Below are 72,089 nucleotides of genomic sequence, written 5' to 3'. Positions count from 1 at the left end.
TTTTGAGGGTAATATGGTACAGGATCCCTCCAAACATTAACCTTTCACTCCTCTAATTGTAGTCACCCTATATTGAGAAGTGGAGTAGTTCTGGAGGAAGTTTGTGTAAGAGAACCAGAAGGGGACATTCAGAAAGACTCACACAGAATGCTCCCTTCCTCCACCGGTGGCCCTTCAGTGTGCGGTAAAGTCTGCCAGCAAAGTATCCACCAAACAACCTGCACAAGAGACAGCCAATCAAATCCTTTAACAAATCATTCAAGAGATTAGCAATGATAACACAAGTTACAGACACGTCCAGAGGATACATACAGAAGTACACTAAAAAACAGAATACACAAAAACAAAATCGATCAGACATAAGATTTAAATTAATACCCATGCACATGACTAGTCCTGCAGCCTATGTATATTGTGGTGTGTGAGTGTGTGTGAGCTGGGTGCATGTGAGCTGGGTGCATGTGAGCTGGGTGCGTGTGAGCTGCTTACCCCATGAACATAAAGAGGAAACAGGCTGTGGTCATCAAAGCGCCTCGGCTGGAGGGAGACAGCATTCCCAGCATGGCCACAACTATAAAAACAAACAAATCAAGGAAATATGTTTGTTTTTTAGCAGACACTTTTGTCCAAAGCAACTTACAATGCAAACACAAATATCTCTAAAACATGCAGAAATCCAACCAGAAAGAGTAGTCTCATCAGTTGGGAAAGGCAGGTAAAATTGAGTATCATCCACAAAACAGTGATAGGCAATTACGTGGGATAGTAGATAAATAGTGTAAATGGAGAACAAAAGGGGCCCCCAGTACTGATCCCTGAGGTACACCTGTGGTGAAGTCGTGAGACCATCCTTTGAGGCAGGATGCAAACCAATTAAGAGCTTTCCCTGAAATCCCTAGCTTAGATAGCGTAGAGGGGAGAATGTTTTATTTCACTGTGTCTGCAGATAAGTCAAAAAAGGCTGCAGATTAGAGATGTGCGGTTCGCGGTTTCAGCCGCGGACTCCGCGGTTAAACCGCGGATCGGGCGGATGACATGAATGAATATAATATTTTAATTAAATTCGGGCAGGTGGCGGTTGAACCAATCAAATGAAAAAAATATAGTCTAGGCCTATACATTGTTAAATTGTGTTACCTACATCCGAAAACGAGCACACTTTCAAATAGTCAAATTTTCCTCAGGCAGTAATTTGCCTAGTTGCTTCTATGTATGCTGCTTTGTTTAGGCCGTTTTATTTGGAGACTGCGAGACAGAGACTGAGTTTGCTGCTGATATTCTGGGGATAGGCTACAACATAGGCAATGTAGGACTTTATCATTTTAATATATTTGCTGCATTGAATCAGTCTTAGAACATGCAAGAGCTTTCTAGCCTCACGTCAGCAGCGCAGCATCACCCATATACATTAAAACAACCAGCGGATGGCGGGCGGGTGCGGTTTTGAAAATTGGTCAAAAAACGTTGGTGCGGATGGATGATAAGTTTAGCTATGCAGTTACGGTTGAAATAATAGCCCATCCGCGCATCTCTATTGCAGATACATCAAGCACAATTTAAACCTGATGACTGAGCAGAGGCTTAGTTACTTTCAAAGCTTCGGTCACAGAGAAGAGTAGTTTTGGTAGAATGACTGTTCTTGAAACCAGACTGCTTAGGGTCTAGCAGGTTGTTCCGTAAAGAACCTTTGACAAGTGTCTGCCTGCAAAATAGTGGGCATGATGGATTGCAGAAAAGTGGATGGAATGGGATCCAGCAGGCATGAAAATATATGAAATATCTGCACCATCTACTGTGCTCCTTGCTGATGTACTACTTTATAGCTGCCTATTTCAAGGACTCAAAGGGGGATCTTTGCAAATACAAATATCCCTATTAATAGTATATCTGAGAGACATCCTACATCATCATATTGCCATAAGAGATAATTCAGCAGACATTTTCCCATAAATGAATGAAAAACCCTGTTACCCTGTAAACTGAGACATATCTATAAAGATAGGTTACAGGTTACAGTTTGCGTAAGAGATTAGCAAAACTGATTGTGTGGCATTCCACTACAAATCTGTGCAAAATATTGGCTCAACGGAATTGCAGGGTTACAGAGCAATACTGAAACTTTTCCTTTAACACACATTCTACAGGTTAAATGCTACAAACGGTAGAGAACAGAATCCCAGAGAGCTCATGATGTATTACACTTCCATTAAAGGGACACCAGGCAACGTTTTCGTGTTAATTAATCATCTTCGTAAGTCGGTATATGGTTAAATGACTCATTACGGGGCGAATGAAGGCTCTCTCGCCCGCCCCTACTGCCTGTAGGAAGAATATCCCACTTGCAAGTTCAGTGTATCCTACCCGCCGACCGAAGCAGGATCAGTTTACAGCACAGAGGTAGGCTAACGAAACGCTAGAGATTGTTGCAAACGTGTGTATAATGGCAGAGCCGGCGAAGAAGCAGCGAAAACCCTTGACGGAAGACGCAAAGAAAAGGAAAAGAGCTTCAGACCGAGCGAGGGGGAGTTTCGTAGAGAAAAAGCATCAGGCTTGCCTGGTGTCCCTTTAAAGATGCAATCAGCAATTCTGACCAAAGGTTTAGCTCAAGAGCCAATCAAATTTCACCGCTCCTTCCATACTCTTAAAGCAACATGCTGATTTGCTAGAATGAATTAAATCTTGGTCCAAGCTGGGATGTTTGTTTCCCATGTATAGAGCCAGGACTGTGCACAATACTAGAGTTTTGAGCTGATTAGAGAATGGCAAGAGCACGATGAGCAATTTGCTGAATTTGACAAAAACTGTACATGATTAGAATCCCGGACTGCACCTTTAATTTCTATAATATCAAATGGACACTACATAGCTTTTTTTCCTTCATGTGCTTCGTACATGTGAAAAAGAGTACGGTTAAAGGAGTAGTAGAACTCACAGATCACAATAAGGATCATGCAGAAAAGCTGGATGCCAGACCCCAGCAGAGAGCTGAGAATCATGGGATACTGAGGTGGGCGGAACACATCGCCATGGACATTCTTCCAGCCTGACTCCTCCATGGTGTCCTCCTGTGAGATAGTGGAGGACAAAGCAGAGAGAGAGAGAGAAAGAAAGAAAGAAAGAAAGAAAGAAAGAGAAACACAATTGAATATAAAAGAGGGAAGAAATAAAATAGACTTTCTCCGAACAATATAATGTCTGTGATATCTGTCTTTTGTTGCTTTATTTCAGCGCTATTATTTTACTTGTTAACATAAAAACAAAAATGTACACGAGTGTATAAAATACACAGAATATTTTAAACAACCTTTTCACCGTTCCTCATTAAAAGTGGTAGTGATGAGTGACAGCACAGGCTTAAGTGCTTTTGGTGCCTTAATAAAGCGCTATAACGTTATAAAATGCAGGTTGCTATTGTTATAACAGTAGCAGCCTGATTTGTTGAACTAAGCTGCAGATCACAGATAGAGGAGTAGCTTACAATGTCATCATCCCTGTTGTAGTTTGCGATGTCCTTCCTCAGGGTCCTGATGATGATCATGCTCAGGATGCCTGGGGGTTAAATGTAAAGCAGACAGGATCAGTATAAGTGAATGAATGAAAGTACTTTGCTGCTTGTTGTGCAAAGTTGAAATAAAATGTTGTTGTGGTAACACATTTTATGTGTTGTGCAATATAAGCCTATTTAATCTGTTTTCAATTAATTCATTAATTTACCATATTTTCCATCGGACATTCTGTCCATTTATATTATACGACACTTGAAACCATGCAATTTTCGGCTGTAGCCGGCGAACGTAAACCCTGAAGGGAATTTGTGGCCTTGAAAATGTCTCTTCTGTTGTAGAAGCTAACAGCAGGAGAGATCTCTGCTGTTGCCCTAGCCCACCCACCTGACAGGAAGAAGACCACCACCACAGAGTTGACTATGGAGAACCAGTGGATCTGCACGTCGCTCATGGTGAGGTAGGTGTCCCAGCGGGAAGCCCATTTCACCTCGCTCTCCTGCGTGGGAAGAAGATCAGACAGAGGCAAGATGAGGTGATGAAAATCCTCATTATTTATCTCTCTGCTTTTGGAATGCCCTGCCTATTGGTTTCTCTGAGTTATCTATTATGGCAATTGACAGAATTGGGCAGCCGTGGCCTACTGGTTAGCGCTTCGGACTTGTAACCGGAGGGTTGCCGGTTCAAACCCCGACCAGTAGGAACGGCTGAAGTGCCCTTGAGCAAGGCACACAACCCCTCACTGCTCCCCGAGCGGCACTGTTGTAGCAGGCAGCTCACTGCGCCAGGATTAGTGTTTGCTTCAGAGTAGAGTAGAGTTCACTGTGTGCTGAATATGTTTCACTAATTCACGGATTGGGATAAATGCAGAGACCAAATTTCCCTCACGGGATCAAAAGAGTATATATACTTAGAATCTCTGTAGCTAGAATTGAGAGGTGCAAGTAACCAAATGAAAAAATTCTAAATTACATTATTGTGTTTTCAAGAAAGTCTGTAACACAAGCTTTCAAATGGTGCCTATATCAAGAATATTGATCAACACATTACAGAGATGAGGGCATTCAATGTGTTCTGATTGTATGTTTCTCTTTAAGTCAACAGTGGAGATATATGCCTGTAAAGTTTACTACCAGTGGGACGCTACCTGTCCCTTTGTTTGGGCACCGCTATACCTATGATTGTGTCAATGAATTTGAATTCACTGTCAAAAACTTTGTGTCATGTCTGCTGGCATTTGGGCTTTTAAAAAGCTTAAAAAAAGCTTTAAGCTGCGCTTAAAAGTCTAGCTAGAGAATAGCATTCTGGCCAAAGTAATCTGATCTATTAGCTGTAACATTAGTAATTTATCAGGTCTAGCATCCGTTCATGACTGAAATAATAGTGGACTTGATACATGGATATATCTTTAAAGGTAAACTATGCAGTATTGGCAATTTCCTTACTGTTTTTTTTTCCGGTTTTTGCTTATTTTTCACATGCTCTGTCATGACAAATGTCTGAGAAACTCCATCGCTACCTTTTTCTAGCCGGTGTCTGGCGTGTATGTGTATTTGAATGCAGTAAAGCAATTCGTTACACTCTTTATACTTCCTGACACTGAGGCCGTCGGCCCGCCGGTCCACAGTTGCAAAGGTGTTTTTTCCGCTCACCATTCACCCGAAAAAAAGTCATATAACCATTCCAATGACTCTGAAGCTGGTAAATGAAGGTAAATGAAGCTAAAAAACTTGCATATTAAGCTAAAAAACCTGCATAGTGTGCCTTTAAGTGGACTATAAAAGTGGACAGTAAAAATTTGAGAATTTTTGATAGACGACAGTCTATGGTTATCATCAATAAACTGTGTAGGGGTCAGCTGGGAAGCGAAGTGATGCTAGACCACATGCAATAAATTAGCGGGGTAAGCCCATTTCATTACAAGGCTTAGGGCTGGGACGGTAACAGCATTACCGCAATAGCGCTGTCACGTGACGCCTACCGCGGTCTGAGCTCGTCACCGTCATCATCTCAAAAAATAGAAAAATAAAATACAATAAAAATCTTAACACTTTTCTATTCTCTCCGTTCAAACTCGATTTACACAAAGACGTTAGACTTGAAAGCTGTGAAATTTGGCCAGAAAGGAGTCATACTGTACATGTTTACTCCATGAAAGTTGAAACAGACTTAAAAAATATGTTCTAGTTTGTTAAGAATTTAACTTAGCAGTGACATGTATCCTAGGGCCTACCTTTGTTACAACTTGACGAAGCCATTAAAACGTGCAGTAGTCTACCGTTACATTTGTTTAGATGTGAGAGTAGGGCAGAACTGGCACAACCTTAACACTTTTCTATTCTCTCCGTTCAAACTCTATTTACACAAAGACGTTAGACTTGAAAGCTGTGAAATTTGGCCAGAAAGGAGTCATACTGTACATGTTTACTCCATGAAAGTTGAAACAGACTTAAAAAATATGTTCTAGTTTGTTAAGAATTTAACTTAGCAGTGACATGTATCCTAGGGCCTACCTTTGTTACAACTTGACGAAACCATTAAAACGTGCAGTAGTCTACCGTTGTAACAGTAGCATAAGCGTCATGAATGTAACAGTTCTAAAATCGTGATAGCCTTGTTGATAAACTGCTTATTTCTTTCATGTCTGAAGCATTTGGTGCAGTTATCTTATGAAGTTGTTGTGGCTGTTTATATGCCCATATATTTCAAAACAGCGACAACCACTGTGAACCTGAATAAGATTTTACTGATAAGACCAGTCTACCGGTCTACCTGTCTGCCTTAACCCTGCCCAACCCTGTTCTGGGAGTGCTGCAGGATATAGAGGTATGTTCCACCCTGTCTTTGTGCTCTAAGCGGCTTGACAAGAGGATGTGGGCGGAACGAGGGGAATGAGTGTGCTGTGGGAAGAGTGCAATAGTGTCACACTGTGCCACACCACACGGTGTTGCACTGCACCGTACCTCCCAGTGCACGGAGTAGGTGAACAGGATGCTGTTCTCCTTGGCTGGGTCAATCTCCTGAGGGACCGAGCCACTGGCTTCAGGAAGGACACATGTTCCCTTGTCATCTGCCTTCAGGTCTGAGAGAGGGAAAGGAATTGTAAGGGTAATAATGCAGCAGAAGAAGAAATAGAACATTTATTACAATGTAATATGTAATTGTTCAATATATGTAATGTGCAATTGTTTAATACAATGTATGTAATAGATAGATAACATAAAATGACAACTACAAGATTATTGTCATAATGAAATAATATGTAATAATGAAGTATAACTGAAAGTACATGAGTAAAAGAGCTCACCATCTGTTCTAACACTCTGAGGGACCACCTCAAAGCGCACCACTCTGAAGTTGTCCTCCTCCTCTCCCTCCACCTTCTCTCTGTGGTAGTAGAGGATGAAGGAGAGGTGGTTGTGCAAGTAGAACTGCGGAATGGGTGAGGAAACAGAACAAACAGAGGAACAGGTCACATGACGTTACTGAACAACAGAGCTAGCAGCTAGTCAAACAATGGAAGGATTTCAAGTAGCGCAGTGTGCTTAGTCATCAATCAACAAACGGTGACAATAGCAATGAACAAAAAAAATACAAAAATAAATCTGTTCACCAATGACAGTTTAGTTGGACTGGATGTGACCACATCACAGCCATTGTACACATGAGAGAATGCAGTACCTTGTTATTTTCTGTGAATCCCAGTCTGTAGCCATGCTCAAACTGAACATCTTTCACCAGGTCTTTCTTCTCCTCCTCTCCCCCTGCCTCTCGGTTAGGGTAGTACTCCAGACGGGTGGCTACCGGCAGGTTATCTGCAATCCTGATGTGACAAAGCAAAGGGTCAATTAACCAATCAAGAGCATAAAATAATTCAATCCCTGGAGTCAAAATCATCTTACAATAGAGAACTAGGTTAGTCTCTTTATACTAAAAACGATACCAAATAGATTTTACATTCAGATATTTCATACATATTTCATTCATATTTTTACATTTGTTTGACTTCTTAAGACCCTGCAGACAGCCTACATGCCTGACTCTACAGTACACTCGTTTCCACACTGTATCCAAATTAGGGTTGGGTATCGTTTGGGTTTTATCCGATACCGGTGCTAAATCGATACTTTTAAAACGGTGCCTGAACTGGTACTTTGTTTTTAAAATGTTTTAAATTAAAATGGTCTAAAGCATGAATTGCTTTTTTTATTATTGATAAGACAAATTTAAACATGAAATTGAACTGTTATATTCAATTTACTATCAATATCTCATTGCTCCTACGAATAATACATTTAAATGTTAAAACAGCTTGCCATGCATGCACACACAATGGTAAGCTAAAGCTCTGCTTTCTAGTTTATCCAGTGTAGGCGGTTTGCCATAAGGTATGTTAAAACCGCTTTCCATAAAACTGCCAGGTCATGGACAACGGCATTTGCAAGCAAGCTAATCTAACAGGGACTCTACTTTCCAGTTAATTTAGTGTGTTCCCAGATGCTTCAAGAAATTTCATGTCTTAACCCATAACACGCAATAGTTTTGAACATGTTAGGCTACATGTCGGTGTTGAAGTGTTTAGATTCCCAGCGCTAGGCATTTTAACAGCAACTATGGCTATGCACTAACACCAGTCAGCTGAGTTTAATTAGCGATAACGTACAGAGATGGTTTTGTTGCCTCTTTGACAGCTCAGTGACATCAGGTATGTAACCTACATATATTTATGTTTTTGCCAGCTAACTTTTAACATGATCTTCAAATTCATTGTGATGCTATATGGGCCTCATGCACATGAAAGATTAATATCATGCCATTATGTTGTTTAGAACACACCGTGAAATACAGTTTTCACCTTACAACTTTGCTGATAACATTTCAAATAAATGCCAGTTAGCGCATTAGCAAGGATATTTTGTAACATATAAGCTACTGTTGATGTTGTTTCATAGCCTTTTGCTTGTGTGTAGTTAGGCCCACTGCTAGATTTTGACAGGAGCTCGCGATATCGCTTTAAAGTAAGCTACTTGGGCTCATGCAAGCTGTCAAACCCTGTCCACTCGCCTATGTGGTGCACCCCTCTGGTTTATACAGTGTTTATGTTAGCTAACTGTATATGGATGTGTTGCTATCAGAGCAAGACGTTAGATATGGCGCATGACATGCAGTGATGCCTCGTATAAAAAATACAAAAAAAACACTATTTATTAAGCACTGAAATGAGGCACCGAAATCCACATTGTTATTCGATGCAGTTACTACCGTTTGCGTCGGCACCGGTGCCATATTAGAACCGTGTTTCGGTGCCCAACCCTAATCCAAATGCATATTGAGTCTGTGTGCACAAGCTCTGGTTGGGGCTCTGACAGAACACTCACAGGTGGACGTAGTACTCCTCCTGAATCCGCTCGGCCACCAGCTTGCTCTCCTCCACAGTCAGCTTCGACGGCAGGTCTGGCTTGCCACATACCAGCTCACACTTGCGGTCCTGGTTCATGAGCACCGAGTAGGGCGTGTTCACGATGCGGTCTCCACGCAGGACCTCCCCTGTTCAGCAGGAGCAGAGATACTCATGTCAATACAGTTTGAGATAGTCTTAACCAAAAGATTCGAGAGCGGAGCTCTGTTCTAGAATCTTTGGTCTTAACTGCACTTGTACTTTGCATGGCTCCAGTACTATCATCACCACCACCCATCCCCATTATGGAAAGAAAATGCTGTTCTAACTCCTAATAGTGATTCTGGATTGAAATAAAACACTGCCTATCAAACAAGTGTTACACAGGGTTTTTTTTTCTTTATGTACAGTGATAATAACATTATGATAATAACATTATGTTATTATCTCTATAGATAAGACAGAACAACATTGGAGCAACAGTTCTCCTGTGTATTAGCCGCATTGTGTATAAGCCGCAGGACAGTGTTGTACAGGCATGCATGCAAGTTAAAAGAAACAAAACCATATTAATACCATATTAACTGGCCCTGTGTATTAACCTCATAGATTAAGAAATTCTGCAAAATCAATGTATAAGCCGCCTTGCGGCTAATAGTTTGGAAATTACGGTAGAGTTGAAGATGAAGTGAGGACTAATATTATACTTTAATATTAATTACACATTCATGAACAACAGACAGAGTAATACTAAACAGATGTCATTGCCCTGAAATGCTTTCCTCTATGTGAAATGAGATAAATGACAAATAGAGGGTCTTTACAGACACAACATTTCAAACGCTGGAGCACTGCGTTTTGATTTCTCTATTTAATCTACAACCCCAAAACAGAAAAAGTTGGGACATTGTGTAAAATGTGAATAAAAACAGAATGTAATAATCTGCAAATATCTTAAACTCATATTTAATTGCAAAAAGGACACAGACAACATATCAAATGTTGAAAATGCCAAATTTTACTATTTCATGGAAAATATATGTTAATTTCGACTTTGATACCAGCAACATGTTTCAAAAAAAGTTGGGACGGGGTAACAAAATGCTGGAAAAGTTGTGTAATGATAAAAAAAACAAAAGGAAGAATGTTTTACAACTAGGGTAAGTGGCAACACGATTGGGTATGAAAAAGAGCATCCCAGAGAGGTAGGGTTAGAAAAGATGTAGGAGTATTCATCACTCTGCGTAAACTTGTGCGCACAAATGATGAAACAATGTCATTTTAATGCTTTTTAAGATGAAATTGTGACGTATTTGGGGAGTTAATTATCTACAGGACATAATATCATTAAAACATTCAGAGAATCCAGAGAAATCTTTGCAAACAAGGGATAGAGCTGAAAAACACATTGGATGGCCGTGGTCTTTTGGACCTCACATGGCACTGCATCAACACCAGACCTGTTTCCAGACCTGTCATTGTATGGGCCCAGGAAAACCTCTGATAACCATTGTCTATGTGCACAGTTTGATACTCAATTCAAAAACTGCAGCCAAAATTGTAACAGCTAAAATTGTATTGAGACATGATACAGAAAATACCACCCTCTTATTTGGGCCTGAGCTTGTTTAAAATGGACAGAGGTCACGTGGAAAAAGGTCCTGTGGTTAGACCAATCAAAGTTTGCCATTCTTTTTGGAAATCATGGACTTATCTGGGCTAAAGAGGAGAGGGCCTATCCAAGTATCCAACCTATCCAACCTGTTTTAGTGCTCGGTTCCAAACCCAACATCTATGACGGTGTGGAGGAGCATTAGTGCCTACAGTATGGGCATCTTGCACATTTGGCAAAGCACAATCAATTCTGAATGATGTACTGTATACAGGTTTTGAGCAACATATACTGCCATCCAGACAATGTCTTTTCCAGGGACTACCTTGAATAGTATTTCTTCATAGAGGAAGAGTCCAGGTGCTAAGATGGACTGTCTGCAGTCCATATTTGTCAAATTAGGTGCATAATGGAATGAAAAACATGACACAGTTGAGCAACTGAAATCCTATATCGGGGAGTAATGGGACAACATTTCATTCTCAAAGCTGTAGCAAATGGTCTCCTCAGTTCACAAACATTTACAGAACTTTGTTAAATGAAGAGGTGAAGCAGCACAGTGGTAAACATGCTCCCATCCCAACTTTTTTTGAAACATGTCGCTGGCACAAAATTCTAAATTAGCATATATTTTCCATGAAATAGTCCAAATTTTCATTTTCAACATTTGATATGTTGTCTATGTCCTTTTTGCTGCTAAAAATGGGTTTACGAGACTTGTATATTATCACATTCTGTTTTTATTTACATTTTACACAACGTCCCAACTTTTTCTGTTTTGGGGTTGTAGGCAATCTGTGAGAAGTAAAATCACCCAACCCAAAACTATTTGCAACAGAAATGATTTTTGTTGTATTCAGTTCATGAAACCTTCACATATCAAATACCAAAAGTCCATAAAAATCCAAGTGGTGGAACATTCTCAAAATTGGAATTATTTGTGCATAGGTCAATGAGCAAAAGCTGCACCTTTGACAGTTTTACTGAACTTTCATAGTACAAGGGATATGTGAAAATTAGGTCAAAGGCATGAGACTTGGTGAACTTGTACAGTTTGGAGCCCAGGACATTTTCAGATATAAAACGATTATCAAAAAAACGTAATGGTCGCTGTGACAACCATTAAACGTTCCACTATAACTGAATTAAACCTATATTTTGCATCATATCTCCTGAACCAAACATGATCTCAAAATAAGTGGTGTCTACTCCCAGGGATCATTTATGTACATACATACATATGTATTGCATATTTGAAATACAAAATAGTATTTTGTAATTTGTATTTGATTGGGTTGAAGAAAATGGCTTCGTATTTTGTATCAAAATACTTTATAGGTGTGTATTTTATAAAAGTGCAAAACAATGAATGTAGCCTCGACTGGTGACTGGTTGACACACTTGTGATCAGGATATTGAGATTCAGGAAGATGATCCAGTGCAAGATGAGTAACATAATACCACCACCCCCCACTGTGGCTTTGAACAATATTACTGGTTAAAACCGGGGCAAGCTCTGTAGTGGTTGATCAACGAAAAATACTGTCTCCACGGCTTACTTGATGTGTGTTAATGCAGAAAAAGACCCTGTACATTTTCACCGGAGTTACAGTTTTAATGTTGTAGAATAAGCATTCTAAAGAATATCAGACCCCATCTAACTTAGATATTCTTTAGAATGCTTATTCTACAACATTCTAATTACAGTTTTGACAGTATTTGCTGAAGGATAATGTATAAAAACAACCCTCATTTTAACATATTTCCATCAACTGGATTTTCATTCACTTTTACTATGGTGTTTAGATCACAAATTGAAATATAGAAATGTGAAAATAAATTCTGTTGCAATTAGTTTTGGGTCAGACCTTACTTTGCCTGGACTATATGGTCTTGGCCCAATATGGTTACAGTGTCACCTGCCCAGGGTAAAGTATTGTCTCAACATACATGAAATTTAGGGAATAAGCCCAGAGAGGCAGTAGGTTCCAGTGATTTTAGAACAGCTATGCAGGTTAAATGGGGTAATACAGTCTCTGCCTCCTTCCTCCAAGGGGCGTTGTTAGGCACGACGAAATGTGGTCAAAGTGTATGTTTGTGATGGATTGATGAACATGATTCAGCTGATCATAATCAAGGATCGTTAGTTACTATCTGTTTTAGAAAAAAATATTCACCCAGCCACAACGCTGTATTTTCACTGGGTTCTGAGTGAGTGACCCATCATCTACTCCACTAGAAATGTTTGCTATATTACAGGCAATCAAACAGTCACTGCAAGAGACAACCCAGACACACAATCTAGCACATGCAAACGTCCAAAAGCTTATGGAGAGATCGGCTTACCGAGATTTTCTCCTTTGTAGACCACGTTTTCTGGCCGGCAGAAAGGGAGGGAGTAATACTCATAGGGCAGCTGGGTGCGGGAGCTGGTCAGCTTCACAGCCTACAAAGAGACAAGGGAAGCAGCAGGGTCATTCCATGTGAAAACAGCCAATATCGGGGTATCATGTACATGGTATGGTACCTCTCAGATTTTGCTGAAAAGCGGTGAAAATATGCCTTATGTTACCAAACGAGGGAATCTGATTCCAGTTTCAGGTCAATATCTCAAACGGTTTGCCCGTGGCGTCCATTTGAATTTCGGGTGCCACGGCCCTAATTGACACATTGGAATTTCACATTTCATCCTTTGCCATTTTAGGAAGCCCATAACGTCTGTTCTAATAGTGGTAGAAGGCTGGAGTGGTGTGGTAGTTCATTGTAGCCTGTACTACACAATTCTGGAGGCAGAATCAACATTCCTTACTGTTTGGGTGAGAGGTGGGTCACCAAAGTCCTAAAAAATGTTGACGGCATGTGTGATTTTTCACTTTTTAGGTGGCCGTAGCACCACAATTAATGATCATATTTATTCTTAACAGGATTATTTGTTATATGTGGGAACTTAACTCTTGCCAAAATTAATTTGAAGGGTATGGTACCACTGGTGGGGGTTTCATGGGGGTCCAAAAACCCTCTCCGGCAGAGGTGACACTTTTGGAACCCCATATTTGGACCCCCAAATGACCATGTGGGCACTTGATGATCCTAATGGGATTTATACCAGATAAAGATACATATTTGTTCTTTCTTTTAATGAAATAAAATGTTTGACTATGAAGCTCCATAATATGAATTTTATTCTTCATAATGCACCACTTTGGACATTGTTTCCAGAAGTCTGGAATGTAGATCAGGGTAAAATTAGTGATGATAAAACATTAAATAGTGGAAATAACTTAGTATTATCCTCATTGATGGCAAACAATTAAATACTGAGACTGTCACGGATTAACCCCTTATCCCCCATGAAAGAGACCCGCCATCAAACTTTTAAAGAACTAAATAACAAGAATGTTACATAGTGTAAGAACACTACAAATAAAAAATTGTTTTTTCTTGCCCCTGTCACTCTCCAAATAAAATTGAAAATTAAATTGAATAGTGTCTTTAACTATTATCCAAGAAATTGTGGAAGCAGTGCCATAATTTTGTCATGGTCCTTTTGGTCAAGTTTGTATTGGTGAGCACTGCGTCCATAGATGTTTGTCACACTGACACAACAAATGATATGTTGGAATGGCACCCAACAGGGATCTGTCTTTAGTCCTATGGCCATGTGAGGATGTTGTTGACACACTTCATGAATTTCACAAAAACATCACCATGTTCATCTGAACGTTCAACAATGTTTCCAATGAACCAGTCATCATCATAGATACAGGCAATGTGTTTTCCTGGCTGAAAAACTGAGTTTTGTGGCTGATCTGACTGCGAGTGTTCTGCCTCCAGGTGTTCTGTATCCAAGTATTCTGAATCCGATTGTTGTCCTGCATCGACATCTGTGAATATTGTATCCTGTGATATTATTTTTATCCGCATCTTATTTTTGGAAATTGGTATAAAGCAATGATGCAATCGTGTTCCACTGATCGTTTTGGCCAAGGCGTAACGTCTCTCCAATTCGTATGTTTCCTCGTGTTTTTTAATATCTTCTGCACTAACAAAGAAGAATGTAATGTACTTAATGTTTTATTTTGCCCATTGAAACATCTCCATTGGTGTCAGAATATAGTTTGCATCAGTGGCCTGCAGACTTGCTCTTGCTGCAAGACGCTTGAGAGTTCCGCCAATTCCATCACATGGGCTTTTCCCATGCAAAGTTGCAAAAAAGCGACTTGCTGAAAACATTAAGAACATTACATTCTTCTTTGTTAGTGCAGAAGATATGAAAAAACATGAGGAAACGTACGAACTGGAGAGACGTTACGCCTCGGCCAAAATGATCAGTGGAACATGATTGCATGGTTATGGTTATGGATTTAGCAGACGCCTTTGTCCAAAGCGACACATAAATACAAACAACATAATAATATTTAAAATTGAACAGGGAACAGATTAGAATATAGGTCAAATATAATAAGGAGAACAGTTATAATACACAATAATATCAATTCAATCAATAGCCTAATTTTGAAGTTTGATGGAGGGTCTCTTTCATGGAGGATAAGGGGTTAATCCGTGACAGTCTCAGTTTTTAATTGTTTGCCATCACTGAGGATGTATATATATATATATATATATATATATTTCCACTATTTTAATGCTTTATCATCACTAAATTTTCCAGAATTGTGTAGTACAGGCTACAATGAACTACCACACCAGTTTCCGACCAGCCCTCTACCACTATTAGAACAGACGTTATGGGGTTCCAAAAATGGCAAAAGATGAAATGTGAAATTCCAATGTGTCAATTAGGGCCGTGGCATCCGAAATTCAAATGGACACCACAGGCAAACCGTTTGAGATATTGACCTGAAACTTCAGATTCCTTTGTTTGGTAACATAAGGCATATATTCACCGCTTTTCAGCAAAATCTGAGAGGTGTCATGTACATGGGTGGCTGAGTTGGCGTGGAATGACCCAGCATTAATCTAACGGCACTGTACTCCCCAGTGTCTGGATCTGCTGATCAAATGGATTAATTGCAAGCAGGCCAGAGTCTGTCATGGCTGTTTCAACAAAGCGCTCTTGACAACACAAGTGGTAGTACTATTACTTTCATGACAAGGAAAAGACAATAGTAGGCCTGTATAGTGGCTACTCACTGATATACAATATCACACACTTTATGTGGAAAATGATTAACTCTTACAACTCTAATAATATTTATACAAACAAGCAAAGTAATGGAGGAGCTCCTGATCAGAGTGCCTCACCTTGATATCTACAGGACTGTTCTGGTGAAAGTTCATAGGAGCAACTCCAGGCACATAGAAGGACCCGGCTAGGGGTAGCAAGGTCAGCAGCAGAAGCCCCCACGTCTCCTGCAAAGTATCATCACATTTGAAAACATATACAGCCAAGAGTATCAAGAGCACATCATCCTGCATATCATTCACACGATTAATACAGTGGATTAAGTTATTTGGCTATGTAGGCTGTGCAATAATGGAACTACTTGTTCATCAAATCTAAAACAAACTTGAACACCATCAAATCTACCTATGTTCTATTCAATAATTCGTTTACCTCCCAGAATAACTGTTTGCAAGGTCATAAAAAACTACTGACAACTCCCATTAGAGTCAAACCAATTAGCATGCAACTCTTACTTTCCAAAGGTAAAGTAATGTTTACCTAACAGTTAATTCAAACGACCTATCGCAACCCGGAAATATAGTATTTCAATGCTAAGTATACACTGCTGTCCAAGTTCATACAAAAATCAGAAAAGCCAATGGTTAGTGGGTGAGTGAAACAACAGATACAACGCTGTCGTTAACAAGATCCTAACATACTCGATAATGTTTACACAGTTGACTTGCTACCTAAGGCTAGCCTCACAATGCAACTAGGGCTAACTACAAGTAGCCTGTAACACTGCATCCTTGCTACCGAAATTGCAGAAACGACAAGAAATCACAGTGTGATTCATTAAAACAACGCGACTTAGGTATTCATAAGACGAATATAGTCAAAAGCAGCACGATATGGTATAAAACATACAACCATTCGAGCTATCAACGTCTGTCAAATAAACAATTTCATACTACTCCACTAACATAATTAGCTAGCTAGTTGGCCGTCTAGCATTCGTTGCTAACAGATAACTTAGCTAGCTGATTATGTCCCTAGCTCTGCCAACAACGACAACACATACGTGGACGAAAACTTGTTTACCTCTTGAAGAGCTGGGCACTATCAATATGTTCTGATTTAAATCATGTATGTGAATCACACCAGCTCACACTATATACGGGAAAGATATTTAATCAAACTTGAGAGAGATGATTTTTCGTTTACACTTACCATCGCCGCCGCCATCTTGAATACACGTGTCATTCGAAACGTCACAGGAAATTGGCAAGTTAGGGCTGTTGTTGTCTTGGGGGGTTTGTGCATCCCCTACTGAACATGAGAAAAGACACAAATCTGTAGGGCAGGCTAAACTTGAAAAAAAAAAAAAAAGGTGTTGACACAATGAATTAGGATAATTAGCCTATTTATTTTCTATTTTTGTAGGCCTGCATCAGCAGGATAGACTATAAATAGATAGATAGATAGATAGATAGATAGATAGATAGATAGGTACTTTATTGATCCCTAGGGGAAATTCAAGGTCTCAGTAGCATACAGACATCACACACATTCACTAACAGCAGAAAAAAGTAATAAAAAGTATGTAGGCTAATATAAAAAACGCAACTAATTCCTTGAATTTCCCCTTAGGGATCAATAAAGTATCTATCTATCTATCTAAGCAATAAGTACAGTAGAAGATAAAGAATATACTAAATATACTAAAATACAAATTATACTAAATAACACTTAATCTAAATCAATTCTAAAAACACTATCCACATAGTGGGTGATTAATCAATCAAGAGGCGCTTGCAATGACTGAGGCATTACATTTGTTTGGAAGATATTTGAAGTGGAATGAATGAGGCCTAATGATTATGCATATCACAATAATAAGATCTAAGAAGCAGATATTTTTTTTTACTTAAACCTCAAGCACAAATCAGTTGGAAATGTTCAAGCTGGCCAAAGTATATGGCTAGAAGCTTTTCATAACATAGGCCCTATAGTCTTGTCACATGTTTAGTGTTTTTTATGTAATTATTTCTTTCTTTTTTCTTTCTTTCTTTCTTTATTTTGAAGCGTTATTTGGAGTGTGACTGATTTTGATTTAATTTTCAATGAAATAGTCTCTACAAAATGTCAGATCAACAGAAGCAGATATCTGTGACATAGCCTGGACTCTTTTATCTTTAAGAAAAGAAGAATCATAATTTGATGATTTTCCATTGTGCAGAACTTAGAGCCATTTACAATAGGAGTTTCATATGCATTTCCCAGGGATTTTTCAAATGAATGAAATATCTGAATGAAATCATCATGAATGAAATATCTGTTTTAAATCTTAATATTTTACCCAATTTCAATGTCATCCTTCTTTTCCATCCATCTCCCATCCACAACAGCAGTTTTAAAAATGTGTAAAATGGCTATGTTGCTTAGATCAATTTTATATTCCTATTTGAGTTTTTTTATATTAAAAAAAAAATCTATATTCTGTTTAAAATCTCAAGTTTTCACCTCAGCTCTGTATCTCTGACACTCTGCCTCCCCTAGACTTACACGGACCCACACATTACATTACATTACATTTGGCTCATCAGTTTTTAACCAAAGTGACAAGGGAAACAATCAAGGTAGAGTATGATAAGGACAAGTAAGTGCAGCAGTGAGTGCTTCTTCCATAGGCTACAGAAGTGTCAGTTCTAGTCAGAGTTTTTCGAAGGTATGAGGGGGCGTGTGTTCCACACATGCACACAAATACAGACATACACGTGAAATGGCTCAAAAGACGGCAAAACTAAAGAAAATGCAGATTAGTGTATATGTTTGTGGTTCAAATGCATGAAAAAGGGAACTGAGGTCATTAGTTCATCTGAATGTATTCCTTCCAGTAAGCCAGGTAGAAATGTGTTGAAACTCATTCATGGAGCTATTTTTACCATCACGTCTCTAAAACCAGATGGGAAAATGTTTTTTTTTTTATGATTAATTCTTACTTGAGTCCGTGTGGGCCAAAAGTGCACTACAATTTTAGACCATGTGAATACAGGAACCTAATGGTTTTAGGAATACTGAACTGAAAATGAGTTACTGTAGCCTACAAGACTAAAAATAGTATAACAGAAACTACAAGGAGTCACATCGAAAACCTGTTACCGTTGGATTCAGGAGAATATACATTTTAAAAATATGTGTGTTAATTCAGTGTAAATCTGTAGCGGAAATCATGTTGAATGATTGTTGTATTTTTTATTTTTAACTCAATTTTGTCTACCGATTATATGATCATTTTGAGCAATTATTTTTAGTTTTGTTAAGTATAGCTGTTCCAAGAGGTATCACTCCAAATGTCATGTCCCTAGAAACAAAAACTGTGGGGTTTTTTGTGACATAGCATACTATTTTCAATCCTTAGTCACATAATGAGTTAACATCCCATGTCAACATTTAGGCCCCATCCACACGGAGACGCTTTTTGGGTTAAACGCAGCGGTTTTGCTTCGTCTTGGCCGATCGTCCAAACGAATCCTGTAAACGCACTGCCCGAAACCGCACTTTTTTGAAACCTGGTCCCAGGGTGGAAAAATCTGAAACCGTAGCCCTTGTGAGTTCGTTTGGACGGCGAAACCGCATACTTGTATGATGTCATCGCCACACCTCAGCTGCCCTGGACTTGACACTTATAGTATTGCCTAACAATACTAGTTTTCATTAGGGCTGTCAAAATAACTGATTAATTTCGATTAATTAATTTGAGAAAAAATAACTGATTAAAAAAAAATAACTCAGATTAATCGATTCCGTATGACCTTTGACCCCGAGCCGTTGTAGTCAGTAACCATTAGACTGTAAAATGAAGGAGAGAGAAGAAAATGTGCTGCCTAGATCATTGATTGGAACATTTACTTTTCAAAAACAGCTTGATGGTGTTGATAAAAAATAAAGTGTTGATTAAAATAAAGTCCTCTGCAATGTCTGCAGCAAAGAATTTGTATATCACCGGAGTTCATCAACTCTGAAGTCACACATCATTGCAAAGAAATGGTGTTGACATTGAGGGGAGTGATACTTTATTTTCATTGTGTCCCCTAGGTCCCCTATCTGTGGCCTGAAATACCTTGTATGTGATAAAAAACTTCTTCCCGAAGCACTTTTGAATTTATTTCCTCAGCATATTAGGTCATATCATAGATTATTATGGTCATTATTAAAATAATAATAAAAGAGTTTTTGCACTTTAATGTCACTAATGCTGATTATTCAATGATTCATTTGAATTTAAATATTTAAAATACTTTCACAGCAAAAATCATATATGCGATTAATTTAGATTAATTAATCACACAGTAGGTAATGAATTAGATTATTTTTTTTAATCGATTGACAGCCCTAGTTTTCAGACATGATATTACCTACGATTAGGCTACACTCAGTAGGATAAATATCACAACTGGTGCTGCACAGCGCCAATAGCTTATGACTTGGTGGACTGAACAGTGTTTTTCCCGGTGTTTTTTTGATGCATTCTAGCTGTCAGTGACGCGAGAGAACTAGTCAGAAGTTATTAGGGAGGTGCGGTGTACGTTTAAATTAATTTGTGCGTAGTGCCGGTGTCATTCATTTATTTTAGGCCCACATGTCTTACAACATAAATAAATGCATTCATAGTCTAGTGAAGTCAGATATGAGCATACAAAGACGCTTAGAACTCATGTTAAGCCTATGGTAGGCCTAGATGCGCACTAAATGCGAATGCGTGATTTTATGCAAAAGTATCGACTGTTAGGCTACTAACGAAGGTATTATAGCGACGGAATAGCCTAGAACTTGGGTAGGCCTAGCGTTGAGTAGCCTATGCACTTGCGGTGATAGCCAAAACTAATGTGAATCGCGTACTATCCTACAACCAAAGAAAGTAAAGGAGATTATTTGTAGCCTACCTGCGTTAGCCAAATAAAGGACGAGACTGCACCCTTCACAAACCGTAAAAATGAAGTTTATTAGTTTTACAGTTGACTACAGTTGACAGTTCACTATCAGTCCACACAAACAATTCACACTGGTTTCCTAATTTTTTTATAGCCTCCAACAAAATGTTTATGAAGGGTACAGTAGCTTGTAAAGGTTCAAAAGAAGCATTGCAGGCTAAATAATATGTGAAAATAATAGCCTATTTTTCATTTATTCAGTGAGTTAGTCAGTTCAATTGCATGTGATCAAAGTAAAGGGAGGTTGGTGATAAGTTTGTTGAGCTGTAGGCTATCAGATGGTTTTAGCCTGGGAATCAACCAAACAAATGTGAGAGCTCATTGCATTTGGCAAATCTGTTTGGACAATGGCTACTATTCCAAATCTTTGTTGACAGGAAAGATGTTGCAATTCTACTTGCTGTACTTCAGAAAGGATTTGTTAGGCCAAGAGTTGAATGTAAAACATTACAATAAAGACATGCAAAAGTACATGTAGTGAGTACATCTGAGACAATTTCATTCTGTAAGACTTTATTGAATTCACTTTCACATTTCATGTCATAAATCAAAACAGAAACAAAATAAGCAAAAACCTAGAATCACCCCTGAGATAAATATCCATGTAATGATTATAAAATATGTTATCATTACCTTTGGCAGAAAGACACTGTTATGAAATAAATACACGTTAATGTACATGACTAAGGCTTCAAAGTTTACTGCCAACCACACAGCAAAAAAGACTAAGAGCTACAATGGTAAAAGCAACTAAAACAACTCTAACTTTCCCTTATCTTTAACATATCTGTTCATAGGAAAAATAAAATATTTGGAATCACAGTAGAGCTATAGATTGAAAAAAAAAAACATAGCACACGTAGCACACTCTTTTTAAGAAGTAGACAGATTATTTCTTAAGAAATAGACTTATGTATAAGAATTAGAAATATAGGCTATGTGTGTTTGTGCCAGTGTCTGTGTGAGATTTACGTTGAGGTCAAAACAATACAGAAAAACCTAATATAGGTTGTAATCAGAAAATATTCTTTATTTTTTTCTTTAATTTTAACTTTCAAAGACATGAACTGTATAATATGTCTCTTTTTTAATTTAGGGGGAAAGGGCATTTATAAAATAATATAATTGACGCTATATCCTAAAAAAGGCACTCAGGGTTTGACAGAGGTTGCACTGTGTGAATGTGCATTATAGACTACTGGTACCCTGGAATAGTATGTCATTAAAATTGTGTATTTGTGTTTTTGCTTGGGTGAGTTTGCATGTTTGTGCATGTGTACTTAACATTAAACATCTCTGAGTGTGTGTGTGTGTGTGTGTGTGTGTGTGTGTGCATGCTTGCATGTATATCCAGGTAAATGGGTCGTCTATAGGCGAGGGACCACAACATGACAAGTCATGGCTCATCATGGCTGTTGCTGGTACTGGCTCTCCGTGGCTGTGTAGAAGTCCTCCAGCACGCTTTGCAGATACTCAAAGGTGGGCCTGTCCTCGGGCTTGTTCTTCCAGCACTCCAGCATGATGTCGTACAACTCCTGCGGGCACGAGTCCGGGCGCTGCATGCGATATCCTCTCTCAAGGGACCGGATCACCTCTGGGTTAGTCATGCCTACATTTGATGACAGAAACACAGAGTGTTGGCAGGGAGGGAAAATGCATGGCTGTCAAGTTTTAGCCTTCTAGTGCTAATTAAGATACACATATAAAACTAACACTGTAGGTCACTTTGGACAAAAGCGTCGGCCAAATCGCTAACCATTATACTGTAGAAAAGTTGATGTCAGAATGCATATACTGTAATTGCTTGTCAAATCTAACAATCCAGGCCAACTCATCGTATTACCTGGGTAAGGGGTGCGTCCATAGCTTATGATCTCCATGAGCAGGATGCCAAAGGACCAGACATCTGATTTGATGGTGAACGAGCCATAGTTGATGGCCTCTGGCGCAGTCCACTTGATAGGAAATTTAGCACCTGATTGAGAACAATGCAACAACACCAGTGGGTCACAAACATTTCTTATTCATATTCATATGTTTCATGCCTGGTCATAAAGACATTCTATTGTTCAGAGGCTCCACTTAACACATGCCATACAACAGTGATAACTGACACTAATCTTTATCCACTGAGGAATTTTCTGCAAATAATAATGTCGTCCTATGCACCCCCCCCCCCCCCCCCCGGCAAGTTTCTCCACACTCTTAAAACGAATGTGTTGGAAACAACACAAACTGTGTTGACCCTATCTGGACATGGAGATGTGTTAAAACAATGCAAGTTGTTTTGTTTTCAACATAAGTTGTGTTATTTTCAACACATACTGTGTACACTCTTGAATGAATAACAAAAGCAATGTTTTGGAAACAAAACAAACTGTGTTGTTTGGACATAGATATGTGTTAAAAACAACCCAAGTAGTGTTGTTTTCAATACATTAGTTTTAAGAGTGCAGTCACATGCTTACCTTCCCTAGCGGTGTACTCATTGTCCTCTATAATGCGAGCCAGACCAAAGTCAGCAATCTTGCACACCAGTGTCTTTGAGACCAGGATGTTGGCTGCTCGGAGATCCCTGTGGATGTAGTTCATCCTCTCAATGTAAGCCATGCCCTCAGCGATCTATAGAGAGGAAATTATCATTAGTAGGGGCATAGCAACATGTTAAGAATGGTGATGAAATGCCCGTGATTTTTTGGATTTATTCATTAAGTCAAGTCCATATATGATACACAGTGTAAACCAGTTAGTTAATAGTTTATGAATTATATATCGTCTGAGACAATATTAGTTAAATATCCATATGCTAATTTAAATCCAAAAACAAAATGCAGATACCAATTTTCATTTAAAAAAACATAAGTTAACTACCTGTCCAATAATGATGATGATGAAGATAGTGTGAGATTAACCAACTAAAACCTTCAGTGACAAAACATCTCTGCTCATTCCTTCAAGTTCAAGAACAAGCTACAAACCTACAGCTTAAAACACTGTTGTAGCCTAAACTTGACATGGAAGTATAAAGCGTTTGTCAAAGACAGTCCCTAACCAGGGCATGCAGTAGCATGTTTTCATCAGGTGGGGGCATAGATGATCTGTGAGGTTTTTTTTGTAACTGCATGTTATACTTAGTCTGCATAGTGTGCATGCAACAAAATAGGGGAAACATTTGTGAGGGCAGGAAACATGTGAATAATGTGTGTATCTACTGTGTAAGTGTATAACTGACTATGAGTGTGTGTGTGTGTGTGTGTGTGTGTGTGTGTGTGTGTGTGTGTGTGTGTGTGTGTGTGTGTGTGTGTGTGTGTGTGTGTGTGTGTGTGTGTGTGTGTGTGTGTGCATGCGCGGGTATGTGGGTGTGTTGGTTGTGTGTGTGAGTGTGAGTGTGAGTGTGAGTGTGATCAGGTGTGGACTCCACAAGGCTGATAAGTCTAATCAGCATATCTGGATGTAGCCCATCATAGGATTGTCTCTCAGGGCAGATTCTGATCAGAACAGTCCGTGACTCCCTCTTCCTTTTTCCCTCTCAACCGAAAGACAACCCCCCCCCCCCTCTCTCTCTCCCACACTCTCTCTCTTTCTCTCTCTATCTGTGTCTCTCTGTTTCAAACACTTCCTCGCTGTCATTATATCTCCACACTTTCACTTCCTGGCTTTATGACAGAATTGATGATAATTAGGCTCTGAAACAGTGGTGTGATATAGCTGCAGCTTTTTTTCAAAGAAAGCCTGTTCAAGTTCTTCTTTTTACTGACATCCTCTTTTTGCCCGCAGTAACAGAGGCCAGCAACATTATAAGCTATTAAATATTCTGTGGGGAAACTGCTGAAACTTCTGAAGATCAACTTTAACAAGAACCCAATCCCCCCCCCCCCCCCACACACACACACACACACACACACAAACACACAGAGGGAGAAAGATAAACTGAGTTATATATACAAGTGCCACACCCTTTACAAATAGGAGCAGCAAAAAATTGTTTGAATAGTTAAATCAAACCATCAATGGCGGCACCTTCAGAAGCGATAGCTTTGGTTATGACAGCAATAGAACTGTACAAAAGCAAAATAGAAGCTGATAAACCACAATGTCTGTATCACATGTCCCACTGCCGAGTAATAAAAGGCTTTCAAACTTACCTGAGCGGAGAAGTCAATGAGTTTTGGGAGTTGGACCCGATTTCCCTCATCGCTCTTGAGGAAGTCCAGTAAACTGCCTGTAAATGCACACACGCACATTCATAAATTAAAAAAAAAAAAACAATTACATTGTATAATATCACAATCACCCAACCCTCAATTCAAAACTCTTTTTCCCCTCTGTCTCTCTGTGGTTCTGTCACATAAACACACACACACACACACACACACACACACACACACACGCACATGCACACACAAATAATGCGGAAAATTGTAGGCATTCTTCCCACACACATTTAAATAATGCAAATAGAAGTGCCTTTAGACTTAATTTTATTCATGCACACACACACACACCACACACACACACACACACACACACACCAGAGTTTCCGCTAGAAAAAAATGGTGCCGGTCAAAGTGACCGGCAGAGGTTTCGTTTTCCGGACATTTTGATGATATGCCGGTCAAATATCCTATTATCCCTTCTTAATTAGTCAAATTGAGGAAAACTGGAGACAGGCTAGCTTAAAGAATGACATAATCAGGCTGTATAGAATGCAACATGTTCATTAGCCTAACTTAAAGATCTAGCCAGTATATTTTCATGGACAGCAAGAGTCCGCTTCGTTCGTTGTTTTAAAAAGGCTACGTTGTTTGTTGCTGCTACGTTATCTCCAGTGATGACTGTTTAACTTACAGATGCGCACACACAAGAATGAGCGCTCACACCACTACCCCCTAATGCTATGCCTTTTTATTTGATAACAATAAATTAAGAAATGTTTCCTATTCTGGGAAATGTTTAGTTTCTTTTTCTTTCGGCCGCGGTTCAATGATACCGTTTAATTGTGCCAGAAATGATCCGCGGACCAGTAATCGCCTCGTTGAGGAGGCCCTGCAGATCATAGACAGAGAACGTAGGCCTACTGTATGCTTTGGGTAAAGAACACTTTGCATGTCCAGTGTACACGGAGAATGACAGTGTCTCGGAGAGCCTGTTCAAACGGTAGAGCCTGTTCATTTAAAAACATAGCCAGAGGACGTATAATATAGGCTTAGCCTACATATTAAGGCTTATTCTCACATTCAGATTGCGTTAGGGGACGGGATTATTAGCCAATTTCAATCGGACAATTTGACCGGAGAGATTTAATTTTGTCGGACATTTCATTTTTTTCCCGGCCAATGTCCGGTAATTACCGGACAACGGAAACCCTGACACACACACTGACCTTTCTCCATGAACTCTGTGATGATGTAGATGGGCTCCTCCTTGGTGACCACAGCATGGAGGCGTACCAGCTTGTCGTGCTGCAGCGACTTCATGAGGTTGGCCTCCATGAGGAAGGCCTCCACTGACATGCTGCCAGGCTTCATGGTCTTCACCGCCACATTGGTGTGCTTGTTGTATGAGGCTGTGGGAAGAAGGCCAGGCCGTCACACTGCATGAATGTTTAGGTTAGGAAACAGTAGATGTGCAGGGTTCACACAGTCAGCTTTAGGAAGCAATGAGCACAGTGGTCATTGTTTTCAGAAACAACAGGGGTCATAGAGAGTGTTTCTGGTTTCTCGGCTTCCCTTCTGCAAGTTACTATGCAGATCTGAAACAAAGTCAAATGTATGGAGCTCAATATGAGTTATTTGCTGTCATACAGCACTGAACACTTTGCTCTTGTGGAACTTGTCTTGTGAGGAATAATCTGTGACCTATAAAGAAATCAGGTTATGACAAGATCTTGACAAAGAAAACCAGGCTAGCCCACAGTGTTTGAAAACATTGGACGCAAGGCATAACCACAACACGTTTCAGCAGGAAGCATGACAATTCAATCTAGACCCTTGGCTGAAGCAAAGATTCTATAATAGCTTTATCAACCATCTCTGGCTGAAGTCTGCCTGATGATTGGGTGAGTGAGTTCAGTGACCACTTGGCTTACCCATCCAGACCTCTCCAAACTGCCCGGCGCCCAGCCTCCTGTCCAGTTTGAGCGACTCCCGTGGGATCTCCCATGCGTCCTTCTCCCAAGGCTTCTGCGGCTTGGGGCTGATGCAGGGGCTGGTGAGAGACTGGCACAGACCGTCACTCTGCTCTGGAAAACAGAGCAGATGTGTATACTGGTTAGAGCAGTGGCACTTTGGAAGTGTAGTTGACTGTGCACTTGTTCATACCAACAACACAGTGAAATGCTTCAGATGTCATGACAGGCATTTCTATCTTGGGGTGTGGGTTTTATTTTCAAGTACAACTGAAATCAACAGATAACAGGAAATACATTTATTGGAAGCCAAAGTGTGTTAATACTGTATGTCAGTGTGGTCTTAACAGTTTGAATAACATTCTGTTTTGTTTATGTAGCCCTTTTCAGATAAATAGTGAACATTTGTTTATGTTTGTGCTACTAGGTGTAAAGTGTACACTTCTGCTGGCTTGGCTGTAAATATGAATGTGTGTGTGTGTGTGTGTGTGTGTGTGTGTGTGTGTGTGTGTGTGTGTGTGTGTGTGTGTGTATGTGTGTGTGTGTGTGTGTGTGTGTGTATGTGTGTGTGTGCGTGCGCGCATGGGTGTATTTGTGTCTGACTTACTCTTATAGTGACCGACAAGCTCCTGCAGGGTGGTGAAGGTGATGCGGGGGGAGATGTAAAAGCCGCCGTTGTCCAGCGTGCGGATCTTGTAATGCTTGACCGTGTCATTCGAATGTCCATCACTGTCCCTCACAGACAGAGAGTAGCTGCCTGCAAAACAGTGGCACGCAGACAGTCAGATTGGGCCAACTCTGAGGAAGATGCTGTGACATCGAAATGTCAGTCTTTCTTTCTGTTCAGTCTTTCTTTCTGCTCCTTTCTGTTCAGGTTCTGCAGGTTCTGCTATGAGTGAAAGTCCAGTTCATATCAGAACAGGAGTCCCGAGAAGCACCGGATTGTCTAACTGTGCTGAAATGCAGTGGAACCCTCTCTCTACAAAGTCAGATCAGCACGCCCACACAGCACGTCTCCAAGGGTGAGCACTTGGGACATACTCATACTTAATAAATAATTTGACCACAATATGTGACTATTCATAGCATAGACTGTATATGATTCATAGTGTCAAACGTCACGAGAATAGACACTGCATGGCGCAATCTGGCCACAAGAGCTTTGTCACCTAAGCCATCTGACTAGATAGCGATACGTCAGAGTACAAATTAAAGGCAACATAATAAATACTAGAACGCAGACTAGTAGAAAAGACATCAAGGGAGAACATATCCTGTCAAATTATAAGTACTTTAACTGAGTTCCCCATAGTGGCACTGGAAATGTGTTGTTATAATTACATTGCATTTACATCAGCAGGACTTTTAATAATTAACTTAGTTTGGCTGTGAAAACATATTGACATAGTGACATATTCTCCTCTAACAAAGAACATCTGCATCTGCCAATCACAGACCACCATTGCCCAAGTCTTAATTATCTATCAGGTGAAAAATATTAAACTTCCTTTAATGGATATTATGGAAATGAACACATCCTGAAATACTTTTAAAAAGGAACAAAATTAAAAGTTAAAACCCCTGGATAAATCCAGGTTTAAAAAACACCAAAGCCTACACCTACAGTTACCAGTGCCATTGTTACATATAAATAAATACCTTATTATGTCCTCTCTCTCCCGACAACACAGTGCTCAGCTAAACAGACTTTCACACACATGCACGGTTCTGATGGGGTTCTGCATTCATCACCAGCTCCAAATGAGCTATGGGCCTGGTCTCACTCATTTTCTTTGGCCAGGCACTGCCCACTCAGTGCCTTTGACCACAATGTTATCTCTCTCACAAAATCTCACATCTCTATCTTGTGCAGTGAGCATGCTCTGCTGTTTCCACTAGATAGGTTCGCTCCTAAACTAAGGGTCCTTAGTATGAATCAAATCCCATTTAAACATTTACAGTGGCAAGAAAGAGTATGTGAACCCATGCTAAAGTTGACTAAAAAGAGGAATAAAAAAGAAAAAACATCTTTTGGAAATTGATCTTAATGCCTTAATTAAAAAAATAAGGAAAAATCCAACCTTTAAGGACACCAATTTTCTTTGTGAATGAATAATGTATCGTAAATAAATAAATGTTAAAATACAGGAGGCATAAGTATAGGAACCCCTATGTTAAATTCCCATAGAGGCAGGCAGATTTGTATTTTTTCAAGGCCAGTTATTTCATGGATCCAGGATACTATGCATCAAACATCACATACGCTTCACCATACCTAGAGATTGGCACGGTTTTATTTCAGTTAGCCTATTAGCCGGTTTGATTTGCATTAAGTTCAATTTTCCTCATTTTTTAAAAATAAGGCATTAAGATCAATTTTGAAAAGATGCTTCTTTATTCCTCTTTTTAGTCAACTTTAGCATTGGTTCACATACTTTTTCTTGGCACTGTATCTCTCCATATGCACCCTACCTATCCACCAGTGATTGCATATTGAGCCTTTAGCTACCTCACCTTTGGTGGTCTCACTGTCTCGGATCATGAAGGACCCGGTTTTGTTTCCTGAGGCCAGAAGCTGCCTCTCTGCGTCCTTCCTGCTCACGCCTTTAAAGAACCACCTGCAGGAGAGAGGAATAAGGTCACATCACACAGGTGCGGTGCAAAATAGGCATCATGTGGACAGCCCTCAATGTCCTCACTTCTGCATTTCCTCTCCGCAACGCTCCATTTTTAGGACAGCTGTTTTGGTTACAAATGGCTTTTTTCTGTGTGGGTTCTCTTATTTTCCCAAATCAAGTTCTCCGTGGTTAAGTATTGAGTCATATGTAAATAACCAGCGTCATCACTTTTGTATCCTTTACCATTTAGTTTTACCATGATGGGTAGGCTATTTATTTTAGGTGCCTCTGACTGTTTCACATTGGTCCATGGACAACAGATGCAAAATATTAATAAATAATTAATAATATAATAATAATAATAATAATAATAATAATAATAATAATAATGTGCTGAATGCATCGTCCACTCACTCCTCTGTCTCCAGGGTGTCCATGGCCACGTAGTTGCTGGGGATGAAGCCCTCCTGGCCGGTGCTGAGGAGCTTGGCTTTCCACCATTCACCTGACCTGGAAAGCCAAAATAGCAAATGGATTTAATTTATATAGCGCTTTTCTACTCTTCTCAGCACTCAAAGCGCTTTACAATTTAATGCCTAACATTCACCCACACACACACACACAAGCGCATACACCAACAGCAGTTTGGGGTTCAGTGTGTCACTCAAGTACACTTCAACAGGGTCAGGAGGAGCCGGGCTCAAACCGGCAACCTACTGGTTTCCCAATAACTCCTCTACCTCCTGAGCCACCATCGCCACTGCTGCCTTAAAATGAGTTTGGGGTTTGTGAGTGAGGGAAAATGGCAGACATGATGTCTGTAATCCAAAAAAGTTACATGCGCACAATCACATCCTAAAAACAGGTGCTGGATTAAAAAAGTATTGCCGTAGAAAATCTCAGGGAATATCCGCACACTAGCTCCCCTTTTACTTGCACTTTGCCTGCTGCTCTCACACACCCACCTGCAGATACACACACACACACATATATGTGTATATCTGTGTGTGTTTGTGTGTGTGTGTGTGTATTTGTGTGTGTGTGAGTGTGTATCTGTGTGTGTGAGTGTGTATATCTGTGTGTGTGTGAGTGTGTATGTCTGTGTGTGTGTGTTTGTGTCTGTGTGTTGTTTATTTACCAGGAGCTTCGGCTCTTTAAAATAGAACCCTGAATGTGTATGTCTGTGCGTGCGAGTGTGTCTGCATGTAGTTGTGAGAGTTAGTGTGCATATATATACACACACACATATATACATACACATATACATATACATATATATATATATATATATATATATATATATATATATATATATATATATATGCACACACACACACACACACACAATATGCACACTAACTCTCACACCCCATGCAGATACACACACACAGACCATATACACTAACTCTCACAACTACATGCAGACACACACGCACGCACAGACATACACATTCAGGGTTTTACTTTAACGAGCCGAAGCTCCTGGTAAATAAACAATGTTTACATATTTTTCATATTTATTATTGGCATTGGTCTCAGTGTTCATATCAGTTTGAAAAGTCCTGTCAGAATACCTTTATTTGAACAAAAAAGCAATTTGAGCAACCTTTAATTGAGTATACACAATTGTGACCGGTAATAAAACTCACTTTTTCATCTACTTTTCTACATTTTAAAAAAATAATAATTATTGATTACTTCAAAGGGTTGCTAATAACACATGATTTGCATATTTGCATGTCTGGGGAAAATTTGGGCTTAAATGGGTTAAGTGCTTTTGTGGTTTTGCCCACAAAGTATATTACATTTTTCGTATGACAGGAAATGACACCCTTAACTTTGTATTTCTTTCCTGAATGTGGGTGATTAAATGTGTGTGTCTTATAAGTAAAGTTGCATTGTTGACAATTTCCACATTTATAGTTGCCCGATGGGATGTTAGGGGGCGGAGGTAAATCTGCCCTGACACCCAACCATTCCGAAGGTTCGGCTGTCTCTTGTAGACAGACATGCTGTCTATGCCTTATCTATATCTGTCATTCACTGAGACAACAAAACTTACTCCTCCAGAATCTTGACCCTGTCCCCTTTCTTGAAGCCGAGGTCTCCTTCATGGATGCCCTCATAGTCATAAAGAGCGATGGCGATGTTCTCTGAACCTGAGGAAGGAAGATGCGGAAATGAGTCTGATGACGCAGTGTATTCTATTTTTTTTTTTTTATTCAGTGACCTCTTGTCTAGTAGTGCATTGAGAAATAGAAACTAATAATTTTAGAAATGCCTGTTGCGTCTGGCATTGTGTGTGGATCATTAATGTGATAAAAGTGTTCCTCTGTACATATCACAGGACTGTGAAAGTTGTGACAGGACTGTGAAACTTCTAAAGGTCCTACGTGAATGATTTTATTTATTTATTTATTTATTTATCTATTTATTTATTTATTTGTCCCACATGAATTTTAGTTGTAAGTATTTTGTAGACAGATTTTGCAGTGTACTTCGTGAATGTATTTGTGGTGTTGACACTATCTGCTGAAGAGGGAGTTCCTCTTCAGTTTCACTTCACAGTTCTCGCACCTCAGGCTCTAAATTGAGTCCAGTCATGTTACATGGTGTTTCCATACTATTTGAGTGCATCTAGATGCACATAGAGCTAAAGTCCACTACAAAGTGGTGTGCTCTCATTAACCTACACGCATGTCTGAGTTTCAGTGAATGAGAGTATGGGAGTATGCTTGTTAGCTGGTAAATAACTTTAGTTTCATAGACCTACTGTACAGCCCTGCGTTGGCCTCAGTGACCTTCCTCACATGTCCTCGGGCTGTATTCATTAGTTTCATTAGATTCATTCTATCATACACATTCTTAACCTGTACTGTCTGATGTGCTTCTATAGCACTTAGATTTGTAACGCTTACTTTGGTCTCACTCATTGCATTCAAATAACAGAAATAACAGAAATAGCAAATCCAAGTTATGGTAGGGTAAGTTAAGCTATAAGCACATAGCCAATTAAACAGGAAGAAAAAAGTGATCGGGACACTTTTTGAAACTATTTCAGCTTGTGTAGGCCAATCAGTGCTTTCTGAACATATTGAACACACTTTTAGAAATACTGTGATAATACCGAAAACCGTGATCATTTTGGTCACTATAACCAAGAGGTTACATTTTCATTCCATTACAGCCCTAATGAGTAGTGTGTTTTGTCAGACAGTCTGACAAGAAAGTGGTTTCTTTGCTACGACTAGGACAGCAGCCGTAAGCATTTACATAATCGCTTGGATTGGATGACTTGGGTTGCAGAAGGTTGACCCCAACAGCTGTGGCCATACTTAAGGCATGGCCAGTGACTGAGGCAGCTGATCAGACAGGGCCGCAATGGTATTAAACCCTTATGAGAGCCCCCACCCACCCACATTGACACATGATTATCCAGCCAGCACAGATGATAGATGAAGCATGTTTTACAATAAGTGTTACAAAACACTGCAAGAACACACTGTAGACATATAAAAAGAGATAGCTTTCAATCAAACCCAAACAAGTAAAAGTAGTTCATGACAGGCATTCTTGTCTATCACTTACCATCAGTGCTGGACGAGGGCATACTGGAATTAGTTCTATTCTGTAAGACATTCAGAAAAAAAAAGATATGATGCCATTACAATAGGGATTATGTAAATTATAAGCAGAAACAAGATTAAATGTGAAGTTACATCATTCAAGAGTTACAGGAAAATGGAAGAAAATCCATTAAGATGAACTCTAAAAGAATGGGGGATTTTCCTTGGTCATGTCTTAGCTTTCTATTCTTTGCTGAATTTTTTGTTTGAGAATGCAGTCTTCGGTTTGGGTTCCCAGTTCCTACTTCCTATAACAGGCAATCTAACCTCCTCCTTTAGCTTTCTCAGTGGCCGGCACATATATGTGGTCACTTTGCACATGAGGGGAAGTAAGGTCTACTGATGACTAATGACGGACGATTATGCAAATAAAAATGTGTGTGTGTGTGCATATGGTGTGCAAGTGTGTGTGTGTGTGTGTGTGTGTGTACACACATGTCTGTGTGTGTGTGTGTGTATGTGTGAATGTGTCTATGTTTGTTTGTTCATTTATCCATGACATGTTAATTTTAAAATGTATGGTGAGAGTTTAAAGTTCACAAAATGGGGAAGTTATGCAGACTGCTGAAATGAGGGAATTTGAGAAGTTCCCAGCACACCTCAGACTGCTTGTCATCACTTTTGCTATAACATTTCATAAGATGGGAACCCCGAACCCCGGCTACGTTCCTGTTCCCTCTCTGATTTACTTACTGCCACAGAGCAGAACCTCCGCCTTGAGACTTACCGCTTTTGGGCCTGCTGTGGGGTCTTTGACATAGTGTGGCGTCTGGGTGCGGTTTGAAGAGTCGTCACTACCCAGGGCCTTGCCCACAGATTCTTGGTCCTTCTTGGATCCCACACACCCCATGCTTTGACCTGGAGGAGGGCAGGCAGAGAAGCAGTGAGCAGCCTCCTGAGAAAGCAACATATACTTTTGGGCTTGTTGCCTTTGCATTCAGATTAGACAGTGAAGTGTGACAGGAAGTGATTGGGAGAGATAGAATGGGATCGGGAAAATGGCCATGGGTCAGATTTGAACCCTGGTCCCCATGGCCACATGAGCCCAAATGTGGTTAGGACGCTGCAGCCTATTGTGTGTTAGTGAAACTTTATAATCTAGATTCATTACACATATATAAAGTGAAATAGGTCAAGCCTGTTTTTTTTTGTTTTAATCTTGATTATGGTTTCTTGATTATGGTTCTAATCCTGATTACGGTTTACAGCTCATGGAAATCAAAAATCCAGAATCTCAAAATATTAGAATAAAGAATTTATGATACAGAAATGTCGACCTGAGATGAGCCTTAATCAGCTAAATCAAAACACCGGCAATGGTATCCTGAGCCTTTATCCTCTCAGTCTGTGCAGGGCAATGGATTTCTCCATGATATTCTATCGTTTTGAGATGCACCTATATAGTGGTTTTGGTTGTACTAGATTAATTTTAATCCAGAATATGTCATCACAAAACAAATTCACTTTTAACATAATTCAGCAAGTACACAACCAGTGTCACAGCAATATCAGCAAACAGCATCATGTGTTGACCATAAATTATATCATGGCCTGTGACAGTGCTGGAGTGTGGATCAATGAGTGTCAATGTAGGGGCCACTTAACCTAATTCAGCAAGTACACAACCAGTGTTGGAACAACATCACTAAACAGCCTTATGTGCTGATTTGTACCATGAATGATATCATGGCCTGTGAGGCTATGATAGTGCTGGAGTGTAGTATCAATGCAGGGGCTGCTATTCTGCTGCTGAAACTGCAAACGACTGAGAACGAGAAGCCTTTCTGTGGTAAAGAGCACGACAGAACCCTGTGAACTCCTACGAAGCAGAGTGGTGACCGCTTTCACCTGTAAAGAGATCTCACATCAGCCCTCACAAGCACGAGCTGCCGTATAGGTCAACCTATGATAGCCAACGTAGCTTTGTTAGTCAAGCTGTAGAGAGACCCCAGTAAAGAGAACTGATAAAGCAGCACAAATAACTGTATATGTCCTTGTGTGCTTAGGTATTTGTGTGTCAAAGTGAGTTCATGCATGCGAGGATGTGTGCTTTGTGATCATACAAGCGTGTGTGTGTGTGTGTTTATTTGCATATGCACATGTTATGGGGGAGGGGGATTACTTCTTCACCCCAGCACTCAGGCAGACAGTGAAGCTGAGCGTGAGACCTCCTCCACACTCACGCTGTGTGCTGGTGCTTTGAACAGAGCCAAAGAAGAGCATGAGGAAGTGACCAAGTGGAAACTATGGTGAAAGTCTGCCGAGGTCAGTGCTAAGAACGGATTCAAATCAGCTGTCCGGGTAACAGAGGCAAAAGGCAAAGTGTTGAGTCTGTTTTTCTGTAGCTCGGCACCAGTGTCACAGACCCTCTCTATCATATCATTGTACGTCAGCTGCTGTCTTATAAAAAGCGAGCTGTCTGTCTGCAAGTTTTACAAACGTAGGGCTATATTTGCCGCAGAATAGTCATAGTCATGAGATATTTCAGGTGTTCACCAACTACACATAAGACGTGCTGTACAGAAAAATATCACTAAATGATTGACGTGCAAGATATTTTTGAAACATGCAAAAACAAAACAAAACAAAAAAACGTGGTAACTGCACCAATGAACTGCATGCTATCTCCAACACTGTCAGTCAAATAGTGGCATAATTTAAGCAAAGCATGCCACTCACAAGCTTGAGTTTCTGAGTGCGTGCCAGACTGTGGCCTCTTTGTTCTGCTCTGTGAATCATTCATCTCATTATATTTGTGCGCACATGCACATTTGAAGGTACATCATGAGCTGACCAACAGACCCACATTTCACAGACAGTGCTGGGCGCTTGGACTGTCATTTACCCTTTTTATGGCTGTTTACAAAAACAAAACGGAGTGTAAGACGGAGAGAACGAGAGAGAGAGAAAGAGAGAGAGAGAGTGGTTGACAATGTTTTTTTTGTGTGTGTGCTATGCATGATCTGAATTAGGGAAGCACTAATGCCAGGTGCAGACATCTTGTTTGATGTTACTGTTCTGCACCCTCTGGGGTACAGTACATGCCAATTGCTACTGTAGGATCCAACTGACAATTAGACAGACAAACACAAGCAAATATCCAGTGTCAAGTGACATTTTTATCTGCAGACAACTTAATATGGCCTCAACCCTGAAGGAGGGATGTAGAGGAACGAGGATAGCTCAATGTGAAAATACAATAATGAAAAATAGCATCAAAGCTATAGTATCTCTAAAGAACATTTCTAAATGGAACACAACCGTGACAAAGCAACCTAGTTCCTCATTTGGCTCCAGACCTGTTGGTTCCTCTTTTATGCTAATCTTCGATCCTGCAAACAGGATTACTCTCTGGCCTGATATCACATATACACAAGGCTACCTCTAATGTATAAGACAAAAAGTCAATGGAATGAATGTAAAATGTGCATTGCAGTAAGTTACAGTAAGTATGTGCTTCGCCTTTGACACACTGAATAACAACATATTGCCTATACGCTGCAAAAAATGAAATTTAACCAAGTGTTATTAATCTTATATTAAGAACAAAAAATCTATTTGGTATTGTTTTTAGTATGAAAAGACTTACCTAGTGCTCTCTCGAAAGATCATTTTGACTTAATTTAAGAAGACATTGACTTATGTTTTAGTCTTATCAAGACAAATTTACTCAACGCACTGGCAGACAAATTAGGCTTGTTTTTAGGACAAATTTGCTTAACGCACTGGCAGACAAATGTGCTTGTTTTCAGGATGAGATGTCCTTAAAATAAGTCAAACTTTTTATCTTGATATAAGATTAATAACACTTTGTTAGATTTTATTAGATAAGCAGTTTTTGCAGTGTACTTAAGAAACAAATTCACCAAAAGCCAACAGAGAGTGAGCTGCTTTTACACAGACTGGCTAAATGGTGCTGTGGTTCAGCTAGCTGTTGACCCAAGGTTAGTGAGGGCAGATGGTGTTTTGTGAGTGCAATCACTGCTTCCTGCATTCCCTTTCATTTGTGGATAGTTACAATGCAGTTCATTATGGCTACTTGAGCACATCTCATCCTATAAGCATAAGCAAGATGCAGGGTATCATAATTATAATAACTAATCTGAAGTTGCTTTCAGGTCAGCACATTTTATACATACATCATCCTATTAATGTTGAATATAGCATGGAAAAGAACACAAAAGAGGTGTTGCTGCATCTTGCACCTTCACTGCAAGTATTTTGATTGTTTTTACAAAGTTTTCAGTGATCGCTGATCTAAAGTCAGCACTGCTCAATCACAAACTTTTGTCATGCTACTAAAACCTAATCACCTCCGGACCACCTGTCATATAAGTTTCAGATACTGAATGTTCACACTGACAACTAAGGAAGACCTCAGCACAGGAGTACTGCAGTCAGTTGGCAGATATTCTTTATATAAAAGTATTTTCTTTATATTGATAGGACAGTGGAGAGAGACAGGAAGCAAGATGGGGTGGGATAGGGGAACATGACTGCAGGCCGGAATCAAACTTGGGTCTCCATGGGCACTAAGACCCAAATGTGGTATGGTGTTGCTGCTTGCGCCACTGCTCCATCAGATATTCTCTTTTTAATGTGTGTACCATATGATAATACTTTTACAGTACTATACTGTACTATACGTATAAGTACTTACTCAGTGCAGATAAATATATATTCATCTTTGATGATGGGCAGATGCTTCAGTCCATCATCCATAGCCTGATGTACTTTGTCATGTGACAAACCTATATCTTTTCTAGAGTATCCATCTTGACTGGCATCATCACACACCCACACACAACGAATGTGTTGAAAACTTGTGATGTTTTTTTTAACACATCTCTACAACACAGTTTGTGTATTTTTTTTTCTAACACATTCGTTTTAAGAGTACACTTTTGTCAGCCAAGCCCTAAGGCATGCAGCGTAGCCACTATAGCCTACTTTGCATGCTTGTTAATCATCATCCCTCTCATTATAGCAGACAAGCATCTGGGAAGTTAAGAGGTGTATAGAAATAGGGAATACTATTTAGGACATGGTTATTGCTGCTAGCCCCTCTTTGACGGTCAACATCTTACACACACAATGCTTGCCGGCACAATAGGACACGAGTCACCTCTTACAGTTTCAGGGAATCCCTTCCCAACGACATGAACTCACAGGGACGACCTTTCAATGAACAATTATGGAAAATAAGGTAGATATGTGGTGGTGGTAAAATGGTAGCCTACTGAACCAAACCACAGTGAGGTTGTAGCCTATTATTGACCAATTTTAATGTCAAAGTCAATGAAATTCGTTAGAAATTAATAGTAAGGACAGCTATCCACAATGTTTAATAGGCTATATCTAAAATAACTAAATAATTATTGACCTTTTATGGGTAAAATATAAAACGGCAAACCTATTATAAGAAAGAGAGAAAGAAACAAGAAAAAGAAAGAAATAAAGCAAAAATACGGAACAGGAGAGATCGTGCAGATCAAAGAGATGTAGGCAACGTGTGAAGATGCAAAGAAATTATATAATTTCTCTCACCTTACAGCTGTCTCCGATTTAGAGGGTACGGATACGCCGAAGTCTAAATGCTTTTGTAGATATGCTTTTAGTTTGTCCCGACGATCCGTTAGGTCGGCTCCTCCATACTGTCACTTTGATTCGTGGTGAGTGGACTGAGCAAACTGCCAAGTGCTTCACATGCAGAGTGTAGTAGGAAATCAATGGTTACATCGCGAGCGCAATGATCTTGACCGAGCAGTCGCTCGTATAAGAGGAACTAGCTACAGTTTCCGCTATCCAGGCGCCGGAGGCTATTCAGTGATGAATGGACAGGCGAGTATCCTGGCTGGAGATTTTTTTTTTTTAAAGTCAAATTCCATGTATCGACCTCAACTCTAAAATTCTAACAAAATGGCATGAGTTTAGACTGCCATTAGCCAAAATAAAGGACTGTATCAGACCTCGTCAAGTTGCAGTAGATGCTGGGTGTTCGCTTGCGACATGTGTCTAGGGGAAGTAAGCGCATGTAGGCCCGTGGAGTCGTGTTGTGCATATAGCCTATGATATGTACGATATGTGTGTGTGTGTATTCCTTGTCCATCAACTCTGTGTATGTATGTGCACAGAAGGTCTGTTCAGGGTCAAGTCCACTAATCCCTTAGTCAGTATTGGGATTAAACACTTCTTCAAAATAGCGATTTTAGGAGATAGTGATGGTGAATAAATGGACAGATTATTGTGCAAAGAACAGCGAGAAGAGAGGAGGAATAAAACCCAAGGGTCTTAAAGACACAGAGAATAAGAGGCTTACATGTGACAAAAATTCTCTACTTGGAATTAACAGTATTTTACCAGTGACCAGTGATGCTGTTTTCTAATGTCCCGTTGGAGCTGTGGTGACTTTTAAACTTAGAATCAGGGTTGGGTAGTAACTGATTATAAGTAATCTAGATACTATACTATAATCTATAACTATAATCAGACCAGATTACAAAAACAAAATGTGTTATCAGATTATGGTTAGGCCTATATGTTGTCAAGTATTGATTACATTTAGATTATGTCTCTCAATACATAACATAGCTTTACATCATAGTTAATATACTGTTCATAAACCTATCAAGTAGGCCATTTTACACCCCCAACAGACTCTCGAAAAACACAGATTCAGGTGAATGCAAAACACGGACACTGACACTACTGAACAAGGCCATATGAAAATTAGTAAGGGAGGAGAATATTTGGATGATGGACGTGATCATACGGATAATACTTAGCAATTACCTCAAGACTTTAACCATTTACAACTGCACTTGTGATGATGTTAATAATGCAGAGCAGAGGAAAAACTCATGGATACCAGCTGGAGGGTTGATTTATACAAAGATTAACTTACATGTCATATACATGTCCTCTCTTGCACAACACTGCATGCTGTGAATTCTATTAAAATATTGATCTTTTGTATGTGTTGTGATTACTTCAGTGTAGTCAGCATTGCAGTGTGTCTTTTGAATTAGAAGTTACTTGAGAAAATATGTCCCTATCTAGCTGTGTCATACTGTGACAGGTCTTGCACATGCTGTTTTGAGATTGGACTTGAATCACATAAAAGCATAATGATCACACATGTGGGGTTAGAAATAGCCACTGAACAAACGGTCTTAAACAAAAACAAAAAAACTGCCTTCTAAAATAATGGTTGGTGGTAGCAAGGCATCAAGGCATCTCTGAATCAAATATTGGTATACAATTCTGCCTTTAATATACCTTCGTTGTGACAAATTTTGAAGGCAGGAAGGCTTCATGCTGCCTTTAGTGTCAGCTGTCAGTATCTTGACAATGGTGCCCAAACAATAAATAAACAGAAGAGAGTGTTCAGTGTTGCTAACTTGCTAGGCTGTCCGAAACTAAGTTTATAGCTGGTGTCTTGATGACTTGTTTGACAGTTGAAGGCAGTGAGGCAGCTGGCAGCCGCCTTCCGTTTCAGACAGACCTAGTGTGTTGTTGTAATAGAGCCCTGCATGTCCCCTTCCCCATGCAAGCGAGTGTGGGCTTTCTGATTAGTGCCCACGTCACGTCACAGGAAGACAGGAAGAGGTTTCCACACGGCTGTGTCTTTTGCATAACATCACACCATCCTAGACATTCAGGTGACAGGAGAAACGGATGAGCAGAAATCTCCTTTATTTTAGCAACACTTCACATCCTGTTTTTAGGGGATGACTCCCAGTAGTTTCACGAGGGGACAGGAAGTCTGTGTTGAAGCAGCTGAACCGGGCCACTCATATCTACTGGTGTCCACCAGCAGGGTATCTCACAAAGGAAGCCAGCGCAGTCATGGTGGGGTTGGCACTGGCTGAGCGAGGCTCTCGCACAGGCTCTTCCCCTTTCACATTTGTGTCACAGTGCCACCCACACACTGACACCCTTTCTAAAAAAAAAACAGCCCATATACTGTGTTGATGGAAAATTCACTATTGCAAAATGTGTGATTCTGTCACACGACCAAAAAGAGGAAGATCATGTCCCTTCTTCTCTTTATTCTACCACTCTCTCTCTCTCTCTCTCTCTCTCCAACCACACTTTTCAGATGGGTAAAAAATAGCTGATAAACGGAAAGTACAGTAAGCCTTGCCAGGCAGAATACAAGATGTGAAACTGTTTGCTGCGCAGAAAATTAACCCCATGTACAATAAAGGGGGCAATAGAAATAGAAAATAAACAGAAATAATAAACAGAAACAAATACATGTTGTGTGTTAGAATGAAAGGCACCATGTTTTGAAAATGGCAACCCTTGCCACAAAAAAGAGAAAGAAAGCAGACCCAGAGAGCTGAAAAGAAAATATGAGGCGGAAGCTACACTCATGTGTTGCATTGTTTGTGCCTCATAGCCTCCAGGATGAGGAAGGACAATGACCATCACTTCCTGTTTGGTCCGGCGATGACAAAAAGCTACAAGGTACCAGGAAATCTGTGCTATAGATCATTTGTGTATACTGAACTGCAGGCCATGCATAGCATTAGCTGAGTATGAAAAGTCAATTACAGTAATATACTAAAAAAGTAGCTTGGCCTACATTCCTAACAGCTTATGATATTTGATCAAAAAGTAATCTGACAGATATAGTATTGAAGTTTACACTTTATTGTCCACTTATATTGTATTATATATTTTATTATCAAAGTTTTTATGTGAGTGACTGATATGACCAGTCAGAATAATTCCCATGGGCTCAAAACCCTCAGTAGGCAAGTTTCCATTAACCCTGAAAACACGCAATTCTAAATTGCGAAATGAAAAACGAGTAATGGAAATTCATATATATATATATATACCAGCATGCAATATATATATTTTTTTTTTTTACTCACAAATATCGCAAAAAAAGTTATACACTTGTCTGATGTGGTTTTTCAGACCTAACAGAATTATATTGGCTTGAGGTGAGGCATCAAATGCCTACTTCAAGCAATAACAAAATGCATAAATGCAGAATTTATAATTATAATTGTGGACAATCTCCACCCAAAATTGTCATACATTGTCTCTCTACAAAGTATAATTGATTTATTTTCCTCCTTTCGCATTCTGTAACCCTCAATGTCTAACTACCATGGCTTTTGGTGGCTGCAATTGAAGTCAAACTGCCGAAACTTATCAGATTTTAGTAGATCTGTTGTTCCATTTATCTGGAATGACTATCATAACAAGATAAAAACCCATATTTAAAACTGACCATTCGCCATTGTGTTTTTTCGACTTGTTGAAAATCTGTTAAGTTTTGCTCAAAGCTGTAATGGAAGCCTGGCTAGTGCTTCTGTCCTCATCCAGCCACTGCATGCTGGTAGTGAGTGGTCATCCCTGCTCTTCTGGTCTTTTCTCCTTAGGCCGTCCGCCCATCCTTGCCCGCTTCTCCATAATAAGTCCAGGTGGCTGCAGAGCTGCACAGAAGATATCAGACAGAACCATATGATCCAAAAACCATGTTGCCATCTGATATAGAGTACAGACAAAATAAAGACTGACACATTTAAATTTGATGTTTCGTGTGGGCTTGTGGGGACTTGATATCACTTGTGAAAGAATGAATGCTTTTGTAGGTAGGTATCAGTCATTGAGAAGTGATCTGTATAACAAAAAGAGACAACATTTCATACTAGAATATATCATTAGTCTCACATTCTTGCTCCAGTCTCAGTCGTTTCCTCTGGTTGCTTTGTTCTTCCTTTTCCACCTCATCTTCCCACTCCTCTTTCTCCTTCTCCTGCCTCATCACCCAGCCGTCACTGGGGTTCTGTGCACAGAGACTTCTTTTCATGTTCTCCAAGACCACCACTGTTCCCCCCAAGGGTAAGAGGGAGAGACAGGTAAGAACACATTGTGTGTGTGTGTGTGAGAGAGAGAGAGAGAGCAAGAGATACAGTCATCATACAAAATGAGAAATGAAAAAGTAATCACTCTCCTATCAACCATGTACTGTATACTTGTGGCTGCACAAGCTAATTCTAGACAAAGAGACTGTATGTTTCTGGGCATACAAAGGACATCTTGGTCAAGAAGTGTCTACTAAATGTAATTTAATGTAATGTAATGTAACATCTTACCTGGCTGGAGAGATAGTGTGAATGCAGACACTTTCGGTTTCTCTGTGCCCGTACAAAGGTCCACAATTTCGTCTGTCTTGCTATTCTCTGCGGCCAGGACATCCTCATCAGTAGCGTCCTGAATAGGTGAGACACAATTCTGCGGACGAATAACAAATGGCAGCAATGTTTGTATACTGTGGTTTAAGTTGTTGATAGCAAAGTTAGCATTTCTTGCTAACTTCCCCAAGGCCACACCAGACCACGCCAGATTGAAATCTTCTCCTTGTCTTTCCAATTAACACCATTATGGCACCAACATTATTATGAGGAATGTTTTAGGTTATATCTGATGAACACAAGAACTTTTGTCATACAAAAAAGTGCCTAAAAGTGACATAAATGTGATATAAAATGTACAGTTGTCGTATACAACATTTGCATGACAAATCTTTTTAAATGGCAAAACACATTATTGTTTTCCTGTTTCCCTTTACTGAAATAAGATAACAAGAGCCAAAGTAACTGGATAGTCACATGGAATGATAAAAATTTATGTTTCATGACATGCTTTATCATAAAGCTAACTGTTGTTTTGTTTACAGTTTTTTTCAGTCGCTAACAAGCGTTTGTCTAATCAGTTGACACATTTTCAAAACTCTAAACACAATTAGCACAGCATCGGTCTTTTGTGGCCATACCATTCACACATTTCATGTCGTTTTCACCCAATATGCAGTCAGTGAACACATTTCCACAATGCTTACATTTTCTTAACAAACAAGCTATACCTCCCAACAAAACTATGGATTGTTTTAGTAGTATTTACGAATGTTAACACACAACATCCCACAATGGCAAACACAATATTCCAAACCTTAGATACAGTATAAAAACCTCTGCTTCTGCTACCAAACGGTTTTTATCCCAGGTGCATCGCCTTTGATAATATCAGATGCGATGTTGATGAAAACATGTGGCCTAACTCTGAAGATCGCAGAGATTAGATACAGTAATTTTGTGCTTTTTTTAGTTCCCCCCTTTTTATCTGGGCTTTTTGCTGTTTTTTTTTCTTCAGAATGCTCTTGTGTGTTTCATGGATATTTTGTTCACTGTAAGCAATACTGTAAAACTTTTTCTGTTCTATCGTACTGTAAAACAGTATTTCTACTGTACCTCCTGTAGTAAACAGTAAAGGAAAAAAAAACTGATTTGCTTTTCACTGGAATGCTTTTGAATGTGAACATTACATGTGGACATACAGTTCCCAACCAAGAAATTCAGTGTAAAAACGGTGGATTGCATGTTTTGCATGCAAATACCTGTAAAACTGAAACATAAAAGTCTATGCAGTTTCTGTAATGTCAACAATAGCCAGTATTTTGAAACCTGGTGTACTTTGATTGACTGCATGTACCTTGTGAAGTGAAAACAAGTGTTATTCTATGACATAATAATTTCATTTTGTGTCTGATTTCCAGTGTTTTGGTAAAGTTAGTGTGTGCAGAAAAAGATGTGTTAGTATATATTTAACAAAATGTGTTTTTGAGAAGAACATTATCCATTTGGCCAATTGTGTTTTGTAGGTGTGAGTCTGTGTTAAGAGTTTAGAAAAAGTATCTGAAGTATGGTTAAGTGCTTGTTAGCGATTGAATAAAACTGTAATTCATGTCAGGTGAATAACCCAAAACAGTTCCAAAAAAAGTTGCAGAGCTAGTTTTGGCCTTTGAACATGCAAATCACCACTCAAATGTTCCTCTCCCCCAACCCTGCCACTGCTGAGACAGATGATATGAAAGACAGCCAGTGTATACATCCAGTATACCTGAGTCTTCCTCCAAAGTAATGGATCTATGAGTATGTTTACATGGACATTCATATTCTGATATTAACCCGATTAAGACAATATTCCGAATGAAAATTCTGATCTTTGTCACATTTTTAAGGTGCATTGTATGCATGCATACACCTTAATCACATTCTAACATCCTATAATTTTCTGTAGACACTTTCAACTGTCTAGTAATGAGCTATGGTGTGTTACATGAGTATGAATAGAATATTCTATCAAAAACTTATGTAAACACCATAATCACAATATTTTCTTATACTGAATAACATCAATACTCGGATCATTGCTGTGCATGTAAACATAAGCTGCTTTCAGACCTGCAGTACGTGTATGTCTGCATGTTCTGCGGACCACCGTTTGAAAAAAACGGTGTAAACGGAGTATGAGCATATACTGTGGAGGACTTGTCTGAAAGCAGCTAAAGTCAATGTATTTTAACTCTCCCTTGCACAGGGACGTAGCACAAGATCCTGGGGCCATATGCATAGGCAGTCCTGATGGGCCCCCATAATAAATATAATAAAATATATTCCAGACTTTTCAAGGGCCCTCCCTCCCCTTGGGGCCCTAGTAATCAGTACTGGTTTTACCCCCAGTGCGTCGCCCCTGCCCTTGCAAATGATGCCTTTGCATTCCTCACCTGCAAATTAAACTCTCCCAGTCTCTGCTCACTCTGAGAGCCAGGCGACTCCAACGAGGATGACGACGGTGTAGGTGGTGATGATGAGGAGGACGAGGAGCTGGGGGAGTCTGCTGGGGGAGTCGCCTTGACCGGAGCCTCCCATGGACTCTTGACTGCTTTGGCACGGCCAGACTCTGACAGGTCTAAAGGGGTGTCGTTGTCCACGATGTCATCTGGCACACCATCCACACCCTCACCTGGCTCACCTGGCACACCCACTGCATCAGCAGTCTTCCAGCTCTGGCTGGTCTCTGAAGCTGAGGCTGGCCTGGACCTAGCTGTCTCTTCCATATTTGTGACACCCTCGTCGTGTTCCGACAGGCTCTTTGGGGCGTCTCCGTTGCCTTTCATTGCAGGGTTGAGGTTAGCCCAGAATCTCTGTGCACTGAGGACCCTCTCCTGGGCACTTTGGTGGGACGTGCCGTGGATCATGGCCGGCAACTGCAGCATTTTGGGGTTGTGGTGGATCACCGTGCCTCCCTCAGCCATGACGGACATGGTCACCCAGTCGGGGTTGTCCGGCAGCTGCCAGGGTTGGGGGAACTTGTGGGTTTTGATGGGTTGTGGTCGGTAGGGGATCGGGGCGTGGACCTTTGAGGGTCCCCATTTTTCCGCTGGTGTGGTGGGTGTGGAGTTAAAAGGGTTGTTCTTCAGCAAGAGCATTGAGGCTGGGTACAAACTTTCTGATGCATCCGTGCTTCTGGCTCTGAGGAAAAAAGGGTGGCAAGGAAGGTTTCAAGCTGAGGGACAGCACAAGTATACACACCATCATTTTGAAACCCTTTTTGTGAAATGTGTGCATTTGAACATTCACGCTCTTGGTTATGATGGTCATAGCACAGTGCTAGTAATGGTAAACGAGGCCCAGTGTATATTTCCTAGGGTGATCAGATGTCCTCTTTTTCCAGGACATGTCCTCTTTTTGAGATCTAAAAATCATCCAGGATTTTGTTCTTCTAGAGCCTCAAAAGTGTGTACACCCAATTTGCATTGCGTTTCTCTCTGTCGTTCATAAATTAGTCTAAAATAGCCTTTTGTAGCAGTGTTTTCTCTTGTGCCCTCTTTTTCACAAACCAAAACGAGGACACAATCTGGTCACCCTATATGTCCTGTATATAAAATAACCAGAGGCGGACATCCCGGGTCCAGAAAGTAAAAGTGCTGCCATAGCTGCTGGGTAACATTCTGGGTTACTAGCTATTGCATGCTAGTCCAGCTCCTTAAACATTACACTACCACCACCCCAGCAGAGGCAATATCACTAACTATCTAATCTACCTGGCTGCTAATTAGGATGAGCTGGTTTACTAAATGGTTGGATCAAATATTTGGTAGGACTTACTTTCTGAACCCGGGATGTCCGCCTCTGAAAATAACACCTGCTCTTTGTGACGTAGTAGTAGAATAGACTACCTTCTCTGTGGAGCTGGGGGTTTCCGGCCGATGTTCTGCACCGTCCTCCAGACCGCGGTCAGAGGTGACGGCTGGGAGAGAGGAGGGGTGTTGTACTGACTCAGCTCCTGTGGTGATAAGCACAGTCATCCATCATCCTCAGAGAGAATTTACTGAGAGCCAATTCCTTTTCATGCGGAAAACAACCCATCGTGAAAGCTTATATAGGTTTTGATATAATACCTCTGAGGGAGAGTGGTGACAGTAGCCATGTGAGATGTATGTTTTTATTAATTATATGGAACTGCTTGATTTAAAAAGCTGACCTCTGATGACGTTGGTAATTTTATGATATAGGCCTACACAATATCATCTTTTTGAAATTATCCCTTTCATTGGCTGTGAGGTAACAGAGTAAAAAGGGGAAGTTTCCACATAGGAGCCTGTGACATTAGCCTATGAGCTGGTAAGAAGATTGGGCGGTGTTCACAGAACAAGAGCCTTGAGAACACCCAGAGAAGTTTAAGCCATAGCACCCAGAGAAGTTGAAGTCATAGTGTGTGTGTGTGTGTGTGTGTGTGTGTGTGTGTGTGTGTGTGTGTGTGTGTGTGTGTGTGTGTGTGTGTGTGTGAGTGTGTGTGTGTGTGTGTGTGTGTGTGTGTGTGTGTGTGTGTGTGCGTGACACTCACAAAACTCTGTGGCTGGCTCATTCCATCAACAGGCTTGCTGTCTATATGACAAGATTGAAGACAGACAACATACACAATAAGTATATAATTGGATAATGAATGAATTAATCTATGAAAAATTCCTAAAACCAACTGATAACCAACAATTTTAATTTATATTATTTTAAATATTTATCTATTTCCATATATATATATATGTGTGTGTGTGTGTGTGTGTGTGTGTGTGTGTGTGAGAGAGGAAATGGTGTCGTTGAGAACTCGGTTCAGAACGTCCACACTACACAAGTGTAAATGGTCATTGCTCATTGCAGTGTTTCTCTGCTGTTAATACCCTCAGTCATGGAGAGGCCGCTGTGCCCTGCCTCACTCTTTTGGATGGTGCCCCCTGTTGGTGAAGCGGTAGACATTTGGGCAGCACTAAGCAGCAGAGACAGTGGAGAGCCTGGTGTTGGTGATCGCTTCACTTCTGGGGATGCTGTCTCAGCCAAGCGCCCATTCTGATTCCTAAAACAACAGTGAACACATTCATAGGAAAGAGAGAAAAAAAAACATTTGATCTGTTTGTGATCATGGCCCGTGTCTTTCAAAATAATACAAATAAACCACATAGCTGTGCAGGATTGCACAATTTGTGGGATAATAGATTCAGATACCCCTGAATCAGATACAGCAGGGGAAATAAGTATTGAACACATCAAAAAAAAAATCAGTAAGTACACTTCCAGTGAGGTTATTCGCATGAAATTTGCACCAAACATTAGTATTAACTCAGGTAATCCACACATATAAAAAAGTCCATAGGTAAAGTCCATAACTACTGAACACACTAAGAAAAAGCAATACACCAAGGCAAGGAACGAGCTGGAATCTGTAACAAGGTAGAGAGTAATTATCCCTCCTATCTGTGCAAATTAAGATAAGCTGGGTTAGTACATATCGATGGGCTATGAAAAGGTTTTTCGTCACCACAAAAAAAACATCTCATGATGGATAAAAGCAAAGAGCTCTCCCTTCGCATGTTTTGCATTGTTGCAAAACATATCGATGGAACTGTTACAGATGCATTTCAATCTTCCGGTAAGCAGCATTGGGGCCATTATCTGCAAGTGGAGGGAACATCACTGCATCATCAACCGACCATGCACAGGAGCTCCTCACAATATTTCCGACCAGATAGTCAGAAGGATAGACAGAAGAGTAGCCTAAGAGCCAAGGACCAGTCAGAGAAAATTCCAGAAAGACTTGGAGGCAGCAAGTACAATTGTTACAGAGAAAATCATAGGTAATGCACTCCACCTCAATGGCCTCTATGTATGCTCACCCCGCATGACTCCATTACTGAGGAAAAACATGTTGAAGCTTGTTTTGGACCAGCCTAAGAAATACTGAGTGAATGTAGTCCGCAAAATTTAACTTTTTAGATGGCATACTACACATCATGTTTGGAGGAGAAATGGCACTGTACATCACCCTAAAAATACCACACCAACAGTGAGGTTTGGAGGTGGAGGCATCGCATGGTACTGGCAGACTTCATACAGTTAAAGTAATGAGGAATGGAGCCATTTTTTCAGGGAGAATCTTGCCATCCACAAGGATGATGAGGATGAGATGTGGGTCGACCTTTCAGCAGGACAACGATCCATAGCATACAGCAAAGGTTTCAAAGAAAGGAAATCAAGGCCCTGGCTTAAATCCAATTGAAGATTGATTTTGAAGATTGAATTGAAGAACTAAAAATCAGGATTTACAAGAGGGACCCCTGGAATATTCAAGATTTAAAGATTATCTGTTTAAAGGATGGGCCAAAATCACACCTGAATACTGCGACTGATTAGTTTCGTCATACAGGAAATGTCTGGAAGCTGTCATTACAAACAAAGGCTTTTCCACAAAGTATTTAAGAAATGCCAGTATGCATGTTCAATACTTTTTTCCTGTGTCATTCCACTTTATTACACTTTATTTATGGACTTTAATGTTTGGATTTTTTTTATATGTGTGGATTACCTGAGTTAATAACGTCGTCTGGTGAAAAATTCATACGATTAGCCTCACTGGAAGTATACTTATGGAAAGAAATGTTGACGTGTTCAATGCTTATTATTTCCCCTGCTGTATTTACAGAAACATCTATTGTTTCCCTCACCTATTTACGTCACATATCACCACTTATAAAGTTTCTAATACTGGATCTCAGGGGTGGATACCGTAGGGCCTACAGAGAAAAGTGTTTCTCAAAGTGTGGTCCGGGGACCACTGGTGGTCAGCAAGCTATCCCAAGTGGTCCGCGAGCAGACGTGGTAAAATATAATATAGATGAGTTGTTTGCAATATTGAACCAACTTGTATGCAAATCCAAACAGTTCTACTGCCTATGTATAAGCTACGGCAGTTGAAATCATATGAATCCTCTGACACAATAAGCAAGGTGCAAAGACAATAAGCAAGCTAGGTGGTCCGTGAGTTTTTTTATTTTTATTGGTTAAGTGGTCCTTGGTCTGAAAAAGTTAGAGAAACACTGCTGTAGGCAACTCCTCAGAAGCTGGAGGGGAGATGGGCTCACCTCAGAGCTGTACGCAGGTTCTTGACCTCCTCATACAGTCTCTTGTTGTCCCTTCTCAGTGTGGCTATCTCCCTCCCTACATGGAGTGGAGGAGAATCAGGGCTGTCAGTTGAATGTCAATCAAAGCTATGCCAGTATGGAGGCATAAATGTGCCAGACGTTATTGAAGAATATGTATGCATTTCAGATATTTTGTTTTCTGTCCCTAAATGTGTATATTACATGAACTTTTTTCAATTTCCGTCAAATTGCAATGCGGAAAATAATGAAGTGATGTTACAATTATTTTTTATTGAAAACATGTACTGGTAATTAAAATTGTCATTTTGCTTCAACAACTTCTGGCACATTTATACTTCCCTGGCAGTACTACCTTGGAAACACTGTCTGTGACTGACTAGCAGGCAAGTGACTTGGAGAGTTGACAGTTTTATTTTAAGCAAACTCAGATAATATAGCCTAAGTAAATGCTATATATACTCAAAATACTGTATACCGTGTAATAATACGTTTTTCGGACAACTTACTACTCGTAAGACGAGCACATTGGACAAATGGATTGCACCATTAGTTGGTAAGGGCTGCTACCTAGGGTTGAGATGTGCTGGAGGCTCTGGAGCTGAGACGTCTCATATTCCTGCTGCCTTCTGTTGGCCACATCCTGCGTCACAGTACAACGGTCACACAGCCCTGCCCGCAACCTAGTATGAAGGTCACACACAAAGACACACACACAACAGGACCTCACCTTCACGTTTACAACACCACCCTATTGTTCCATTTAACCTATTTTCTCCCTTTAACAAGTATAGCAGGGCCGGTTCTAGCGTAGTATATTAAGGTGGGCTAGTAGAAATATTGGGTGGGCAACATAGCAAACATGAAACTGTGGTCAAACTGAATCAAAACAACCTTAACAAAAACAGCTGGTTGAGATGTTTCTTTTTTTTTTAGTTTCATTCATTCAAGAGGTTGACAACAGTCAGGATGATAGAACACTAACTGATTTTGTTTAATTACTAATGGTCTAAAATATTAGTCTGTATCTGTCCTCTTTCCTCAAATCACCCTCTGACACTGTTATTATAGTTATTATATAGGTATTACAACTACCACTTTTTTAACCACAATAACTGTCAATTTGTATCTATTGTAATGTTCATATATTGTGTGTGTGTGTGTGTGTGTGTGTGTGTGTGTGTGTTTGTATTATTGCTATTGAAATGTTGTCACTGTGTGTTTGCATGTTATATCTAAACCTAGGCTTTGTTTGGGTGGGCAAAACACAATGTTTGTTCTGCCCACCACTGCCCTAGAGTCGGCCCTGAAGTATAGCAGAGGCTTTACACCCAAATCCTCTGCATAACACACACACACACACACACACACACACACACACACACACACATACAGAGAGAAAGAGAAAGAGAGAGATACACTTCCCACCTATTCTCAAGTTGTTTGATGTTTTCAGTCAAAGAGCGCTGCTGGTCTCGAAGCTGCTGGTTCCTACCGAGGAGCTCCTCAATTCGTTTTGCATCACTGTACAAGACAATGACAAGTCATTAAGCTTTTCATATGCACGACTCATTTTGTTGGATGAACTAAATCACTAGAGCACAAGAGTGTACAAACTTATATTAGGTAGTGGGCTAGATTTTTTGGAATGAGACCTCATGAGGGTCGTCACTGTCATGGTCATTAGCATTCTTCTGCATATTGTCATATACTGCTATACCCTACTTCCATGTGAGTTTTTTCTGCCTCTTCCTTCCAGAGGATGGTTTGTAGTGCTAGGTTTAATCAATTTATTATATAGATATGTTGCTTATTACACATTGTTAAACATTGTTAAAAAACTGAATGTGAATATCTTTTTCTTTTCTAATTTTCCCTTCCCTTTTCTAATTTTCCCTTCCCACCTAAAACATCTGGGGTGCCTTATAAAACCAGGTAGGCCTGATCTGGCCCCCGGGCCTTAAGTTTGACACCCCTAGAGGAACTTTCTAGCCTAGAAATCTAGACGCACAGCGGCGGCAAATTAATTTGCTCAGCCTGTACGTCTAGTATCAAACCATAGGGATTTCTATTGGCTGACGCCGTGGACGTCATCCAATCACAGCGCTCTATTTTGTTAGAGAGTCTTAAGGCGGGTTTAACAGGATAACGACAGTCCTGCGACGGTGAACAACGTTGGCGTCAACTTTGGAGGAGTTGGACTTTTTTTTTTTTTAAACACAATGCACTTAAGTCATTCCTTTCGAAGAAGGATGTATTTGCCGTTTTGCCGACCGGATACGGATATGGTCGTAGTGCTGGCCTATTGCATGCCTAGGCAGTTTGAAAGACAATTCTCTGCCCGCCCCTTGGATTAAGCGAGGTGAATGGTTCGATTCCAGACTATACATTTCAATGATATAGGATGGCCCGCCAGGCTAGGAACTTTCCCTTTCTTAAACTGTTGTGTATTATTTCACATGACATTGGATAATGCACTTACGTGTTCTTTTGATTTGTCAATCCAAGCATTTTTTCCTGCCATCCTATGAAGGCAAACAGAACAGAATAAAACATACAAAAGACCAGAACTTCACACCTGTCCAATGTTCACTCAGAGTAATTTACACTCTTAAAATGAATGTGTTAGAAACAACACAAACTGTGTTGTCCCTATCTAAACATAGATGTTAAATACAACACAAGTTGTGTTATTTTCAACACATTTGTTTTAAGAGTGTAGTTATCAATCAAAAACAGGACCTGCTCACATTGCACAGCAACGCAATACAGTAAAGGAAGGAGTATTACAGTGCCTGTAGTTGCACAGTGTCTCCAGCAGGTGGAGCAGTGACATGAGACTACATCTTACCTTCTACCTCCTGCTTATAGACTTCCTTCAGTTTCTGCAGTGCCTCCCCAAAACTCTCCATCGTGCAGCCGTGATAGAGTTTTGATAGAGGAAATGGATAAAACTGATAGGGGGAGAGATAAAAATAAACTTTAAAAAGTAACCAGACTGGTTTTCTCCGGTAAAAACACAACAGATATTTCGTAACATCCCCAACATTTTCTGATATTTGAATCTCAGTATCCCTTGAATCTGTACATTTTATACAGAGGTGAAACATATTTGGACATAAAACAGGTTACATTGTTCATGAGTATTTTTTTTTATCATTTAATGATTGCTTCTGCTCTTATAAGACATACGGTTATCATCCTAAGAGAACACATTACTTTAAATACTTTGTCAGTCTGATACATACTTGTACAACATAGCCAAAACTGCATAGGTACACAGTTAACTCTGGTAAAGGGGCTTGTAGGTTATAACAGCTCCTGTCTGTGTTTATGAAATAACCAACTGATTCCCTCCCAAGCCATGCCTTGGGCACAAGTTGTCTCTACCTCCTCACCACACTGTTATATTGGCATGTCGGGATACGCTTCAAATAGTGCATTAATGGGTGCAAGAGAGAACCTGTTTGACAATGTGAAGTCATACATTTTCATCAGGCCTCCTTGCTCTTGGACATGGACAAAAACACACATGCAAGCGTTTAGTCAAAGGTTCTTCACAGTCAACACTGCTATGTTATGCTTATGCCTGAAATGAAACATTCTCTATGTTTAAAAGAACACAGACACTGACTGTACTTTTTAAAAATCTGAATGCTCCTGAAGAATTGAAGTTAGCCTGTTACAGTATAATTTAAACGAGCTGATCAATATTTCACTGTAATTTGATTAGACATTTCTGACTCTTTCGTGTTGTTTCAGAAGAGAACAGTTTGATTGCATTTGAAGGTGCTTTGATTGGTTACGATTTGAAATCAATGAGAAAGAGCGGCCTATTGAAACAAAGAGGTGATTGTGTAATTCTTCAGAGATAGGAAATGAGCACATGATACAAAACAACAATGGATACATAACACAAAACAAATTGCAGCAAACAAGATCTATGACAGTTCAAAGGACATTTGGACAGTGACCACAGTAAAGTTAGTTTAAAGGGATACCAGGAAAGCCTGATGCTTTTTCTCTATGAAGCTCCCCCTACCGTCTGTACATGTCGATACATGTGCGAGCCCTCGCTCGGTCTGAAGCTCTTTTCCTTTTCTTTGCATCTTCCGTCAAGGGTTTTCGCTGCTTATTCGCCGGCTCTGCCATTATACACACGTTTGCAACAATCCCTAGCGTTTTGTTAGCCTGCCTCTGTGCTGGGGATGCAGGATGTAAACTGATCCTGCTTCTCATGATGTCTGAGACTTTGTGAGACTGAAGGTCGGCGGGTAGGATACACCGAACTTGCAAGTGGGATATTCTTCCTACAGGCAGTAGGGGCGGGCGAGAGAGTCTTCATTCGCCCGGTAATGAGTCATTTAACCATATACCAACTTACAAAGATGATTAATTAACATGAAAACGTTGCCTGGTATCCCTTTAACGTTTAACATCATTCAACATTCAAAAAGTACTGTGCAGCATGGAGACTGGCATCCCTTATACAGTAGCCTCAAAGCAGTTTTTTCAACATTTACAGTACCTTTTTAAAAAAATTTTTATCAGGGGTCCAAGCAGAGAAGCTGCGGAAACCCTATTGTTTTTGTTCTGATTATTCTTCCCTATTATTATTATTTTTCTGTGGCAGAACCGTTTCTACAGCCATAACCGTAATAGGTACAGACTCAAATTCTTTACCATAGGTCCCAAATTAGTGCATGATCTCACACAACAGGAATTACCCATTTTTGTCCATAGGGGGCGCTATAATAATCATATTTACGCTTTTGCTCATATCTCCAGAATCGTATGGAATTTTCTTCTTGTTCCTTCAGAGCTCCTGCATCCAATTAACCAGCCCCGGCCATTTCCATATTGCAAATTTTCTTGCCATTTATATCAAAAAACTCAAAAGTGAAACTAATCTATCTCCTCCTAGACCGATTCCCACAGAATTCGGTACACATCATCTACAGACCAAGTCTAACAAAAAAATCTTCTGAATTTTGATTTATCGACCGTTTTAAGGTTTTAAGTGTCAATTAACATTTGGGGAGTGGCTTATAATGATGTTGTGCCTATATCTGAACTTGTAAAGGTCCTATCCTATTCAAACTGGGTATAATCATTAGGACATTCTTTGGACGCACACTGAATTTTGTGAAATTCTGTCCACAGGGGGCACTGTCATTATCTCCAGTATGCCCGATCCTATTCAAACTTAGTACACATAATCATTACGACATTCTTTGGAGGCACACCGAATTTTGTGAAATCAATATCTCCAATATGTCCAATCTTATCCAAACTTGGTACATGTAATCAATACAACATTCTTTGGAGGCACACTGAATTTCGTGAAATTTTGTCCATGGGGGCACTGCAATAAGTAAAAATGTCCAATCTTATCCAAACTTAGTACTAGGGTTTAATCCAGGGAAACGGGCGTCTATTGTCATGTGGTAATGTCAGAGGCGCACCTTGTCAACAGGCAAGGCAGGCAACTGCTTGGAGCCCTGAGCTGCTAGGGGGCCCCCCGAGACCTGGTCTCAGTGCGTTTGCCGGTGGGACAAGCGAGAATTTCGTCCATAGAGATTGATTGAGTGATTTTGTGCGCTCCTGTCCTGTTGTACAAACAGTGCATCTGTGCATGTATGCTATGGCCTTATAAACAGAAGATCTGTGTTCAAAAGAGTTCAAAGAATCCGTACATATTTAGGCTACTGTGATAAACGTCAATCGAGGGTGCAAAGTGAGTTTGGCATTGACTCAATGAAGTTATTCTTAATTGGTTAATTGGCATGGGTCGGCAACAGGTGGCCAAAGCTGGCCCGCCACTGAAATGATTTGTACCAGCCAAATTATTCTGGCAGTCCAATTTTTTTTAATCTTTTATTTTACAATATCGATTTACATAGCCTAGGCCCTAGGCTATTCACCAATTAGACTGCGAGTGGGTGCTTAAACAAATATGAGAAAGAACACCCGAATGCACAGGATTCTGCTAGCTGTGCATAGCCCTCGACCAGCGCTTCAATATTGCGCTTTTGTGTTTCTGTTTGGAGCAGATAGGCTACCTTGAAGGTGGCGCTTTCGTAGTGGGGTATGATATTCTTTTCAAACAGTGACAGCGTTGTTGCATATCAGATATAGGCTTTGCATTTGTGAAACCGGGTAAGATGAATGCAAAATTTTCTTTCCATTTCTCTTTATAGGCCAAGCTATTTTTCTCCCAGCTTCAACTCCTGTAGTTCGCTTCTCACTCTGCATGCTAATATTTCTTGTAGGCAAACAATAAACATTGTAACATTGTCAGGAGATGGGTCAACCAAGTAGCCTATTTAAGAATAAAAGTAAGATAGACTTTATCCAAATACGTAATTAGAATAAGTCAGGCTCCAGAATAAACTGTCCATCAATGCTACAATTGTAGCCTAGTGCCTCGTGTTGTAGTGCCCACATTTACTATTCACAATATTGAAAGGGGAGATAAAACAGAGTTCATCAAGAAATAATAATTACTCATTTTGGGTATAGGACCCCAATAAAACTATTTCACTTCTATACTTTATATTTTGTAAAAAGTTTGTATTGGGTTTTTAAAGTAATTTACTGTATTTTATTCTATTTATTCATTTTTTACATTTATGTTTTATTCTTTAGGGTACATTTATATTTTCAAAATAACAAGGTTTTTCATGTCAGATTATTTACAGCCTAAAATATTGATGAACCCTGGTCGGTAGGGACCCCTAGGAATTTTAGGTTTAGGTATTTTTTTTTTCAATTCAGTTTTAAATAGGCCTATATGGCCCTATCTTTTTGCAGTGCGAAGTTGTACATTTCTGTGGGTCGTTTTCTTTAATTTAGTTGAACTTGTATGTGTTTAAAAGAGAAATATGCACTCTTAAAACCAATGTGTTGTCCCTATCTGCAGCCGCTTGCAAATCTTAACAGCCACAGAATGGATTTCGTTTAACAGAATGGTTTAGGAATCTTTCAATGGTTTAGGCCTACTTTAGCAGATTTCGTTAGTTTTTACAATGGAATTCTGTACAAATATTGGTTTTATAAGGGTTGCCTAGATTTTCAGAAGACAAGTCACAGACAATCCACCTGGCATTTCATAGCGCTGCAGCAGATGTCACGCACGCTCACTTGATAACACAGCAGAATTGATCATTGCAAACTGTGTTGATGATGGACATAAACTGTGCTCTTTTGCCCTAATAATGATACAAATAATATAAAAAATGTCAGTTTGGGATTTGGGAATGATATCGATACATTGGGCTTAAAACAAAACAAAACAAAAAAACAGCTATTTGAATGATATCGATACATTGGGCTTAAAACAAAATAAAAAAACAGCTATTTCCCAAGATTCCCGGGAAATGGGTCGTCTTTTCCTGAGATCTGATGTATCTAATTGGGGGATGCCACAATCGCCACACTAAAACAGTGTCTGCTGCCATAACTGTAATAGGTACAGACACCACATTTTTCACCAAATTTTCAATGGTCCCAAATCAATGTATGATCTCACAAAACAAAAAATACCAATTTCTGACCATAGGGGGCGCTATAATAAACAAATTTACGTTTTTGCGATATCTCTAGAACTGCATGACATTTTTGACAAATTATTCTTTCCACTTGTTCCGGCATCTAATGAATCCAGCCACACCCATTTCCATCATTCACATTTCCCCACCATTTTCACAAAACTCAAAGTGACAATTGGTCCAATTCATAAAAAATTCAGTACACATCATCTTCAGACCAAGACTAACAAGTTGGCTTGTTCCGATCTTTGATTCGTTGCTCAGTTTTACAGTTACGCATCAATCCATTGTTGAGGCGTGGCCTATAATTATTGTAGTGCCTATATAATTTCTTGTAAAGGTCCGATCCAATTCAGACTTGTTCAACACAATCCATACTACATTCTCTGGAAGCAAACCAAATATTTTACAATTTGGTCTATAGGGGGCACTACAGCCCCCACCTTCATCCTGCTAAAGGTCACTTCTTGCAATTTCCCATCCAAGTACTAACCAGGCCCGACGCTGCTTAGCTTCCGAGATCGGACGAGATCGGGCGTGTTCAGCGTGGTATGGCCGTAAGCACTTCTTGCAATTTCGATTGGACTCCGACAATCTCCGCTTGCGGATATATTTATTATTTTAATATTTTAGGATTTTCTAGGATTTTCTTTCAAAATATAAATCCTGTGCAACATCAACTCATGTCCCACACATACCTCATGGCTTTTGTCCCCTCAAATATAGCTTTGTATGATTTTATAGAAATTTTTACAAACTATAAATCCATTACGCTTTCTGACCAATTTATCTCAAGACATCAACTATGCAACATAGAGAATATGCCACATGGCTTGTTTTTCAAATATGCTTTTAAATGGTTTTTCTAGCACTTGGTCAGCATTTGTTGGTAGAGAACTCATCATGAGTGTGGAGTGGGTTGTGGGACGCCAGATACCACTGTTGAGCAATCTTGAGGAGTTGTAGGCCTATAATACTAGAAATGTAACATCTCTCCTGTGTATATCTGAGGCTATGGCATTCACATGCCACAAGCCTTTATTTTTAAACTTTTGTAGGATTCTTTAGCATTTTATAACTATAAATCCATTATGCTCCCTGACAGTTTACTTTATGACATCAAACCAACTGTGTGATATAGGGAATAATGTTAGATGCACTGCATTGTGCATTAATGCATCAATGCACTGTTAATTTAATTTTGAATGTCCTTGAAAGTTTGAAAATCCTCTCCTTACTTTCTCGAACTCCCAAGTATCCATCATAACCTGTTGCTCAGGCAGTGAAGTCCTGAGTTGTTCCTACTAGGGAACTATCTTAGTACATACAGCTCTGGAGACCACTGCACATTTTTCTGATGTCATACGGTTGCTGAGTGGCATTCGAATGAGTTGATGGTCATATTCAAATTTGCAGTGGTCTCTTAATTTTGAATATGACCATCAACTCATTCGAATGTCACTCAGCAACTGTAGGATGACAGAAAAAAATGCGCAGTAGTCTCTTAATTGTTTTCAGAGCTGTATGTAATTTTTTCAATTATGCATTCTTGGCAGGATTAGTGCACCTTGGTGTTTGATCTAGATGCCCAGGAAAAAAGATTGATCATCTGTGTGAATGAACTGCAGGGTTCCCACCTAAATGGGTATGAATGTATTTTGGCAAGTACATGTTTAACTGCTAAAACAATATTCCATGGCTTTGCCCCAAAAATGTCAAAATTTCCTGACTTTCCATGTCTGGAATAGACTCTACAAAATTCCATGATATTCATGATATTCCATGACCCGTGGGAACCCTGGACCTGGCTTGGCTCTGTGTAATATAATCAGCATCCTTGTTATTCAATCCACATGTGTGTGTGTGTGTGTGCATACAGTCAGTGGCATTCTAAGTGAGTGACACTAAATTTTTTCGGCCAAGGTTGAAGCAGGAACTTGGGCGGAAACCACTTGGGTGAGTGAGCACAAGGTGAAGGTGCTGGCACTTCTTACATGGATCTCTCAAACAGAACTAAGGTTTCTGATCACCAGCTCCAATTACAATCCAAAAGACTTATTTCAATGTTGCTCGGTGGACTATGGTTGTCTAATCAGTCTGAATTGACCAACCATGTTGCATTATGTCGAAATGTAGTCAAAAATGATCATGAAATCACAAGTGTAATTAAGAAGATCTGCATGCTTGACCTTGAAATTGATATGACTGGCTAAGGGTGTTTGTGGTTGAACCAACACAGCAAGACAGACCATGTCCACTTGTAAACTTCTAGTCCGCTTCCATCCCTTTCACCTCACTCAATAACAATAATAATCACTTCCAACAACTTAAATACTCACAATGAAACACACAGGGTGATCACATCGCAAAGTAAAACCCAGTCACAGAATTTGCATACGTACATTACACGTTCACACTTAAACAGAAGTTGCATGCTACATAATAATACCTGAATAAATCCCATGCCTGTGACACCCATAACACGTCATTATTAATGATCTCAGGAATCAAAGTGTTCTGTTCAACCACTCACCTCTGACAGTGTGCCTCAGGATATGAAATCTTCTCCTTGTCCAAGTTCTTAGTCATAAAGAACCCTCATTGACCCTTAAGTGTCAAACAGTGAGACGGAGAAACGGAGAAGCAAAGGGAGGGAGTGAGCGCAAGAAATGCAGAGTCGAGGAAAGACAAGGAAGAGATTTCCACAAGCCCTTGCAAGCCTTACACAAACACACCATCATGCACACACACACACACACTCATACATATACACTTAGATAGACACACATAAACGCACACACTCCACTGCCACCACCCTTTCTGATAGGAGAACAGGTTGGAGCAGTCCCCCTCCATTGCACATTAGTTCCAGCTTGGCCTGGTAAGACCAGTTCAGCAGAAATCCCAAATAACCGGAGGAACCGGATCTGCAGACTCTTACAGGCAAATAAAAGACCTGACAGAAGTACCTTGTTCAGATCTGATTATTTTCCTCCTTATCCACTCCTTCATTCTGAGGCCATAATTTCATTACTATACGGGGCAACACGGCTAAGCAATATGCTAAGAACACTGCACATGGCCCAATGTTGTAACTTAATGCCCTGGTAAAATTGTTTTCTTAATTTCATAACATGACCAAGATTGTAAACATTAGTGTGGGTGGTGATTCTGCACAATGCTGAGGTGTGTTTGTGGACACAGTATATAGGAGTTTCAAGTGAATGCAGTTCTAAGAAATGCGGTTGTGTATTACATTTAGAATGGACCAATGATAAAATAATCTGCTGTTTGCAAATGCTGAGTCAGCTCTCTTGATTGATCGGAGGAGAGTACAGTATGTCCATGATCAATTTGGCTATTTTGGACAGTGATGGCTTCAGGCTGGGTGTTAAGAAAAAATTAAATCTTGCAGATGGTATGAGAGTGTGGAGTCAAGCTTTACACCAATATTGTTTTGCTGCTGTTGAGCTAGAGGAAGTTCTATCCAGGAGTGGGAGTCTTCCAGGCAGGTGTTGAGGGATTGTCGAGATTGTGTTGGTGGCGTTGGGTTGAGTTTAATCTGGGTATCCAAAAGCTTGCATGGGTTGAGTTTAATGTAGACCTGAGAAGTCCATTAATAGAGATATCAGTTAAGGTATAAATTAATTGGTCTTAATCTGTAGAATGTATTTTCTTTCAGTCAAATAATTTCAACGTCACCTTTGCGATACAGCATGATAAAAATGGGCAATGATGCACCCGACTGGCTGCATAATCATTCTACTTAAAGGTACACCATGCAAGATTTTCACCTTAATATAACCTTTACAAAGCCAATTTGATGGTAAACAAACTTGTAATAGGCAAATCGTTCACTCAGCATAGCTATACAGCATAGATGTAGCCAGAGGTGGGCACAAATACATCAATAACTATTTTGTTACAAACTACTGGCTCATAAAATGTAACAACAATAAAAACCAAAATACTGATGTGAAAAATGTATATAATTAAAATACAAGTAATTAGTCATTTGAAAATACAAAAATACCCACACAATAATCATGGTATACCAACTTTTAAAAGAAACTACAAGGCATATTATTGAAAATGTATCCCCAAGAGACAAGAAATACTATTTTCTGATTGGCTGGCAGAGGGCTATTAATTCTGTACATTCCGGCTCCTTTGAAGTAGATCAGGTAAAAAAAAAATGTAATCAGCGTCCCATATCAATGTAAACAATGAAACTGACAAGAAGCAGACTTAGCAACAGTGGAATCAACTGTAACATAGCAAACTACCCACCATCATTTCCGTAACTAATGATTGTAGTACAACTAATTTAACAGGTCGGCCTCTTTTTAAACTGAACTGCATTTCTCTTTTTGTGCTATTGATGCATGCCTATTGCCTATATACATGACTGGCAACATGGGAGACAAACAGAATAACATCCTGTAAGGTGTCCTGATATACAGAATTAATTAACTTGGTGGAGAAAACTCTTTTTGCATCGGGGAGGTCTTTGCATCCGACTCCTCCATTATTTCTGCCTCTGTGGATGTTATCCCTTGCATAAATCCTCATGTCAAATCCATTAAGTGGTTTTAATACTGTTCTGTAGTGAGAAACATTAGCTATTAGGTACTCAAGGTCATGGGGTCAAAGGTCATCATATGGGGGTCCATATCCTAATGTTCTCCTTCAGTATATCTGTATCGTTTTCAAATTTTAGTCTTGTAGCACTTGACACACCTGACAATTCAATCTCATGAAGTTAGTTACTTTTTAATTTGTTTCAACATTCAATGTTCTAAGTAAAGGTGTGTGTGTGTGTCTATCTAAGAAAAGACATATAATGCTTTTAAGTTGTCTACAGGGTGACATAAAATTGGCGGCACAAACAAAACAAAAGGGTTTACAACCCATGTTGACCATTTTGGCTCCCTCAGTTGACTTTTCTTTTCATTTTTTCCAACTTCAGACATGTCTAGAGGGGATCGTAAAAGATGTCTAACACTTAAAGGACAAGTTCGGACTTTACACTTAAAGCCCTGTTTTCAGATAGTTTATGATTAAATAGAACGTTTAAGATTGAAATTTGGACACATGCTGCTGTCCTGAGAATTTTCGGTTTCTGTGGTAGCACCCCCCCCCCACCTCCACAACGCTGCATAGGTGCACTGGAACAATCCTTCCTAAAACGTATTAAACTTTCGTTTACAAAGACGTGAAACCAGAGTGCGAATTACCCCACCATAATTGGGGGGCACTGCTCCTTCACTTCTTCTATGATCATCATGGTCCACTACCATATCCCAAGTGCAACACACATACAAGGTCTAAACATGCGACAAACTGATAATCAGTAGGGTAGGCCTACAGAATATCTCATTGTTATTATATATCCAAAAGAGAACTGTTTTGATTTGAATAATAGTAAATACCATTCTGTATAGTAAAAGTAATACCTTTATAAGAGCTATGAAAGAACAAAACACGTTCATACATGAAGGTTGTAAAATAGCACATTTTCAACAAGCTAGACCTCTGCTAGCAACTTACATTTAACCATGCACGTCAGCAGAATGTAGCCTACTGGAGGAATGTACCTAGCGTTTTGTCATTCAACGTTGACACTTGCTTGAGAAGTTGAAGTCGTTGTCTATCTCCGTTGCCTCGCGCCACGATGGTGAAAAAATGGTACGGTCCATAATAGGGGTGTCTGAAATCGCTTTACATTAAAATGTTCCTACAGTGAAAATAGGAATTGACTTGTATTGTAGCCAACTGTAATGATATATTTCACAATATCAGAAAAATTATCTGACCCCCCCAAAACTGATATTTCTGTCTCTTTGGCTACTGGGTCTTCATTGGGGGGTATAGTACCCCCCAGTACCCCCTGTAATTCGAACTATGCGTGAAACTCACCGAGTGGTCAGGGGTGTTCACTGATATGCTCACACAAAAATCGCTGCAAAAGATGCTTACCAACAGGTGTTTTACCATTCGTTGTAAAACTGTGGAGCTGTTTTTCCAAACGCCTCACACCCGTACATTCTTCCGTTGAGAGCACTTGCCAATTACAAGCAATCCACTGGCATTTCATTAAATACACTGAAGAAGCAGAAGATTGCTGTCTTGAAGTATTTTGCAACAGACAGCTAAAAATGGGACGATTTTGTGCAGTTCCGAATTGCAGGAAAATTCGTGGCAAAAAAAGTTGTCACAGACTTCCTTTCAACGATCCAGAAAGGCTAAAGTTGTGGCTGGAATTTCTGGGTTTGGATGTGAGCATACCTGTTGAGGATCTGCAGAAAGCTGATCACCGTGTCTCTGCGGTCTGCATTTTACTGAACTTCGCTGGAGGTCAAAAGAAATCGCCCAAAAAGCTCTTTCGTCTGAGAAATACAGCGGTTCCCACATTACCTCCTGGGACGACAGAGTTGGAAAAACTTGGGGTAAGGTTGACATTTTGTAACATAATGTTTGTAACAGGCGGAAAATGAACTTATTTGTTATGTCCATAACCATAACATGATCACATCATAAGCCTAACACTAACCCTAGCCTACGTGAATAATTTGGCTACATGATTTTGTACGTTTACTATTTTTTTGGCTGTGGAACTTTCATGATGAAAACGTAATGATTCACATAGGCTATCATTCACATCGTGCAAGTTCCAAGACATTTTAGCATTAGCGACGTGACAATAATTTGGATAGCGTAGCCTACGATACAGCGACTGCATAAGACTACAGAAAGAATACAAACAACTAGGGCTGGGTTAAAAAATTTGATTCATGATTCAATATCGATTCTCGTTAGAAAAATACGATATCGATTCAAAATTTGCGGATCGATCTTTTCCTGTCGGCTAGGCACTAATGTCTAGGCACTACTTCGCACAACCGCGCAAGGAGACCTATAAAAACGTGAGACCGGCGAAACCGAAACCTAAGGCAGAGCGAACCAAGCATGGCTGAAGCTGCCCCGTTAAAATCACCTTCTGGCCTAAAGGCCGACGTTTGGAAACACTTCGGTTTTAAAAGTTACGAAGATAGAGAGGAACTGGATAAAAGAAATGCAATCTGCAAACTGTGCCAAATTCAGGTAAAGTATAGTGGCAATACCACAAATCTCCGAAACCACTTATCCAGGCACCACAGAGTTTTAGCTTGAACGTCAGGGGCTAATCAGACTGCTCTGGAAAAGGCATTTGTGGTTAAATTTCCTTCTTATTCTCAACGTGCCTTGAGCCTTACTGAGGCAGTTGGCATCTTTGTTAGCAAAGACATACGCCCGTACAGCGTTGTGGAAAACGGTGGCTTCCGACTTCTCGTTAAGAGACTATAACCACGATATGTTCTGCCTACTCGCAAACACTTAAGCGAAACTGTTATCCCAAAAATGTACGCTGAAGCAAAAGACAACCTCGCAAATTCCCTAAGGTCTGCTGAAAGAGCTTTGACGTGTGATTGTTGGACGTCGAGAAACACCGTGTCATATCTCACCATCATGTCTCACTATATTGACGATGAATGGAGGCTTGTGTCTAACTGTTGAAATGAGCTGTTGAAATGAGCCACACCGCTAGCAATCTTGCTGATCTGCTAACCGAAGCGATACAAGAGTGAGAAACATTGTCAGGCCTGTACAGCTGATGGGCCATTTCCACATGGGGTGTTTTGCGCACCTTATCAACTTGGCTTCACAAGCAGGTCTAAAAACTACAGCTGTCGCGCGTTTACTGGGGCGAGTAAGGCGAATTGTCTCATTTTTTCACCGAAGCACCACAGCAAACAAAGTGCTAGAACAGGAGCAATTCTTCAATTGCCACAACATACACTCATGATGGATGTCATTACTCGATGGAACAGCTCCCTAGAGATGCTGGAACGGTTCTTAGAACAACAACCAGCCATCTCTGCTATCATCTGACGTGCGCAGAAAGGAAAGTGACATCTGCACCTTGACAGAGACGGACATAACCACAGCAGAGGACGTGGTGAAAAGTCTAGGGCCAATGAAGACAGCCACGCTAGCTATGTCTGAAGAGGCTTCTCCAACTATGTCCATGGTTGCACCACTGCAGTCCCAGCTTTTGATTCAGATGAGATGTACTGCTGAAGACTCTTCTGTGATTAAGGAGCTCAAAACAGCGATTTACAACAACTTGAATCCAAGGTATGCTCATTTAACATGCATATCTAGTAGCACTGAGTTGCAATGTCTTAAAACAAATACATGGAGTTTTACTTAAAACACACTTCTCTCTGGCATGTCAATGATTGATTAATTGACAGTTTCTTACCCAGAGCAACCATTTAACCTCTGTAATTTTAGACTGTACAATTATATAACAGTGTGTGTGTGTTTGCATGACTGTCTGTTCCATCTGTATGCTTTAACTTTAGGCCTAGTACCTTGGTTTAGTTACACAATGCATTCATACAATATATGTAAAAGTGATATTTATTCCTCTATTTAGATATGAAGCCCTGAAGGATAACCTGTGGCTGGCATCATCATTGGATCCACGCTTCAAGACTCTACCATTCCTGTCTGATGAGGCATGTGCTGCTGTATTCTTCAAATTGACCTCTGAAGCTGCTCATCTGAATCAATCAACTGATGTAAGTCTGCAGACATATGTACATTTGAATATTTAGACTTGCTATCTTTATTGTGTTGGAAAAGCAAATCAATTGAATTCAGGTGAATTTGGGTTTTATTTTCTAATATTTTTCTACATCAACAGACAACTGAGGAAACTACACCTGCACAGCAAGAAGACACCTGGTTCAGCTGATGTGGCTGTGCCTGTTCCAACTCAACCAAAGAGGCCAAAAGACTCATCTGCTCTGATGGCTTTACTGGGGTCACCAGAAACTTCACCACTAAGGAAAGCTCAGGATGAGGTCACCAGATACAGGAAAGTAACATCTATTCCTCTTCCTCAAAATCCACTGACATGGTGGAGCATGCATGCAGGGGAGTTTCCTCTTCTGGCAGACCTAGCAAAGTGGTACCTTTGCATACCTGGGACCAGTGTCCCATCTGAGCGAGTGTTTTCAACCGCTGGTGATATTGTTACTGCTTGTTAATGCATTTTAGAAAGATTGTTCCAGTGCACCTATGCAGTGTTGTGGAGGTGGGGGGGCTGCTACCACAGAAACCGAAAATTCTCAGGACAGCAGCATGTGTCCAAATTTCAATCTTAAACGTTCTATTTAATCATAAACTATCTGAAAACAGGGCTTTAAGTGTAAAATACCAACCTTTAAGTTGGTCACTTCAATGTGACTGGTCACAACTAGCATGGCTAATTTTTAAGTAGCTATACAGATTGCTGGAATGATGAGTCTCCACAGGATTCTCCAGCTGGCATTAGCTCCTTGAAAGACAATGTTCCAGTGCCCTCATCTGAGAGAGCCCAGTGAATTCCTCCTAAATATTTGCAGAACCTATTATCTATTATTTATCCATTAATGAAAAGATGGTGCAGAAACGGGTTCATAGATAGAAGATATATTGGATTGGTCCAAAACGGAAAGCAGCTGCCTGCTACCTCACTGCCTTGAGTCACTTGCTGTAGTAGGCATCAAGGTAACAGCTATGGACTTTGTTTCGGAAGGCTATAGCAAGATAGCAACGCAGATCGGCGTTGCCAGGATACCAGAAAGTAGGATATGGTAACGTTCCACTGCACAGCTCTTGGCATCTTACAGCTGTTGCCAATTACATTTACATATTCATTTAGCAGACACTTTTATCCAAAGCGACTTACATATGTCAGTTATATTACATGGGCCATTCTCCCCAGAGGAACTCGGGGTTGAGTGCCTTGCTCAAAGAGCACAACAGTGGAAGCCGGGAATTGAACCCAAAACTTTTCAGGCTACTGCATGCTAGCCCAGCTCCTGAATTTTGGACGTTGAAGGCAGCATAAGGCACACATACACCGCCTTGAAATTTCGTCAAAACGAAGGTATCTTAGAAAACATTATACCAATATTTGATTCGGACATGCCTTGATGCCTTGCTTCCACAGAATGCTATCTTTAGAAGGTAGGATTGTTTCTTTTTGGACACAGCCATAGATAAAGCTGGATTTAGGAGGTTGCAAGATTTTCTTTCTTGCATGTTTGAGTAAACATATGGATACTTCTTTCCACACTTTTAGAGAATCTGTGCCAGGACATCGATTTGTTGGGCATGGCCCCAAAGTTTAGGAAACATTGGTCAGAATATATGACCTCATAGCTCAGAACTCTCTGAAGAACTCAATTTGAGTTATTGGTCCATATCAGAGTCATGGAGAGAGAGAGATATAGAGTTCCAACACTTTATATTCATAGATTAAACCAGTTGTGTGCTGTTTGTGTTTTTACATTTAAAGCATGTGGCATATGGATTTGCAGTAGTGACAACCTAGGTTATTTAATGATATCTATATTATAGCACAAAATGCAAGACCCTGAAGCTGTTGGATTTTATTTTTTTGCGTAACGTTACTCTGCAATAAATAATTTGTGCCACAATAACTTTAACCTTAGCTACTTAGTTATATGCTGTGAATGGCAGTTTTTGGAACTATTACCCTCTCCATAATCCGGAAAATGGCAGGGAAAAGCACCACCAGTGTTTTCCAAGGTGTCCTCCACCGCTCTGGTCCATATGATCGGATTGAATAGGCTGTATGTGGCCAATCTAGGGAGTACAACTGCTGATCATAATTCAGGTTTCACAAAAATAATTGGACAAATAATTTGAAAGTTGTAGAGCACCCATATGCTCCATCACATGACACCGAAACATGGAACACTAAGATGTAAGATAAAAGTTTGAAATGGCATGCTGGCACAAGTGGTAAGTGAGGACTTGAACTCAGACAGTCAAACTATGGGAATTTGGTGCAGTGGGCTATTGAGCGAACACTCTAATACCAGCGGTGGCTAAGTGGATCTATATACAATGCCAGATTATTGTGCATGTTGCCACGCTTTTTTTGCCACTAACTTCGCTCAACATGTCATCATAAGTGTAGGTCAACATGGGGAGATGTTGGTGGGATTGGGTAGTGTTTAATGTGGAAGACCTGGGTGTCATCAACATAGTTGTCTTTGTTGAAAACAAGACAGGCCCAAGCCCTTTCCCTTGTGGAACCAGCATAGCACAACTGGACTATTTTACATTTACATTTAAATGTAACATGTAAAATGCAATTTGCAAAAATGAGGAATGACATTCAAGCTACAATGCAGAGGAGAGGTAGGAATTAATACTAGATCAATCAATGCTACTAGGGGATGAAAGTTCAGAAGTTAAAAGTACTAGTGTAATAAAAGGAGAGAGAGGCAGAAGAAGGTAGAGGAGGGAAGTAGATGGCAAGTGCATGCTAGGTTGCATAGTTTACATGGGATCTATCATTTACATGTAGGTGGAGGAATGACCAACATCTAAAGCTGATGATACATGGGGCAACTTTTTGAGCAATGTTGCTGGGCAATGTTCCTCATTATTGTGGTTCTGGCATTTTCTCATTGATATTGGGCAACACTTTCTTTTCTGGAGAACTTTAATCATCAGTAGGCAAGTTGTCATGATCATCCAATCAGAATAAATGGAACTGGTTATGTGGTTATGTGATTCTGCCTTTCCGAAAGTGTTAAACATAGCTAGCTTCTAGTTGTTGTCAACACAATTCTTCATGATGGGTGGGAGTGGAAGTGAGCCATGAAAAATCAGTGGGACTGGAGCACAAATTCCACACGTTGGCTAGTAGAGCAACTGTGCAAATTCCAGCTAAACAGTAGTCATCATAGAAATAAACGGACATACTGGCATATTTTCTGAGAAGTAAATAAATTAGTTTAGACACACTCCATGTCGCAGTTAGACAGGTCTCTTGAAAACACTACCTACATTTAGATTGTAATCCTAATGTCAATAAAAAATGACAGTGAACTGCCATTAACTTCAGTCAGAAATGTCCACTGTCATGCATACATGCAAAAAATCTCTACACCAACTTATTTTGTCTCCTCCAACTCTTTGTAAGATCTCAAACATCCACAAGTTGCGAAAGAATGTTGTCAAGAATAGGTGGAGGTGCTTGACTCCTGGCTGTGTCTGTAACAATGACAGTGACAATGTTAACAGCCTGCTTAAAACAACAACAAATAACTGGTCTGACTGGGTTTGCGGAATCTGTCTGTGGTAATCTGCAGGTGGAAGAAGTGATGTCATTCAAAGAACATTCTAAGAATGTTGAACAATCTGTTAGACACTTTGATGACTTCCTTTTCAGACAATGTTAAAGGAACAAGCCGACTTTTGGGACTCAAAGGAATACGCCACCCCTAGGTGAAATTGGATCACTCCCCGCAGTCCCTAGAGTTGGAGGAGTGAGCCAAAGCGTTTTATAGCCGACCCAGCCATTGTCCTAATCTAGAAACGGCCCGGTTAGCTTTATCTTAGCGTAGTCGCTGTAATCCGGCGATATCAGCTAGCATGTCGTTGCAAAAGTGAATCAAATAACTCAAGATTTTTTATAATTATTTCTCGTAACCTGTACATTCACATCGAGTACAAATATCAATGCAAATTAACACGAAGGGATTTACTAGACCAATTTAGATTTGGAACTATTTTCGGGCATAGCACCGGCAAAGCACCGCTGCCAGGCGCAAAGACATCACGCAGCATATGAAAACCCTCAACTTCCGGCAATACACCAGCGTGACTACCAAGTTCTCTGCTACTAGGCTGACACTGACAAGTGGGCTTTCTCTAAGAGTTCTAATGGCGATGAATATGGAAGATTACACGATAGACAAAGATGATGACTTCGACTACCAAGATCCAAGACCCTACCTTTTCGAACCTGAGTTCACTAAAGAGGAGTTGCGAACTTTGGATCTGGGAAGATAGGACGTTGTGACTAGTCAAGGCGAGTCGGATGAGAGAACGAGAGCAAACACGAACTGGTAGTGTGAGTGTGGAGTGTGCCAACCCATGCCGACTGAAATTGAGTGTTTGTGCTGTGCAGAGTGGGATAAAATACTGCCATCGATGGTGGGCAACGCTCCCGAAGAGATGCTGCGTGATGTCTTTGCGCCTGGCAGCGGTGCTTTGCCGGTGCTATGCCCACACTTGCTATGCTTTCTGCACAGCACAAACACTCCATTTCAGTCGGCATGGGTTGGCACACTCCAACCTTGGTAGTCGAAGTCATCATCTTCGTCTATCGTGTAATCTTCCATATTCATCGCCATTAGAACTCTTAGAGAAAGCCCACTTGTCAGTGTCAGCCTAGTAGCAGAGAACTTGGTCACGCTGGTGTATTGCCGGAAATTGAGGGTTTTCATATGCTGCGTGCTATGCCCGAAAATAGTTCCAAATCTAAATTGGTCTAGTAAATCCCTTCGTGTTAATTTGCATTGATATTTGTACTCGATGTGAATGTACATGTTACGAGAAATAATTATAAAAAATCTTGAGTTATTTGATTCACTTTTGCAACGACATGCTAGCTGATATCGCCGGATTACAGCGACTACGCTAAGCTAAAGCTAACCGGGCCGTTTCTAGATTAGGACAATGGCTGGGTCGGCTATAAAACGCTTTGGCTCACTCCTCCAACTCTAGGGACTGCAGGGAGTGACCCAATTTTACCTAGGGGTGGCGTATTCCTTTAAGCTTATTCACCGTATTCCCCAGAGTTCGATAAGTCGACATACCCTTCTCATCTCCGTGCGTGTAGTTACTTGGTCTGATGAACCCACCGCTGAGCTGATCCTGTGATCCCGTTGTCCATCGTACTTGTCTTACCAGTAGTAATGAGGCTATCCATTTGTGTCGTACCGCCCAAGTTCTATGCACGAATGTGACGTAATTGCCTGGCTTGTAGCACTTATAGCGTTCCAGTTTGTCTTTGTGGGAAAGAACATGGACGCCACCTGGGCAGTAGCTGCCTAGAACACAAGAGCAAGCTTGTGGCTCATCTAAACAAGCTACGGGATGATTTACACTTGCATTCATATTCCAGCTTCGTCACTTACAATTTTAATTTCAACTTAATTTCAAGTGCTGTGCGTTGTTCTTGAGCCACGAGGGGGGCAGTAGCTATTGTTATTGTTAGCTACATTAGCCTCTTTAGCAAACCAGCTCGAAATAAATTGGTGACCAGATTAAAGCAGCAATGTAATCAAGTGTGTAAGAGCATTTTAAATCGACATTAA

The 72,089-nt window shown here is 40.1% G+C and overlaps 3 protein-coding genes across 5 annotated transcripts in view; all 3 read right to left on the bottom strand.

Annotated features, from left to right (window-relative positions):
- The window catches only part of tm9sf4 (transmembrane 9 superfamily protein member 4), a 31,043-nt gene extending 14,139 nt beyond the window's left edge, over positions 1-16,904 (bottom strand). Inside the window, exons 1-12 of one of the 2 annotated variants that reach the window (XM_076275481.1) lie at positions 16,872-16,904; positions 15,779-15,886; positions 12,860-12,959; positions 8,882-9,050; positions 7,185-7,326; positions 6,811-6,934; positions 6,467-6,585; positions 3,891-4,002; positions 3,479-3,549; positions 2,933-3,065; positions 490-571; positions 143-218 (exon numbers count right to left, since the gene is read on the bottom strand). In XM_076275481.1, coding sequence (XP_076131596.1) covers positions 143-218; positions 490-571; positions 2,933-3,065; positions 3,479-3,549; positions 3,891-4,002; positions 6,467-6,585; positions 6,811-6,934; positions 7,185-7,326; positions 8,882-9,050; positions 12,860-12,959; positions 15,779-15,886; positions 16,872-16,904 — 1,269 coding nt within the window. The remainder of the gene's footprint in view (positions 1-142; positions 219-489; positions 572-2,932; positions 3,066-3,478; positions 3,550-3,890; positions 4,003-6,466; positions 6,586-6,810; positions 6,935-7,184; positions 7,327-8,881; positions 9,051-12,859; positions 12,960-15,778; positions 15,887-16,871) is intronic. The other variant, XM_076275482.1, reaches the window with a different exon arrangement.
- Positions 16,905-21,131: 4,227 nt separating this feature from the next.
- On the bottom strand, positions 21,132-38,775 carry hck (HCK proto-oncogene, Src family tyrosine kinase). Of its 2 annotated transcripts, none has more exons than XM_076277343.1 (13): positions 38,559-38,775; positions 33,734-33,864; positions 32,969-33,008; positions 31,443-31,539; positions 29,795-29,890; positions 29,277-29,380; positions 27,370-27,519; positions 26,724-26,876; positions 26,019-26,201; positions 24,781-24,857; positions 23,104-23,257; positions 22,479-22,610; positions 21,132-22,244 (listed from the first exon to the last, which is right to left on the bottom strand). In XM_076277343.1, exons 2-13 carry the CDS (start codon positions 33,854-33,856, stop codon positions 22,042-22,044), a joined length of 1,512 nt encoding a protein of 503 aa, XP_076133458.1. In that variant the 5' UTR covers positions 33,857-33,864; positions 38,559-38,775; the 3' UTR covers positions 21,132-22,041. The 2 variants fall into 2 exon arrangements, with proteins under 2 accessions (XP_076133458.1, XP_076133457.1); XM_076277342.1 differs by having other exon boundaries at positions 38,554-38,774.
- Positions 38,776-41,648: 2,873 nt separating this feature from the next.
- rbbp8l (retinoblastoma binding protein 8-like) lies at positions 41,649-60,694 on the bottom strand. The gene is made up of 13 exons (XM_076276052.1): positions 60,386-60,694; positions 53,154-53,256; positions 52,785-52,827; positions 51,731-51,826; positions 50,873-50,985; positions 50,285-50,360; positions 48,050-48,222; positions 47,719-47,759; positions 47,051-47,157; positions 45,596-46,343; positions 43,125-43,263; positions 42,700-42,855; positions 41,649-42,461 (listed from the first exon to the last, which is right to left on the bottom strand). Exons 2-13 carry the CDS (start codon positions 53,212-53,214, stop codon positions 42,376-42,378), a joined length of 1,839 nt encoding a protein of 612 aa, XP_076132167.1. The 5' UTR covers positions 53,215-53,256; positions 60,386-60,694; the 3' UTR covers positions 41,649-42,375.
- Between the last annotated feature and the right edge of the window lie 11,395 nt (positions 60,695-72,089).

The sequence above is a fragment of the Alosa pseudoharengus genome, unplaced genomic scaffold (genome assembly GCF_046254945.1).
Source record: "Alosa pseudoharengus isolate Yale_2024_CS ecotype anadromous, Long Island Sound unplaced genomic scaffold, YU_APseudo_1.1 YU_APseudo_1.1_scf_9, whole genome shotgun sequence".
Taxonomy (NCBI): domain Eukaryota; kingdom Metazoa; phylum Chordata; class Actinopteri; order Clupeiformes; family Clupeidae; genus Alosa; species Alosa pseudoharengus.
Note: the sequence above shows the minus strand (reverse complement) of the source record. Positions and strands in the feature narration are given on the sequence as shown.

What these genes read in the sequence shown, in the direction of transcription:
- hck (XM_076277343.1), bottom strand. Translation starts at nt 33,856, where the DNA reads ATGGGGTGTGTGGGATCCAAGAAGGACCAAGAATCTGTGGGCAAGGCC. An exon ending in AGACAGTGAGACCACCAAAG is followed by an intron (nt 27,520 to 29,276) that starts GTGAGGTAGCTA and finishes ACTGTTTTGCAG; the next exon opens with GCAGCTACTCTCTGTCTGTG. An exon ending in TGAGTACACCGCTAGGGAAG is followed by an intron (nt 22,611 to 23,103) that starts GTAAGCATGTGA and finishes GTTCTCAATCAG; the next exon opens with GTGCTAAATTTCCTATCAAG.
- rbbp8l (XM_076276052.1), bottom strand. Translation starts at nt 53,214, where the DNA reads ATGGAGAGTTTTGGGGAGGCACTGCAGAAACTGAAGGAAGTCTATAAG. An exon ending in TGAGCCAGCCACAGAGTTTT is followed by an intron (nt 47,158 to 47,718) that starts GTGAGTGTCACG and finishes TTATCACCACAG; the next exon opens with GAGCTGAGTCAGTACAACAC. An exon ending in ACTGAGACTGGAGCAAGAAT is followed by an intron (nt 42,462 to 42,699) that starts GTGAGACTAATG and finishes TCTTCTGTGCAG; the next exon opens with CTCTGCAGCCACCTGGACTT.